Source organism: Cannabis sativa, chromosome 3 (genome assembly GCF_029168945.1).
Source record: "Cannabis sativa cultivar Pink pepper isolate KNU-18-1 chromosome 3, ASM2916894v1, whole genome shotgun sequence".
NCBI classification, from domain to species: domain Eukaryota; kingdom Viridiplantae; phylum Streptophyta; class Magnoliopsida; order Rosales; family Cannabaceae; genus Cannabis; species Cannabis sativa.
This window is the reverse complement of record NC_083603.1, coordinates 44,340,942-44,411,822: the sequence shown is the minus strand read 5'-3', so window position 1 is coordinate 44,411,822 and position 70,881 is coordinate 44,340,942. Positions and strand designations below refer to the sequence as shown.

The following is a 70,881-nucleotide window of genomic DNA, read 5'->3' as shown; positions in this document are numbered from 1 at the left end:
AAGTTTGATGATACATGTTTTAAAAATAGTCCCACATTGTTTAGGAATCATGTTGGGTGTTATACTATATAGTATAAAGAAAGTCTAATAATCTTCACTTTTATTTGTAATAAAATTAGTTTTTTTAATCTTCTTATATGGTGGCTGAATGAAATATTTTTTTTATTTAATCTAATCAACTTAATTAGTTATAATTTTTTATTTATTATTTTGTCAAAATCTTAGTATTAAGAAAAGTGTGTTAAACACTAAGAAAAATTTATATATTTATATAAAGGAAAACACAAAATAAATTAGGTGGCATTTTATATGATTTTTATTCTATTTTCACTGATTTGGGATGTTGTGAAGAAAGTTTGATGATACATGTTTTCAAAATAGTCCCACATTGTTTAGGGATCATGTTGGGTGTTATACTATATAGTATAAATAAGGTCTATTAATCTTCACTTTTATTTGTAATAAAATGAATTTTTTTAACTTTATGCGGTGGTGGAATAAAATATTTTTATTATTTAATCTAATCTTGTATTAATATAAAAGAAAGCACACAAGGAGCTTTCTATAATTTTTTCTTCATATTTTTTTAAATTTTTCGAGAGTACCATATTAATGTACGAAGAAAATATGATTATTCAACTAAGTTTACTTTTTGTAATAATCCCACATTGTTTAGAAAGTATAGTGGCACATTACATATACACTATAAATAAATTTTTTCTCATAGCATTTTAATTTGTCCCAAAATATGTATTTTTTTCCTTAACTAATTGATTAAATTAGTCTTATTCAATAATTAATTTTTTTTTTTAATTTGTCCCAAAATATGTATTTTTTTCCTTGACTAATTGATTAAATTAGTTTATTCATTTATTGATTAAATTATCAATTCTATAATCTATTATTACAATAATATACATTTTATATTTTATATAAAAATAAAATATATTTTTCATCTTATTTTTTTTTTTAATTTTCTGAGAATGTTATATTATTTTTCACATGATTTTTATATATTAATATAAAGGAAAGCACAGAAGAATGTAGATGACTTTTTATAATTTTTTTCTTCATAATTTACTATTTTTTTTGATAGTACCGTGTTAATGTACTAAGAAAACATGATTATTCAATTTATTTTTTGTAATAATCTCACATTATTTAGAAAGTATAGTGGGACATTACATATACACTATAAATAATTTTTTCTCATGCTATTTTAATTTGTCCCAAAGTATGTATTTGAACTTAAGATGCATCTTCTTTTTTAGTGTGAGCGTAGTGGAACTAACTTATGTCTATGACCAATGTTAAATGATAATTTAGCCCCTATGTTTTACAACATGAAATATAATAATATCATAAGCTTAATATTAGTGAAAATAATTACAATTAAGATAGATTAAAAATTGGGTAACAATTGTTAATGAGGGTTAGGAAGAAAAAGTTTTAAAATTAGAGTAAAATATTTTATTACAATTAGACTCAGTGTATCGTTATATTTTATTTTGTAAATATTGAGAAATATGGCTTCTTAGTAACTTTTGTTTTCTTTGTAATTAAAATCCCACATAGATTAAAAAAAATACATAATTAGTATACTTCTAAATTATAAATAAAGTATTCTTATATTTATTTTAATTCGTACATGGCTAATTTATCACTCGAGATTGCCCAATTAGTTATAATTTTTTTTAATATTTTGAGTTCTCAAATCAACTATATATATTTATCTAATATATTTATATACTCATTTAATAAAAAAATACTTAATATATGAATTTCTAAATTTAAAAAAAATACAAAAAATAATCATAAATTAAATTTGATTTTTGTAATGATTATAATGATTGTACAATGCACTGTATAATTATAATGATCACGCGATTGCACAACCAACTTCATATAGTATTTATTATTTTAATTATTAAAAAATAGCAAGACAAATATACATTTCTATATAGAAGCAATTAGTCATATCAATCGTGACCTCCCTTTTCATCATTATAATTTAAGGCATACATTTCACCTTCACATAATTATTAAAATTAATTCTCTTATTAAATATTTCATATAGACCAATTTTATCATTAATATTTTTATATAAATTCCTCATTTTTTTTTTTGTTTTTAAAACCTTTTTACACTTGTCATCTTATGAAACAAAATATAAAAACTTTCATAAATAGTAGTTATATTGTTTCTTGCTATTAAAGAAAGAAATAGGTCTAAATAGTTTTTCAAAAAGAACTACATCATCACTCACAAATCCAATATATTAAATTTAGAAATAGTTTTCTTTTTCATTTATTCTTTTATAATAACACATGCAATTTCTTTGTTAATTTTACTATTTTTAATATTTATCACAAAGTGTTATCTTTCTATAGATTTTAAAAATAAAATATTTCTAATTTCAATACTGTTACTTACACATATGAAGATACTATATTTTAAATTATATCTCATCAAGCACAATATATCTATATAATAAAAAAAATATAAGAGATGAACAACACCGTGCGAAGCGCGGCTTAGTTCTCTAGTTTGAAATAAATAAAATATATTAAATTTTTTTAAAAGTGACATTTTAGTGATGTATTTTTAAGAAGATGATGTATGAAGTAATATAAAAGTGTGTTGTTGGTGCGTGTCGTAAGCCACAACAAATATATTATTATAATATGTATAAAGTTTTAATTATATATAAGCAGTCCTATAATAAAAGTAAAAAAAAAGTTCTCTACCGATAGGAAACTTTTGTTAGGTCATACCATATATATATATATTTATCTTGTTTCAGCTTTTATGAGATAAAGAGTATTGCTTGTGACTAAAGCAAGTAGTAGGAGATATTTACGACTTATAGAAATATTAAATGAGTAACTTATTTTTTCACTAAGATAAAATGTTACTCATTTAAGTATTAGTTATTACTAAGGAATTTAAATATTTATTATGGAATAAGAAGCTTCAAGTCATGATCAATTTGTTTGATTTTTCATCATATGTAAATGATCAAGTCGACTACAATTTGTCTTTCAAGAAAAAAAAAAAAAGTCGACTACAATTTGTTGTGAAATTCAATTTTACAATCATATTTGGAATTGATGCTGCTATTGGCAAATATGGAAATTGTGACAAACTGGACATGATTGTAGATTCCATTAAGCCTTTCTATTGCATACAATATGGCCTTGCTTGTAGTAGCTCCATTTAGAAAGTTGAACACTTGTGTGGTGTGGGGGACTTAGGTGGGTTATCAACTTATCACTGCACCTTTCATCATTAATAATCTTCTTGTAAGGTTTTATTAATATTAAATCATTAGAATGATCCACACTGTAGTTGCTTTTTTTTTTTTTATATGGAGTTTCTTCTTCTTAGTTTTTAGAGTATTTAAGAGGTTGATTTAGTATTTATTGCTAATATCAAGAAAATACAACATAATTGATTTTTAAATTTCATAGTAATAACTAGTTACTGGTTCAGTGGTATGTCAAAAGTCAATATTTAAAAAAAAAAACATGATACAATAGCTAACTAGTTACCAATTTTTTAAGCTTCCACTTTCCAATGGAAATTGGTTACTAGTTTTTGAAAATCTCAAAAACATGATACATATTAATTAGTTATCAGTTTGTTTGTTTTGAAATGGTAACTAGTTACTACTTTTGTCAACACATAAAATATGATAAAGTAACTTATACTCATAAGATTCCCTTTAATTTTCAAGGTGATAATGTTTACCAGCCTACAAAGGAATAAAACACCTTAAAACAAGATATAATAAATTTTGAGTGTTTTTTTTAGTATGGAAAGGACACAACAATGATTAGTTACCAATTTTCTCAAAGAAACATTTTTCCCTTAAAAATGTAGATTACATTTTGTTGTATTGCAATTTGCACATGATAACTTAGGAGGAAAACGGTATCTTTGAAAATATGTCTACCCAACAATGGAAGAACAACTCAAAAGAAGGAAGTGTTGGAAGGCTATGAAACAGATATTGGGAAATGTTGAGAATAATCCATTTAATATATGGCTCAATATTTTACTCTTTATTTCATGTGGGATAATGTCTACGATAAAAAACACAGTACAAATTATTTTTACTTTCTCTGTGATAATTAAAAGGAGGTGCATAGGTGTTGGAGAGATTAAGAGTGTTCATCAAACCGTACACACTACACAAATTGTTTGTACCGCACCACACCATATAAAAAAATGGTTTAAAATTTTTTGCAGTACGGTTGTGGTTTGTTATTTTAGCAAACTGCACGGTACGGTACGGTTTACACTTTTAAATTTAATAATTGCAGTTTAAACCGTATCGTACTGTATATTATAAAGTTACTAATTTTTACAATATGTTTTTATTTTTTTTTATAAAAGAACACATATATGTAATATATGTATATATTATATTATTTTTTAGAGACAATTCAAGATAATGACTTAGTGATTAGTATACATGTTATGATGTTAAAACTTTAATAAGATGTTTTTTTTGTATTATTAAAATTATTAGATTGATTTTTAAATTTTCATTCTAATATTTGATTATAATGATAGTGTAAACCGTTCAAACCGCACAACACCACACTGTATCTTTCGCGGTTTTAAAATCTCGCAGTGCTGTTTGAGAAATTACAAAAACTGCATATGCAATTTGATTAAAAAAAAATACAACCTGCACTGCGAACATTTTAAGAGAGACCGAACATTTAAGCGAACTAAGCTAAGATTATCTCGGAGAAAGAGAAGTACTCTTCAAGTTGGGTGTTGATCAAGATGTGTGGTCGAGTATCATAATCATAGACATACAATGTTACATTGATGCTGATGTGATCAAACCGATTACAACATCCAATTATCAAGAACAATCTTAATTGATCAAAGTCTAAAATAGATTAGCAAAACTCAACACAATAGAAATGCAATTAAAGACAGTAAACAAACTGAATTTTAACTAGAGAAAATGAAATCAAAATATTGTCATTAAGGCACTCCTCATTAACCAAGTGTACAAAGAATGAGATTACAAGAGTTGGTGGTTGGCTCAACAAGATGAATAGAAGAGTACATCAGTAATACACACACTAGATTCCGGTTTTGCAAGAACCAGAATCAACAACTACTCTATCTCTCTCTCTCTCTCTCTCTCTCTCTCTCTCTCTCTCTCTCTCTCTCTCTCTCTCTCTCTCTCTCTCTCTCTCTCTCACACACTGATTTACAAAATTGTAAAATGAACCACACAACACATAGAATTAGGAGTGACTATTTATAGACACCAACTACCATAGTTGTTTTTACTGAAAAGTAGTTAAAACAGTTAGAGAAGTCCAAAACAATAAGTGTCCACCTAAGACTTAGTTTCTAGACCACAATACAACAATTCCACCTTGGCATAGACACTTAGACTTAGGTGTTTAGAGAATGACAGATTTTGATGAAAGATGGAAACTCAACCAGTTTCCTTGAAGTTGACCAAGTTTAAAAAATGTCTAAACTTGGTTTGAGTGACACATTTTGTGAAAATATCAGCTGGGTTGTGTTCAGTGCTGATCTTCTTTACCTTTACCTCTCCATTAGCAATGATCTCTCTGATAAAATGTAGTTTGATGTCAATGTGCTTTGACCTATCATGGAACATAGGATTTTTCATCAAGTGCAATGCACTTTGGTTGTCACAGTGGACTGTCATGTCTTCAGAGCTGAACCCAAGTTCCTTTGAGAGACCTTTTAACCATAATGCTTCTTTTATTGCCTCGGTTGCAGCCATGTACTCGGCCTCTGTGGATGACAGGGCTAGAACCTTTTGGAGATTTGACTTCCAGCTAATGCATCCACCCAGAGCAGTGAATATGTAGCCTGTCAATGATCTTCTAGTGTCTATGCAGCCTGCATAGTCTGAGTCAACGAATCCTTCAACCTCACATCCACCTTTTTCAGTTGTTTTGTAGATCAAACCCATGTTTAGAGACCCTTTAACATACCTCATAACCCATTTGACTGCATCCCAGTGTAGTTGTCCAGGGTCAGCAACAAATCGACTCACAATGCTCATGGCATAGGCCAAGTCAGGCCTTGTGCACACCATGGCATACATCAAACATCCTACACAATTAGCATATGGTATGCCATCCATGTTTCTTCTTTCTTCTTCAGTCTGAGGGGCCTGTTCTTTAGTGAGTTTGAAGTGTTGAGCCAATGGTGTCATCACAGGTTTGGCATCATTCATGTTGAACTTCATTAGAACTTTCTTCAAGTATCCCTGTTGTGTTAACATGATGAAGCCAGGTCTTTTCCTTCTGATTTCGATTCCAAGAATTTTCTTGGCTTCTCCCATATCCTTCATCTCGAATTCACCTTTGAGTTGACACTTCAACTCACTGATTTTGTGTTTATACTTGCCTACTATTAGCATGTCATCAACATACAGTAGCAGGTAAGTATCCTTGTCAAAGTAGACACATGGATCATATCTACTCTTTGTGAATTTTATTCTTGACATGAACTTGTCAAATCTAATATTCCATTGTCTAGGTGCTTGCTTTAGGCCATAGAGGGATTTGTGTAACAAGCATACCTGGTTTGGATTGCCATTGTCAAATCCCTCAGGTTGCTTCATGTAGATTTTCTCGTCCAAAGTGCCATGTAAGAAAGCTGTCCTCACATCCATTTGATCTATTTCTAGATCTTGAGCAGTAGCTTTTGCCATGATGGCTCTAATGGAGGCTTGCTTCACCACTGGTGCAAATATGTCATTGAAATCCACACCCTCTCTCTGAGTAAATCCCTTTGCCACTAGTCTAGCCTTGAACCTTACTGAATCTTCATTAACTCCTTCCTTTTGTCTGAACAACCACTTGCTATCAATCAACCTCTGCCCTGGTGGTCTGTTTACAACAGACCATGTTTTGTTCCTAATCAATGACACTTTCTCTTCATTGATTGCCCTTAGCCAGTGTACTTTGTTGCTGCATTTTAGTGCCTCCTTGTATGTTGTGGGTTCAGAATTTTCAAGTTCACTAGCAGCAGCTAGTGCAAATGCAGAGAAATCTGCATAACCAATCTTTGATGGTGGTCTTATGTCTCTTCTTACCCTATCTCTGGCCAAGAGATAGTCATCAAGGCCATCTTGTGTTTCATGAGGTTGATCATCATGCTCTTGAGCTTGATTCTCATCTGCATCTGAACCTTTATCTGAGCAATGTGACTGATCCACCTCAAGATTAACTCTGTTGTATGATTCTTCTGTGTGCAGTGTTGGATTTGGTATAGGTTTCATGGTCATTTCCTCTTCCCTAAAAGTGACATCCCTGCTGATGATACACTTCTTGAAACCTGGTTCAATACATCAAAGCTTGTATCCCTTGACACCTTCAGGATACCCCAAGAACATGCATTTCACTGCCCTAGGCTTCAATTTTTCTTGCCTCACATGAGCATAGGCCGTGCACCCAAAGACCTTCAAATGGTCATAAGTTTGAGCTTCTCCAGTCCACTTTTCTTGTGGTGTCATGAAATTGATACCAGTAGATGGACATCTATTAATTAGGTAGCATGTTGTGTTCAATGCTTCACCCCAGAATTTTCTCTCTAAACCAGCTCCTTTAAGCATGCATCTGACCCTTTCAAGTAGTGTTCTATTCATCCTTTCTGCTAGACCATTTTGTTCTGGAGTGTCTCTAACAGTCAAGTGTCTAGTTATCCCTTCTTTGCTGCAGAATTCTTTGAACTGGTTTGAACAGAATTCCCATCCATTGTATGTTCTAATCTTCTTGAGTTTCTTACCAGTTTGATTTTCAAGAAGTTTCCTCCAATTGACAAAAGTGTTGAAAGCCTCATCTTTGGTTTTCAAAAGATAAACCCACACTTTTCTTGAGTAATCATCAATGATACTCATGAAATAGTAAGCACCACCAAGTGTGGGAATCCTTGAAGGACCCCAAAGATCTGAATGCACATATGCCAATTGCTCTTTGGTAATGTGCTTGGCTGGTGTGAATTTCTGTCTGCAGATTTCGCCATATATACACTCCTCACAAAAATCCATCTTGCATGACACTTTTCCTTTGAGAGTTCCTTGTTTCTTCAATTCCATCAAGCCTCTTTCACTCACATGTCCCAATCTCAAATGCCACAGCCTTGTCAAGTTATCATCACTTGTACCCGTAACATTTGAAGCTAGGCGAGTAACTGATTTTCCATTAAGAAAATACAAACCACTTCTATAGATTCCTTTCATAACAGTAGTGGAACCTTTAATTACATTGAGTGAATTTTCATCAATTTTAATTTTACAGCCTTTAGAAGCTAAGACACCAATTGACAAGAGATTTCTCTTGAGTTCAGGAACATACCTGACATCAGTCATGGTTCTTTGAGCACCATCATTCATCTCCATCACAATTGAACCAGTCCCTTGAATTGTGCATGCTTTGTTGTCACCCAATAAAACAGTACCCCCTGTTTTCTACTCAAGATTGCAAAACAATTCTTCACAAGGACACATGTGAAAAGAACAACCAGAATCGAGTATCCATTCTTGTCCAGAATCTGTGTTTGACACCACCATTACACCAGCTGACTCATAACCATCAACAACATCAGCTTGCCCCTTTTATTTGTTCTTTTCTTTCTTTAATTTGTTCTTCAGAGCAATACATTCATCCCTGAAGTGCCCTTCTTTCTTGCAATAGAAACACTTCTTGTCAGTTGTGTTTCTTGAACCAGTTTTTGCCTTCTAATTCCCTCGATCACTGCCATGTTTGTAGTTCTTGTGACCCTTCTTGTCATGCCTTCCTTTGACAAATAGTCCTTCTCCATTGTGCTCTGTTTTATCATCTGATTTGCTTTGAATTTCCTTGGAATTCAATGCAGCTTTCACCTCTGACATTGTAAGAGTGTCTTTGCCATAAAGAATTGTATCAACAAAGTGTTCATACAATTTTGGCAAAGAACTCAGTAGGATTATAGCTTGATCCTCCTCATCTACCTTTACACCAATGTTGTTCAAATCAAGAACAATCTTGTTAAAGTCATCTAAGTGTCTTCTAAGCTCCTTGCCACCTTCCATCCTCAAGGTGTACAGTTTCTTCTTCAAGTACAACTTGTTTGCAAGGGACTTCTTCATGTAGATTGTAGCAAGTTTTTCCCATAATCCAAGAGCTTTCTCCTCATCTGCAACTTCTCTCAACACTTCATCTCCAAGACTGAGCAAGATTACAGAATGTGCCTTGGTCTCGATTTCTTGTTTCCTCCTTACATCTTCAATTGCCTTCAATGCATCCACATTAATGGCTTCAGCAATGCCTTGATGCACCAACAAGGCCCTCATCTTGATTCTCCAAAGGTTGAAGTCATTGGCTCCCGTGAACTTGTCAACCTCATACTTGGTTGTTGCCATTTCTTGATTTCAATCTTACTGCAATGGAACTTTAATCAAACACTTCTTGATCTCCTTAATTGAACCTCGACTCTGATACCATTTGATGTGATCAAACCGATCACAACATCCAATTATCAAGAACAATCTTAATTGGTCAAAGTCTAAAATAGATTAGCAAAACTCAACACAATAGAAATGCAATTAAAGACAGTAAACAAACTGAATTTTAACTAGAGAAAATGAAATCAGAATATTGTCATTAAGGCACTCCTCATTAACCAAGTGTACAAAGAATGAGATTACAAGAGTTGGTGGTTGGATCAACAAGATGAAGAGAAGAGTACATCAGTAATACACACACCAGAAATCGGTTTTGAAAGAACCAGAGTCAACAACTACTCTATCTCTCTCTCTCTCTCTCTCTCTCTCTCTCTCTCTCTCTCTCTCTCTCTCTCTCTCTCTCTCTCTCTCTCTCTCTCTCTCTCTCTCTCTCACTGATTTACAAAATTGTAAATGAACCACACAACACATAGAATTAGGAGTGACTATTTATAGACACCAACTACCACAGCTGTTTTAACTGAAAAGTAGTTAAAACAGTTAGAGAAGTCCAAAACAGTAAGTGTCCACCTAAGACTTAGTTTCTAGACCACAATACAACAGATGCCAACTTAAATTAAGGAACGTAATTTGCATTTTAAGGAATGCAATTTACATTTGAAGGAGTCGATGAATGTTTAAGTAGTAAACTTAGATATTTCCCTCTATTTATTTTGTTGTAAAGGATTTTGTTACTTTTGAATATTCTAAGTGGGAAACCTTGTAATCCAAACCAGCGCTAGTGGACATACTCGTTTTTTTCAACGGAACCTCTATAATTTGTTTGCTAGTTTATTTTACTAAAACATGATTACTTGTTTATAAAATAATTGGTTACAAAAAACACAATTAACAAATGTTGTATATGAAAAATCATTTTATTAAATTTGGAAAAGACATTAGTAACTAATTACTATTTTTTTAGTCATTACTCACTAGGTAACTGGTTACTTGTTGGCCAACTCTATTCCAATTTGAAATCAAATAAAATATGAGATACATCAACAACATTAGTAGCAAACGATCACCCGAAAAAGGCTAAGATCTTATTTACTAACACATATTTTATTAATTAACTTAAATATTGAACTACTTAGAACATACTTTGTAAAAGAGAATTAAACACGTTAAGTATAAGAATACTTACAACAGCGACACAACGAAATAATGACTCTTCTTGTTCAATACTCTGACCCTCGAATCTTCTCTATAGCAGAATATTACCAAATACCAAATACTGAATCTAAATCTTCAAATCTCTGAATCTTTACAGTTTGTATCAGTGCTATGGGTATCACACATAACAAGTGAGTAATTTCTCATTAATAAGAACAATAAAAGCCAAAATATCCTAGAGAGAAAATTTTCAAAATTTCCTACATAAGAAAGCTTAATAGGTTAAATGTTAAAATAATAATAATAATTAATATATGATTATCTATATTCATATGGATATTGGGTAGGAATCATAGTATTAACTCATATTCATAGGAGTTGTTTACCAAAACAAAGGCTCTATCTCTATGTTGTCTTGCCTTTTGGCATGTATTTTGATATTTTCTCTTTAAAAGTATTGGTTGGTTTTTTTTTTGAGTTTTTGTTTTTCTAAGGGTGTTTGTGTTGGCTTCTTTTCGATTATGCCTAGTAGTATAATGGGAGATAATTTGGAGACTCGATATGCGAATATAGAACTAGAAGAGGAGGAAGGTGGCATGAAGTTTGATCACATTGAAACAAAGGAAACATTTATTGACAATCGTTGGTACTTGGTACGTAGGACGATTTCTGAATGCTCACTCTATTGATTTAAATGTTATGAGACACACACCATGGTTGGTCTTTAGAAACATGGCAAAAGAATTAGCATTAAAGATTAAACACAAATGAAAAGATCGTGCAGCGACTTTAGGATTCATCTCAAAGATTATAGACTCTTTATCTATTTCTTCAATCTATCTCTATACCATATTTTTAGAACTCTCAATATTTTAGCTTATAATATTACAAGAGATGCCTTAAGACAAGATAGAGAGTTAATTTGGAGAGCTTAACTCTCTTTACTCTATTGTAATTGTAATCCTGTAACTGTTATCCCTGCTTTCTAGTTACAATTACTTCTAAAAAAGCTAACATTACATAAACAAAACATAACGTAACACCATAAAAATTAAAATATGAAAGAAAACTATTTTAAAAAGACACCAATGGTAAAAGAGCTAATGGAAAAACATAATTAATAATTTAAAGTATTAATTAAATAGGGACACGATTTTGTTCCGTTAATGTATTTTCACGGAATGTATTTCGTAATGTACTGTAACGTCCCCGCTTCAAGCCTCCATTGGGTCCTTACACCCACGAAATGAATGGCTCTTATACACGAGTACGTCACTCTGGCTACTTCATAACTGATGACTGACCCTACAGACCAACACGAGTGTTTCCAGCGTGCTTTGTCCTCACTCACACGCTTCTTGGGAAAACTTCCCAGGAGGTCACCCATCCTTGAAATTGCTCCAAGCCAAGCACGCTTAACTGTGGAGTTCTTTCGAGATGGGCTACCGAAAAACAAGATGCACCTTGTTGACATAGGTAGTACCAATCAATCCATTTAAGCCCTCTTCAACTGTGTATTCCATACCTACACAGTCTCAAAATCATCCCACTTGACCTTCCCCAGGCGATGTGGGATTGCACAGCTTACCCGGTATTTCCCCTTACGGATCACGGGACTACTGACTGTCACAATCACCCCCCCTTACGGGGTCCGACGTCCTCGTCGACCACACTTCCGGCTGGGACAAGGCTCTGATACCATTTTGTAACGTCCCCGCTTCAAGCCTCCATTGGGTCCTTACACCCACGAAATGAATGGCTCTTATACACGAGTACGTCATTCTGGCTACTTCATGGACTGATGACTGACCCTACAGACCAACACGAGTGTTTCCAGCGTGCTTTGTCCTCACTCACACGCTTCCTGGGAAAACTTCCCAGGAGGTCACCCATCCTTGAAATTTCTCCAAGCCAAGCACGCTTAACTGTGGAGTTCTTTCGAGATGGGCTATGATAACTCTATGAAAATAGAGTTATTTATATCTTTTTGGGCATTAAATTAGTTTTGTTCTCAAGAATTTTTAGTTTATTTTAGTGACTTTTATTTGGTTTTCTTTAATTTTGCATAAATATTAATTTTAGTATTTTGAAATTAGTTTTAATTAATATTTTTAATTTTTATTTGTTTATTTAGTCTCCCAATTAATTAAATACAATTGTGTGTGATGTTGTAGGAATTTAAATGCAAAATTGATATTAAGTGTTATGGGCCATGATGTTGGGCAAGAAATAAAAAAAAAAAGAAGAAGAAAAAAAAGAAAGCCCAAAGAAAGAATGGGCCAAAAGAAAATTAAGTGGTAAGTTGAAATGGAGAAATCATATATATATATATATTATATGAACAAGAGGGGCAGTAGGCGTGACTGGAAGAAAAGCAAAAGGCGGCTGGGTTTTTGGTGCTGCTCCAAGGATGTCGACAGCAAAGAAGAAAAATGAAGAAAAAGAAAAAGAAAAAAAAAAAAGAGAGTTTTATTTAGGGTTTTAATTTAGCATTTTTAATTTTGAGATTGGTAAAAATCAAGAGGAAGAAGAAGAGCAATTTGGAGAAGAAACTTAGAGTCTTGTGACAAGCTCTAAATGGGTTTTTATTTCTATCTTTCTTTTCTTTTAAATTTTGTAATTTTTGCACAATCTATTATTAGTTAATTTTTATTTTGCTAGAATTATTTTCTTGACTTAAATTATGATTTGATATTTTATTGCTATGTTTAGTAAATTGGTTTTGTTCATTCAAGAGTGTTTATTGTGCAATTGCTTACTTTTGCTTGATCACCATTAGTAAGTAGTAGTTAATCTTGATTTTGGAAAAAATAGGGTTAGTGGAATTGCTTGAATGATGCATGAATATCAACTTGGAAAAGTGTGATTTGTAAATAGCATAGGAATGTGTTATTTACCTTGTATGACTTGAAGGAATTGTGCTTAAATTGGTATTCTTAAAATTAATTGGGCATAGGAATATGTTAATTAATTAGAGAATCAAATCATAAACACTTTGGAAAAAGGATTATGACATTTTAAATTCCTAGTTGACATTATCAATTTACAACACCATTATATCAACTTTGCATTTTTTAGGTCAATCTAATAGTTCTAGCTTGTTTTATTCATAGTTTGTGTTTGTTAATTTTTTTTACATATTCTCATCACTTTATTTTATTTTATTTTATTTTTTTTTGTTTTTTTTTGTTGAAACCAATTTGTGAGTAATTAGTTTTATAAATCAATTTCCAATTTTCAATCCCTGTGGAGACGATACTCGATTTATCACTTTATTACTTGTTACGATTGCGTACACTTGCGTATACAATTTTTCACAACAAGTTTTTGGCGCCGTTGCCGGGGATTGATTTAGTGAAATTTTATTTGTGGAACTTAATTACTATCAATTTGGTTTTTTTTTAGTTTTTCATTTGTTTCGTTTTATTTTCCTTGTTCTATTTTACGCTTTGTTTGTTTGTCTTGGTTCCTTTTTCAAGGTACTTGGGATGTCTCATCGACAAGTCCTTATGAATTTTGTTCAACATGACTTGGAGTCCTTGTATGAAGTATGGTGGAGATACAAGGCATTTCTAGTGAGGTTTCCATATCATGGGTTGTCCAAAGAATGTCAATTAGAGGTCTTCCTCAATGGGTTGAATCCAAGCACACGAAAATGGGTAGAAAGAGGAAATGGTACCACAAATTTCTACCAACTATCAATTGATGAAGCCTATTGGATGTTGGAAGACATGGCAGAGTACAATGAGTGGTGTTGTAATTGTCCAAACAATCACCATGTTTGGGAGGACAATTACAACAATTTGGAGCCAAATTTTGACACTTACACTCAAGGACCAAATGATGAGATTTTAGAAGATTTACAAGAGTTCAACATAGAAGAAAATCTTCATCAAATGGCTCAACCAAGCTCACTTGAGGTGTTGATGATGGAGTTCATGGCTAAAAATGATGCCTTAATTCAAGGCCAAGCTTCATCCTTGAGGAAATTGGAGAACCAATTTGAGCTTTTGGTCAATGAGTTGTGTGATAAACACCATGAAACTTTGGGCATTGATATGGAAAATTCAAGGGAGAAAGAAGAAAATGAAAATGTCATTTTGAGGAGTGGTGATGAGTTGGAGATACTTGGGGAAAATTTTGAGCAATTACAAGAGCTCACTTCAATCCAAAGTAGTGAAATAAAAGATAAGGAAGCAAGCATTCCAAGTTGGTCAACATTTATTGCTGCTCATAATGCTGTAGCATTATCACAAAGAACCGCCTCAGTTTTTGAAAAAATTCAGCAAGAGCATTTTTGCATTCCTCAAGTCAAAGAGCCCATGGTAATGGAATACTATGTTTATGAGGATCCTTTTTGGCCATTACCTCCTCCTTCACCATTGGCATGGTACCTTGGCATCCATCATGTGCATTCATCGAATTCAAGAAAAGTTGAACATTTGCGCTCATCAATTCAATATCTCGCCAAGCTTGAGGGCGTTCATGACAAAGACCCATTTGTGAGGGCATATGCCACTCTCTATGGGCGGAAGCCGCTCTTTGATGAGTGCTTCTCAAAAAGTCAAGCCGACGACTTTAAATCAAGCGCTTCTTGGGAGGCAACCCGAGCTTTCTAAACTTTGTCTTTATTTTGTTTTAAATTCAATAAACATGCAATATTAAATGGCTTTGACAATTGCATTGTAGCTTTTTTTTTTCTCTCTTTCTTTTCTTTTTCTCTCTTTTAGGTGCGAGCATAAAGTCAAGTGGAATTGGGCGCACTTATGGAGGTTGACACTAGCGAGTTTGCACATCATTGAAAGGGAGTTCCTCTTTAACTCTTCTTTATTAATTTTAAACTTGCTCACACATATTTGAGAATTTTGTGCATACAATGGTTTGGGAAACTAAATATTTTTTTTTTCTTCTTTTCTTTTATTTTGCTTGTTTGAAAAAAAAAATGAGGCATATGTGCTTTGGTTTGGTGATTTTTTCACATTCTAATACATGATTGATAGTGTGCATAGCTTGTTGAAAAAATGTAAATATTGTTTGAGCTTGTGACTAATTCCTGTGCTAGTTTCATTTTGATTGAGATATGGCTAATTTTGAGCACGAATGCCTTGATCATTTTATTGTGTGTGATTTGGTGAAAGTTTGTGTAAATATATGATTTTGTGATCTCACAAGTCTTAGAGTTTTGTTTGATTCTCTCTTGAGGCGAAATCCTAGACAATGCTTAACCAAAGACATGATTTAGGCCATTTTTGGACTGTTTGAGCCTTTCGAGCCAACCATAGTATTATTTCATCCCTAGTCACCCCCTTTGAGCATAATTGATCCCTTTATTATTATTTTTTTTACCATATGTAAGCCTAGCTAAATACAAATCTTCTCACCATATACCCTTTGAGCACCTTATTATTCCAAGATTTTGTTTGTTGTGTCATGAAGGGGATGGGAGGGGTGCAATTTTTGTAGCGTGGTAATTGGGTGAGTGTTTTCATTGTGGTACTTTATTATTCTCACCAATGGGGACAATGTTGAATTTTAAGTTGGGGGAGAATTACCATATTTTGTGTATATTGCCATTATTATCTTTGTATTGTTAGTTATTAAAAAAAAAAAAAAAAGAATGTTTAAAATTAAGTTTGGGGTGTGCCACCCCTTGAAAAAAAAAAGTGTGTTTAAAATTAAGTTTGGGGTGTGCCACCCCTTGCAAAAAAAAAAAAAAGAGCAAGATTTTTCTTAGAAGCTTGAAGTCTCGGGTGTTATAGCATTGCTTGAGATTCGGAGCGAGAGACACGAGAAAAAAAAATGCTATGCTAAAGCATTGCTATAACTCCTGGGAGCACGTTATTTTGAAAAATTTTGGGGCAATAAATAATGGCAATATTATATTCAAATTTTTTGTGGGATATTATTTGAGGAAGTAAGTGTGAGGTCTCATTTTGGTCTTAGAAAAATTAAGGTGCTTTTAGGGTGATTTGAGCCAAAAAATGACTTCTCTTAACTACCTTCACCTAAGCCTTTCATTACAAGCTTGAAAAAGTCCTTTTGATCTTTGGTTTTGTGTTTGTCTACATTAGTGGAGAGAGAGATGAAAAATAAACCTATGAGACTTTGTCATTTTAGAGATTTTGTGCTTAATTCATATTTACATAAATTGATCTAAATTGCAAGTAATATTTTGAGAAAAGGCATCACACACACTTGGAGTAATCAAAATTGGAATGAAACTTGTGCTTGAATTTTTCACAATCATTGGACAATCTTTTTATTTTTTTCTAAGCTATGTTCACTTATCAATCTCTAAGGAAATTTTGGAAATCACCAACTTTAGTGTCATATTGCCTATTGTTTTACATTTATTTTAGTTTATTTTTTCTTTTTGCTTGAGGACAAGCAAAGTTTTAAGTTTGGGGTGTGATAACTCTATGAAAATAGAGTTATTTATATCTTTTTGGGCATTAAATTAGTTTTGTTCTCAAGAATTTTTAGTTTATTTTAGTGACTTTTATTTGGTTTTCTTTAATTTTGCATAAATATTAATTTTAGTATTTTGAACAAGGGCTCCAAGTCATGCCTTGTATCTCCACCATGCTTCATACAAGGGCTCCAAGTCATGTTGAACAAAATTCATAAGGACTTGCAAATGAGACATCTCAAGACCTTGCAAAAGAAACCAAAACAAGACAGACAAAGCGTAAAATAGAACAAGGAAAATAGAATAAAGAAATGAAAAACTAAAAAAAAACCAAATTGATAGTAATTAAGTTCCAAAAATAAAATTTCACTAAATCAATCCCCGGCAACGGCGCCAAAAACTTGTTGTGAAAAATTGTATACGCAAGTGTACGCAATCGTAACAAGTAATAAAGTGATAAATCGAGTATCGTCTCCACAGGGATTGAAAATTGGAAATTAATTTATAAAACTAATTACTCACAAATTGGTTTCAACAAAAATAAAATAAAGTGATGAGAATATGTAAAAAATTAACAAACACAAACTATGAAAAAAAACAAGCTAGAATTATTAAATTGGCCTAAAAATGCAAAGTTGATATAATGGTGCTAATGAGTATTGTTGTAAATTGATAATGTCAACTAGGAATTTAAAATGTCATAATCCTTTTTCCAAAGTGTTTATGGTTTGATTCTCTAATTAATTAACATATTCCTATGCCCAATTAATTTTAAGAATACCAATTTAAGCACAATTCCTTCAATTCATACAAGGTAAATAACACATTCCTATGCTATTTACAAATCACACTTTTCCAAGTTGATATTCATGCATCATTCAAGCAATTCCACTAACCTATTTTTTCTAAAATCAAGATTAGCTACTACTTACTAATGGTGATCAAGCAAAAGTAAGCAATTGCACAATAAACACACTTGAATGAACAAAACCAATTCACTAAACATAGCAACAAAATATTAAATCACAATTTTCAGCCAACAAAATAATTCTAGTAAAAAGAAAAATTAGTTCATACTAAATTGTGCAAAAATTACAAAGTTGAAAAAGAGAGAAAGATAGAAATAAAACCCATTTGGAGTTGCCACAAGACTCTAAGTTTCTCCTCCTATTTTCTCTTCTTCTTCCTCTTGATTTTTGCCAATCTCAAAATAAAAATGCTAAATTAAAACCCTAAATAAAACTCTTTCTCTCTCTTTTTCTTTTTTTCTTTTTCTTTTTTTCTTCATTTTCCTTTTCTTTTTCTTGCTTTGAGTGGGGTCCCTAGAAGAGTAGCACACTGCCGCCCTCTTTTTTCCTCCAATGTTTCACGCCTCCCCTCTTGTTCATATAATATATATATATATATGATTTCTCCATTTCAACTTACCACTTAATTTTCTTTTGGCCCATTCTTTCTTTGGGCTTTCTTTTTTTTCTTCTTCTTTTTTTTTTTATTTCTTGCCCAACATCATGGCCCATAACACTTAATATCAATTTTGCATTTAAATTCCTACAACATCACACACAATTGTATTTAATTAATTGGGAGACTAAATAAACAAATAAAAATTAAAAATATTAATTAAAACTAATTTCAAAATACTAAAATTAATATTTATGCAAAATTAAAGAAAACCAAATAAAAGTCACTAAAATAAACTAAAAATTCTTGAGAACAAAACTAATTTAATGCCCAAAAAGATATAAATAACTCTATTTTCATAGAGTTATCAGGCTACCGAAAAACAAGATGCACCTTGTTGACATAGGTAGTACCAATCAATCCATTTAAGCCCTCTTCAACTGTGTATTCCATACCTACACAGTCTCAGAATCATCCCACTTGACCTTCCCCAGGCGATGTGGGATTGCACAGCTTACCCGGCATTTCCCCTTACGGATCACGGGACTACTGACTGTCACATGTACGGCAACCGTTAGATAGGGTAGTTGTTTGATCTGAGGGCTATGGTTGATTTCGGAGTAATTAGGGTTAAAAAATAATAACATACCCTGGGACACATTATTACGTACCTGCTGTACAACGCAATACATTCTGTGTATTACAATTCTTGGTACAAAATTGGCTACCTAATTAAATACTAAAACTTATTGAAAGATAATTAATTAGAAAAAAGATAAACTAAATCAAATAGTAATAAATAATCATGAATGATTTGAAACATCCTAAAAATGAATAAAATAATAAAAGACAAATTAAAGTTGACCAAAATAAAGTAATAGATTAAAATTTACATAAAATAATAATAATAATTAAAAGAATAGTTTAAGTATAAAATAATTATATGATAATTTATCGAAAGTAAAGTTTCGAACTTTTACATGTACTAAATCATGTCAGCTGTTAAATTTTTTTTTTAAATTATTGAGATTGTTCAATTCAAGAATTTTTGTTTCAATTTTTAGTAACAGAAGCCTAACATAGATAAAAATTTAAGGGAGTAAAAATTAACATAATTTGGTAAAAAAAATTGAATCCAACAATCTTAATAGTTTGAGAGAATTTTTAATAGTCTGAAAAGTTCATGGTCCAAAAATCCTAAATAATTACCCTATTTAAAATGACTAATTTGAAGTAGTTATTAGACATGGGAGGTAGAAAAGATATTTTAAAAACTGGAGGGTCGAAAAGATAATAAGAAAAGATTCGAGGGTTAGAAATGTTATTTTCTATAAAAGAACCGCCTTGGAAAAAAAGATATTCTATTACCCTATATATTCATGTGTTACAACTTTGAGAACGCGTAATCGTATCGAGAAGAAGCTTCAGCACCAGAAGCCGTTTCGTCTCAAAATCTCTCTCGGTTCTTTAATTCTCTTTCTCGACGGTAAGGCCTTTCTTTACCTTTGAAAATATTCAGGAAGATCTGCACAAATCGACGTCTAGGGTTTGGCTTCTCGATTTGTTTTTTTTTTTTGCTTGATCTTCGATTTGTGGTTGGTTTTAATTTTTACTTGATTGATCGATCTTTTTTCTTACCTTACGTTCCATAATCCAATCTTGTGTTCGGTATTACATGTTATCTGTGTGCTGATTCAAGAAAAAAGAAAAAAAAAGTGTTAAATTCTGGATAATTGATTTGGGGTTTAGGGTTTCGAAGAAATTTGGGATTTTTTTTTTCTTTTTCAAAATTGTGTTGAGAATTTTGTGGTGTTCGGTAATATGGCGACAGGAGGAGTTGATCTATTGAGAAGAAGGGATTTTCGCAGTTCTGAAAAAGAGTTTAATCATGGAAATGATGGTTCGCTTGTTGTGGATGCGAGTCGAGTTCGTGGTTATCGCTGTAGGCGTGAGAATGGTTCTGTTTCGGGTTCTAGACGTAGTGGGTTTTGTGGTAGGGAGGCGTGGACTAATAGTGGTGAAGCCTCAAAGGTTGAAGATGTAGATGTAGTTCAGGTCCCTCCTGAGAATAAAAGAAAAATTTCCCCTATCATATGGGATAGAGAGGAGGATAGGAAAGTTTCTTTTAAGAAAAGAGTCCTACCAGCTACTCCTGGACATGAGAGTGTGGTTAAATCAGTTTGCCAAGTATCCGAAGTTGTTTCAAAATGCGAGGCTTCTGAAATAGACAAGAAGGTGGAGCTCTCAACACAGGTTGAGGCTGCCGCAGCTGATGATTTGGTGGAACCTTTTCTGCCCAAGATCTCAGGTGGTTTTTCTTCTGAAGAATTGATTCATCAGTATGGAGGTGTTCACCAGCAAGATCAAGTGAAGGAAGATGTTAAAATTGAGACTCGAAACATTTTAACGTCGAGGTGGGCATCTGAAGGAGATTCTCCGCAGCATGTTTCTGATGATGTTTGGAATGCTGATAGTAGGAGGAGCTCAACCCCTGAAAGTGGGGAGTTTCAAAGAGAAGACTCAGCAGGTTATAGGTCTGCAATTTCTTGCTCAGATGATGAAGATGGTTTCCATATTGGATCTGGAAGTGGCAGTAGGTGTTCTGGTAGTGGAAGTAGAAGCAGATCTTCTAAAAGAGAGCCATCTTTGGATTTTATGGATGGTTATGACAGTAGGGATGCCAGAACAAACCAGGTTTATTGTGGTGAAGAGGATGATGATGAGCTTTTACAGATTGAAGAACCTGCAGCATCTACCAGTCACCGTGTTAACATGCTCCAGGGTTGCAGAAGTGTGTTTGAGTATGAAAAACTTAACAAAATTAATGAAGGAACATATGGTATTGTGTATAAAGCCAAAGATAAGAAAAGTGGAGAAATCGTGGCTTTAAAGAAGGTGAAGATGGATGTAAACAAGGATGATGGGTTTCCTTTGTCATCTTTGAGGGAAATCAACATTCTTTCATCGTTTAGTCATCCTTCAATTGTCAATGTGAAGGAAGTTGTGATGGATGATGATGATGGAGTTTATATGGCTATGGAGTATATGGAATATGACCTCAAGGGGCTAATGGAGACTATGAAAGAGCCATTCAGTGTTAGCGAAGTTAAATCGTTGATGCTCCAACTGCTAGAGGGTGTGAAATATCTTCATGACAATTGGGTGCTTCACCGAGATCTTAAAACATCAAATATTCTTATCAATAAGGATGGTGAGTTGAAGATATGCGACTTTGGGTTATCACGGCAGTATGGTAGTCCACGAAAGCCGTATACTCCTTTAGTGGTGACTCTGTGGTACAGGTGAGCTGCAGGCTATTATTGTTTTGTACAATTTTAAGTTCAGTTTATGAGTGCAAAGCTGACTGTGATTTTTCTTTTCAGGGCTCCTGAGCTTCTTCTTGGAACCAAAGAATACTCGACAGCTATTGATATGTGGTCAGTTGGGTGTATAATGGCTGAGTTGGTAGCTAAGGAACCCCTATTTAGAGGGAAAACTGAAGTCGAGCAGATTGATAAGGTATTTTGGTTCAGTTTTACTTGCTGTTTTTCAATTACTTCATTTGATTTTATGTTCTTAGCTTCATGTTCAATAGGCACTTGCTGATTTTAATAGTTGGAATCTTTGCAGATTTTCAGGACTCTTGGCACACCAAATGAGACAATTTGGCCTGGGTTTTCCAAGTTGCCGGGTTCCAAAGCCAAATTTGTTAAAAATCCGTAAGTAATTTACATTAAAAAAAATTAATTGGGTTCGTCAATGTTATAATTTTTACATATAATAATTGCTATCTGGTAATAACTGTCATTGAAAATGTTTCAGGTACAACCTATTGCGTAGGAAATTTCCTGCCACATCTTTCATAGGTTCTCCAGTTCTTACCGATTCAGGATTTGACTTGTTGAGCAAACTTCTAGCCTATGACCCCGAGAAGGTAATGTTATTTTCTCAAGTGTTTTTTTTTTGATCTCTAAGCAGCTTTTTGGTCATGAATCTTATTTTAGTCATTATCCTCGTCTTTGTAGCGAATAACAGCGGAGGAGGCACTAAATCACAGATGGTTTGTTGAGGCTCCTCTCCCCAGATCTGATTTCAAGCCTTCTCTTCCAGTGCTACAGGGTAAAAACAGGTACCCAGGCAGCAGGCTGCGTGAAAAATTTTCACATCTATAATCCTGACAAAAAGGGATCTTCTAATTTTTAATTTTTTATTTGAAAAAGACCAAATATTTGACTGGTCACTTGAGAAGAACTAACAGGCATCTAGATACATAGCAACAAGCAACAAAAGGGGTAATGGTAATGCAAGGATTTTATATTTGTTTTGATTATCTTATTCAGTCGATCTGCAGTTTTTTAAACTGTGAGTGTCAGTGCCACGAAGCAGTCCGCAGTTGTAGCAGTTGCTCCATGTGAATGTTTGGAACAATTTACTCAGGTGGAATGATAGTTATTGATATTTTATTTTTAAAATGTATAATATTTTCTCTTGTAAAGTTCTCGACTATGAAAGTAATGAAGATTATGAATTTTACTGCATCTATTTATGCGATTTGTTCTTTCTGTTGCATATTCGCACATTATTTGCAAGTGATTGCGGGCCCTTAAAGCAGGGGTGCATTACTGATGATGGAAACGGTTACACCACTCTACTCTTCTAAGGTATTTCACTATGTAGTGTATTATATATCATATCATACTACTTCATTAGAAAATTTATGTTAAGACTGTTGATTATTTTTCAGGATTTGAACTCTCTACATAAGTTCTATAATGGTAACATTGGTAATTCTGCATATTTCTCTACATAAATTAGATTTGATTATACAGGAAGAATATATTAAAACACACTTTTATTTTGCATAGCTAGTTGAAATGCAGTCTTGCTGTTGAATTCTTCATTGCTCGCAAGGTATTGAGGTTCATGAATATTGAAGATAATGTGTTGAGTATAAATGGGGTGAGGTATTTAATTTTTTTTTTGTTTTGTCTCTAGATTTTTGCTCTTTTTAATGTAATTTTCTTCATGTTCTTTGTATCAATGGACCTAATCTTGGTTAGGAAGTCTTAATATGGTAAACAAGGGTTGCGTTTTAAGAAATTGTTCATGAGGTAAATCGTGCGTTACTCTCAATCTGTCCACTTTGATTTTTTTTTTAGCCATCTAATGTAATGTAATAATGTAGTTAAAGATTCTAATGATACTATATATGTGTTGTATTTAATTGGGATGCAAATGGGGGTAGTCAGTGTTATTTTGTGTATATTTTTTTAGTAAGAAATAAAATCAGATCTGACTTGCTTTTTAGCTGGGTAATTTATGAGCACTCCTACCAACCTCTCTTTCTCTTTCCTATTTTTTCTATTTTTAAAATATATTATCATACTTTTTATTCATCAGCTGAGATATAAAGAAAAATAATTAAAGAGAAATTTGCGGCTAAAGCTCCCTATGTTTCAATTGTTACACACTTAACCCCCTAATCTTTGTTTTTGGAGATAAAACTCCCTTAAGTTTTATTCTGTTTGCAAATTTACTATTCTGTTAATTTTACTCTGTTAATTGCTTATTAGATGTGTCTAGTCACCAAATTATCTTACATGGCATATCCACATGGCAAATTATAAAATAAATTTACTAAATTATATAAAAAAAATTAAAAGTTAAAATCTTAATAATTTTTATTTTCTTTCTGATTCTTTAATTTATTTTCTTTTTTTTTCTTCTCCAATATCGATCTCCTATCTTTCTTTTCCCAAAATCATCATCACTGCCATCACCACCTTCACTGCCACTACTACATCACCATTACCATCACCCCATTATCACCACCATTACTACTACCTCATTACCACCACCATATATAATCAAAAATAAATCTAAATAAAATAAAATTAAAAAATACCACCACACCACACCATAGTTTCAGATCTGAAACAAGAACAAAACACCTAAATCAAAATCTCAAAACCAAAAAAAAAAAATCAGAACGGTGGCCATATGAGCGGCTGTTTCTCGACCCCGGTGAGCCAAACGAAGGCCACTAACAGTCTCTCCGCCACTCGAAACCCCGTCATTGCTTCCCCAAACCCAAAAACCTCAAATCTTGAGAACCCCCTAAATTCCCTTTTCTCTCTCGCAGATCTCTTTTGCGTCTGGGTTCAAGGTTGTGAAGATGGAGCCTTCATCTTCGTTATTCAGGGGTCGCGCGGGTCTTGGGTGGACGACAGCCGGTTCATCGCCGATGATGGGAGGCAATGGCATCTGGAGAAAGTTAAGAGCAGGAGAGAGAGATGAAGATTTGTAATTAGGGTTTTGTCTTTTATTTTTAGTGTATTTATTTATTAATTAATTTAAAAATAAAAATCTGATTATTAAAAAGAATGAAAAAAAAATATTTTATTTATTATTTTATATTATAAAAATAATTTAGGCCAATAAAATTATGCCACTTGTACATAAGTGTATACATTGGCAGTTCTATTTGGCATTTATAACAGCCAAATTTAACGTATGTATTAAAGTGCAAATAGAATAAAACTTAAGGGGGTTTTACCACCAAAAATAAAGATTAGGGGGTTAAGTGTATAACAATTGAAACATAAGGGGGTTTAGCTGCAAATTTCTCATAATTAAAATGTTCAGAAATGCTGTACTATTTCGTAGTAAAGATTCTGTAATAGCATGACTTTAGAGCACTTGAAGGGATTTTAATCCTCATATCTTTAGCCGACTATGATAAGGAAAATTGTTAGTAAAGAAAGTTAAAAATGAAAATAAATATGTTCTCATATTTGGTTACTAAAGAGAAATTGTATTGAAAAGAATTTATTCAACATGAAAAATTGATTTTTTTTTTTTTTTTAATTTTTTAATTTTTTAATTTTTTTCTTCACCAAAATTCAAATTTAGAGGAGAAAAATCGTGTTTGGTAGAAAATAAGGGTGGGGGTACCAAAAATGTGTAGCAAACTATATAGGGGAATTATTTTAGAGTAATTTGCGGTAAAACCCCCTTAACTATCAATTTACTTGCAAAAAACCATCCAACCTCATATTTTGGTGGGAAAACCCTCCAAAGTACTATTCTGTTTACATTTTAAGATGCCGTCTGTCCAGTTCCTAATTTTGCCCACGTGGCAATGACAAGTCACTAAAAAATTATCCTATGTGGCCATATTTTACAAAATAAAAATAAAACTTTAAGAGTAATTTGCGGCAAAACTCCCCCAACTATCAATTTACTTGCAAAAAACCATCTAAAAAACTTTAAGGTTGGATGGTTTTTTGCAAGTAAATTGATAGTTGAGGGAGTTTTGCCGCAAATTACTCTTAAATTTTTTATTTTTATTTTAATTTTTATTTTGTAAAATATGGCCACGTAGGATAATTTTTTATTGACCTGTCATTGCCACGTGGGCAAAATTAAAACTTAACGAGGCTGAATAGACGGCACCTTAAAAATGTAAACGAAACAGTACTTTGGAGGGTTTTCCCACCAAAATATGAGGTTAGATGGTTTTTTGCAAGTAAATTGATAGTTGAGGGGGTTTTGCCGCAAATTACTCATTATTTTATATAATAGTTTTTTTTTTTTCCTCTTCAAATTTACGGTTTGAATGGTTTTGGTGGTTGTTTCAGTAATTTTTATGTAGGATATGTGGATTTCAGTTTAGTGTAAAAAATAAAAGATATATATATTTATACGAAAATATTATAAAATTTCTAAAGATATTTTATTTTAATAATTTGTTTTTTATATAAAATTTAAATTTTTAATTTTATTAATTTTTTTTAAACATTTTTCTTTTAATTTATATTGTTGAAGTATATTTATATTTTTTTTAAAATTATTTTAGTTTATATGTATTTTTTTTTTAATAATGGGTGTATTTATCATTTTATAAAGTTCATGTAGAATTCCTCTATATATATAAGAATTTACTTATTTACCTCACTAATTAATTATTAAAATTAAAAAAGTATTAATTTTATCTCAAAAAAAATATTTTGGTTTTGATTGGTTTAAAATAAGAGATAATAGAATTAAAATAAATTGTGAAACATGTTATTAATTATTTTATTTTTAATTAGCTTTCAAAATAGTTATTACCAAATCAAAATACGAATCATTTTGCTAATTTATAAGACAAATAGTTATTATTATTTTTTCCTTCTTTCATTTTATCCTTTCCTTAAATTTTTGATATTGTATATGTATGAAATGATTTTTCAGGTTTTCTCTAAAGAAAAAGAGCATTTTGGTGTGAGACTAAACAAAAACTAACCAAATCTAAGCGTGTATATACTAATCATCTAATACCCTCTTTTCGTATTTATACTTCTATTTATTTTTTTTAATGAAAAATAAAGAATTTAATTAAAAAAATAAAAACAAAAAAAGAAAAAAGAAAAAAAGAAATGAAGAACAAACAAACAACAAAGTAAGAAATAAGCTTTTATAGAGTGCTCATTTCCTTATATATATATTTATATTTTCTTAAAAAATATAATTTTTAATATTTTATTTATAATTTTAACGTTTAAAAATTTTTATTTATAAAAATACTAAAAAAAAAGTAAAAAAAAATGTCTAAAAAACTAACGAAAAATTAACCTTACAACAATTATAAATTAATTATAAATAAACTATAAAATTAACCAAAAATAACGAAAGATACTCAAATGTAGTATTTACACTGTTTTATGATTTTAATATTTACACAAATATGGTTTCCTCTACACAACTTACCATGTTTTTATAATTGCTACAAAAAAAAAAAATATATATATATATATCTTTATATATTAAAAGTACCTATCTAACGGCATTTCTTGGTTTAACATTCTTGGTTTAACAGAATATACTTAAAAATAAAAGAATATTCTGTTAAATTTAACGATTAGGTTTGATCTTCCGTTAAAAAATAAACCCAATAATTAAACCCAAAAAATTAAACAATCTTTTAAATAAACAATCTTTTAAATATTAATAATCTCTTTTTAAATTAAAAAAATCATCTTAGCCACATATCTCTCTAACAAGCCTATCTTGAGAGAATATTAATAATTTTTTTATTTATTTTTTTTTTAAAAAAAATATAGATAAAATATCTAGAAAAGATAATATAAAAGAAGATTGATTGTGTTGGCTTAGAGATTTTTGGGCTTGGGCTTAAAAAAATAATTAAAAAAATAAAATAAAATGGGCTGTAATTAGTATTTACCTTATATGTTTGTGCTTATTTTTAGTTTTATTTTTAATTTTACCACCAAGAGGAGAAGGTTGAAAAATACTAGAATATGAAAATATTATTGGTGCTTATTAGTAATTTGCAAAGAATGTGAAAGTCTATAAATATATAGTTGTGTAGCTATTATTAGATATGAAATGAGATAATAGAACTTTTTTCAATTAGAAGATTAATGTACATTTTACTATTAATAACATATATTATTATAACACAACTATGTTTTACTTACTAAATATATTGACACATATTTTATTTTTATAAAACAAATCGTTCAAATAATTATACTATTTTAATTATTAATTAAAATAAAAAACTAAAATATTAAATAAAACTAACACTACGTGGCTTGGCACGTAACAATCACCTAGTATATATAGCTAAGTGGTAAAAAAATATCAAAGATACATGTGCATAATAGTTCAATTTTTTAGATCATGAATAGTAAATATAAGTGTAAAAGTAAATAAATATAATATAATATAATAATGTATTATAAATACATTATTTAAATGTTATATAAAAAATATAGAAAAGCTGATGTGTAGTTATTGCTTCCATTGCACTTTTTTTTCTTGGTAAATCAGATTTGGCATATTAATCTCAACAAAACAATTTTACAAGACAAATATATTACTTACAAAGTTTTAATTAAAGCTTCCACTCACTTTTTATCTTTTTTACTCAAATTTTTTAGATTCTTATTGTCTAATCTATTACAAACATCTTTTAAACTTATAGAAGTAATAATTACTTACACTTACTTGCTTCAACTAAGTAGTTAACTAATAAGGATTGACAGCAAAACTATTTGAAATATACTGTTTTTATTTGTAATACTTAACCCCACAAATTAATTTTTTTAGTAATAAAACCTTCCTAACTTCCCTTTTGTTATGTTATTTAGTATATACACTTTTTTTAAAATGCCAAGATAGACTGCTCAAATGTATACTTAACAGAATTTAAGTGGTCCACTCAATATTAATTATTTTAATATTATATAAATAAAATAAACTAAAATTTGAAATAAATAAATTAAAAATATTTTTTTTCTTCTTCTTCCTTCCATGGTAGTTACACCGCCCTCACCTCCAAAACCACCACCATTAACACCACCAACGTCACACAACCACTATCATTATTACCACCATTACTACTACCATTATCACCACCACACTATTATTGTCACCCACCACCAATATTTTCCCTAAATAAATAAATAAAATAGATCCAAATTTAATTTTTTTTTTATTAACTGAGCGAGAATCATGAGAGAGGGAGAAGGAGAGAGGTTTTGGGGTAGGGATGCATATTTTCCCACGGGCAGGGCCGACCAAAGCATTGGGCAGCCTGGGCCATTGCACAAGGTCCCCATTTTTTTAAGGCCCATTTTTTATTTTTTTAAGAAAAGACTTATTTTTTTTCCTATTATATATTATAATTAAAAATTTATGAATAAATCTTAAAAAAAAAAAACTAGTAATAAAATTATAGTTTTAATGTACATGGTTTTTTTTTTTTTTTTTTTTTTTTTTTTTTTTAAAAAAAGCCCAATTTTAAAATTTTGTACGAGGCCTCCAAAATGCTTGGGCCGACCCTGCCTACGGGGATGGGCCTCGCGGGGACCCGCCCTTAATGGAGCGAAGATTCCACATCTAAATGGGAAATGGAGCGGGGACGGGGATGACACTCCTCTCCCAACGAGTACGCATTTAATTTATTACTTATCTTTTTATTAATATTTCAAAATTTATAATATGTGTATTTTTTTTAGTATATTAGTACCATTTTTATTTTTTCTAAGTTGTATTTTTATATAATTATTAGTATATTAAATAACAAATAATATGTAATATTTTAATTATTATGCAATTTAATTATTTTATACATTAAATTTTTTAAAATAATCTTTATTCTTACATTAGGGGCCTGCCCTGCCCGTCCCCACCCCTTTAGGGGATTCTTTGCCTCGTCAGCCCCGATGGGGAATAAGCGGGGATGTAAATTAAAATCCTTAACAGGGATGGAAATGAGGGCAGGGGGAGCACTCCCCGCAAATTCCCCGCCCTATGTGCATCCCTATTTTGGGGTATTGGGGCCTCGTCAGTTGTCGTTTGGGTCTTGTTGCCTAACTAGTGCTTGGGTTCGGGTCTTGAAATCAAACCTTCAAAACTCCCCCAAATGTCGGACCCAAAACACAAATCTTGAAATAATCCTAAAAAAAAACTCAATAACCAAGCTCTGCCACCTGTATCTCCAAAGAAATCGAAAATTTTGAGCTATTTAGTGAAGTCACCGATATGGACGACACCAAAAACTCACACTTTTTCTTTTTGAGTGTGTGAAAATTAATGAAGGCGATGGTGTTACTCTCCGAGTGGCAACTGATGCTGCTAGAGTTGGAGCTATCGTCACCCCTACAACTCAGAGACGAAAAGTCAGTCTGGACCAGAATCTTCAAAATCTCACAGACTACACCTGGTTCTATACAATTCTCCAAGAGGATTGCGTTTTAAGAATTGGGGCGTAATTTAGGCCGAAGAGCTAACCCATGCTGGTATTCTAGGGAAGAGATGGGGTGGTGGCGGTGGGCTCTCGATGGTTCAGAGAAGAAAGAAGAAGAAAAATATATACATACATTTTTTGTAATTTTATTATTTTTTTCTAAATTATTTTAAAATAATTTTAAAATAATGTGGCCTAATTAAAATATGCTACGTGTATACTTGTGTACACATCAACCGTACACATTGGTATTTAACAACACCACTTTAATGAAAGTGTATAGTATAATAGAAGCGAAATTCAAAGGATTTTACTACCAAAAAAATCAATTTGTAGGATAAGGTGTTACAAACTATATAGTTCAAGTAGTATTGTCCCAATTATCCCCAACTAATATTGCATATAAATTCAATTAATTACCCTGCTGAAAAGAAAATCAAGCTCAAAATAGTAAATGATATACATATAAAAAAAAATAATAAGCATGTGTACAAATAATTGTTTAAACTACTGTAAATTATTCAAAAAATTTTAAAAATTAGACAGTTTAGATTCTATAACCATAAGGTATCCGAAAACATGAACACTTTTACTAGTATAGAGATAAGTGACACTCTACTATAAAATTTCCCAATTAACTAGAATAATAACTTAATATTAAGAAATTAAAATTAATTAAGTAGTAATAATTTTACACCAGATTTAAAAAAAAAAAAGGAAAGAAAGAAAAAGAAGCACATACTGTTATTGAATTGGAGTTTTTAAATTGATTCTTATAATTAAATACAACATGTCAAGAGATATCGTAATAGAGCTATATAAATATATCATGAACATGAATATTGTCATAACTGCCGCAACTTCATTTGCATTCCTCATTTCCTTATTCATTTTCTTCAATGATTCTGTGAAACTTAGTAAGCTCAGGATTATGCTAAAAATAAGTTTTTAGCCTACTAAAAGACTCAAGTATTTTTACCTCATTAAAGTTTTATGAAGCTTTAGAATTTACTTGAAGATGGTGAAGATGGTGATGGGGACACAGGGGGCTTCAAGTCTTCATACCTGTTTTATATATAATTGATTTCGGTTAGTTGAACAAAGCACAAGACGATTACATAACAAAATTTATATTTGCTCACATTGTGAAAGGTGATAGTGGTCTTGGCTTTGGTTTGACATGATCCTGTTCTTCAATCTCTGTCTTTTCTTCCACAGGAAGTTGCACTGAGCTCTGAACTGGTGTGCTGCTATCCACAGCCAATGGTGTTGAGGTGATCGTTACATTTGGAGCACTTGGAGATGGTGATGTGGGAGGCTTCAGCTCATCATACCTGAAAACATAGAGTTCATCAAGGCTTGCAAAAAATGACTTGATTAATCACTTAATATATACTAATTTCCCAAGTTAAGATAAACACATTAACACAATCATTTTAAATCATCATGCCAAAACCTTCACAATCATATTCTTTATCTAAGTGGTGATGTCATGTGTATGGACCCCTTTGAAAACTCCAGAATTAAGGTAGAATTAAGGTTGTGTTTGGTTGGAGGTAATAAAATTGAATAGAATGGAAAATAATCAATTTTCATTCCATTCATTTATTTGGTTGCATTTTAAAGTGTTGGAATGAATTTTCTACTATTTTGGTGGAATGACCATTCTATTTCGAAATAGAAGAAAAAATCATATTCCAAAAGATGCAAAAGAAAACTAATATATATATATAAATTGAGTATTTTAAATTTTGTTCCATTTCATTCTTATTCTTATTCCATTCTCATTCCTAATCTTATGTTTTCATTTCCCGCAACCTAGTGGAGTTTGGTTGGAGGTAATAAAATGGAATGGAATGGAAAGGAAACAATTTTCATTCCATTCTTTTGTTTGGTTGCATTTAATATTATTGGAATACCATTCCGATAGAATGATCTTTCCATCATTTTGGTGGAATGACTATTCCATTTTGAAATGGAAGGAAAGACCATTCCAATGCAAGATATGAAAAAATTTAATAATTTTATTTATCAATTTTTTTATGCATTTTAAATTTTATTCTATTCCATTCCTATTCCAATATGCATTCCCATTCCTATTCCTACATTTTCATTCCTCCCAACCAAACGACACCTAAATTCAAAAATGTAGGCAAATTAAAGAAGCTTGGACCCCTTTCACTAAGGACTGTACAGCATCAAATATGGAGCCTTTCCCTATTATTAAACACTTGTCACCCTTGTTTGGTTTGGTTCTACTTTTAACTTATATTACAAAGTTGGTTTTTTTTTTCTTCAAATTATTTTTGGTTTTGGGCCACCAAATTCTGTAAATAAACACTAAACAAGGAATATCATAAAAGGCTTACGCAGGGTATGGTGAAAGATAATAAGATGATATCTTGGGAGGGCCATTTTCAGCAACACTATCTATCACAAGCTCTGCAACCTCATTGCTTTCAGAAGATGGTGAAGCGAGCTCACTTAATTTTGAGGCATCTAAAGGGATGCTTTTGCGGCCACCGGGTGGTGTTGGGCTTGGAGAGCTAGGCGGCTTCAAATCTTCATAGCTGAAAAATAAGATCATAGAATAATATTAGATATTCAACAATATATAATGTTGAAGCATTTTACAATCTTAAATCCACAGATTGTAGCCCTCTACAGAAATAACAGAAAATATGAGAGGTTGTAAATTTTGGTGTCATGAAACTATGAATGCTCATGAAAAAGGAAAACTAAAGATGAGTTTACGCTGAATAAGGCGAGAGAGTCATTCCTTTCTTCACTTCTGTCTTTACATCTTCCTCGATAACAGTTTTCGAGACTTCCTCTGAAGCAGTTGGAGTTGATGCCTCAGTGGGAGTGGCACCAGGAGTAGTACTTGGGGTTGGAGTAGGAGATGTAGGTGGTCTCAAGTCTTCATAGCTTTTCATTGGCCAAATAGAGAAAAAGAACATTAAAATAGATAATGTTTTTTCTTATACAAATGACAGTGAAGAGTATATTGGCTCACGCAGTATAAGGAGACTGTGGTTGTGGAGTAATTTTGTCTGGTTTTACATGTTCCGTCACAGCAGAAGGTTTCGGTTCCTCAGACTTAGGAGGTGGTAAATCAGGCTCCACCACTACACCTGATTCCTGTTGACATAGGAGGGACCAAGAGACTTAAATTTTGCAATGAGAGTATTTTTCGGTTGAGCACTTTGATGACACCACTAACTCAAAAGCAAATAAAAACATAGAAATAATTCTTTTCACACTAAAAGAAGAATTGTGCAAAAGACAATGGTTATATTTTATACTCATATCAAGTTTTTAGACATGTAATGTCATCATCTCCATACAAGAAAAGAGTATAGATACCTTCGGTGGGAATGAGCCAGGTCGATCAGATGGTATCGTTTTCAGAAGTTCTTCCACGGGAGTCAATGGAGCAGTTGTCTCTGCAACGACTTCCACTACTTTGCAGTATGACAGATCACGATTTTTAGCCATACTTGCCATAAGCTCTGCCACCTAAGTTTAAGTAATTGAACATCATATATATAGATGTTAGAGGATGAACTTCAAGTTTCTCAACCAAAAGTAAATAGTGATGCTCAAGCCTAAAATACAATAGCACAGACAGTAAGAACACCTGCAGATTCGACACAAGCCCACCAAACAGCGTATCTTGCTGCGAGAGTGTTGTATTATGTGTTTCCTTGAAAGTATCGGTAGGCCTTTCCATTCCACCAGGTCTCACTATCTGAGAGATTACCATTTTATCAGTACCTTGCTTACAATTAAGTCTTCTGCTACCGAGACCTTAAGTTACTAACCGTGTAGGGAATTCCACTGGCTATCAGTGCTTCCTCTGCCTTCCTTTTCCATAGTAGCACTCCCCAAAATAAACTTTATAAGCAAAACACATTCAGTAAATCAATCAAATTTTGGCAGATTCTATATTGTTAAATTAAAGTTCCTTCAAAATGCTATGAAAAGGAAACTTCTTTGCTTACTTCAGAATTGCCGCGGGAAATCCAACCTTGTTTGTTCCCAGAGATGTTAGCAAAATGAAGTGGTCCACTTTGGCAACAGTTGCTGCACATCAAGGCTTGCTCAAATTTCATACAAGTTAACTTATATAAGAGATTATTCCTTTCCTGAACACTATCAAGCTATATATAGCTGCTAAGAATACTAGAAAATAAACTATGGTTGCCCATGCTGGGGTGACCAACTCATGATTCTTTCAAGAAAAAGGAAAAAAATAATATCCCTTACCAGCCTCAACAAGATTTTTGGTAGCCAGATAATCAATACGATACGGTCCAGAAATATCAAAAACTTCTTTCTCACTTGCACCAATGCAGCAGATAACCACAGATGCATTGCCTAATGCTCCTACAATCTGATCTTTTTTCTCCAAGTCACATTGTACGATTTCAAGCTTTTCTACAACTGGGCTACAGACCAAAAAGTAGCTGTTATTTGCTACAGGAGCATACTACAAGTACAGGATAATAAACTAGTAATTTCAACTTTGCTTACATTGAGTTTCTCCACCTGCATTTTCCATCTTCATTTGTTTTACACTCTGCAGATAAGATATTGTCTCAGCATAACAAGAAACAAAAAAACATAACCATACTTTTAAATTTGAAAGAAAAAAAATACTCATGTCACCAATCAAACATGTACTTCTACTAGAGGTTTTGCTCTTTCAGGACTCCTCACACCAGCTCTGACTTGGAACCCCAGTTTCAAAAGCTCCCTGGATAATTTTGAGTGCTTAAAAGTTTTAGAACAAAATGACAAGTTGAATCATTTCACATAAATGGAGAAGTGACACAAAATTAACCTCACTAGTCGCGAGCCTACTCGACCAGTTGCACCGGCAACAAATGCAAGGTTCTCATCTTTTGAGTCCTTTGGAGTTGCATTAGATGTCTCTGAGCTTAATTTTGTTGTCCCTACTAAAAATATTGGATTTCAGATACATTATACGATGGTAAAGTATAATAAAACAATGGAGACCAAATTTTCATGATAACCCAAATATAAAGAACAAGACTTTTAGTATTGCAGGAATTATACTCACAAGAACTTTCCAAATTAACAAGCAATTGGGATCAAATGTCACATTTATTTAAATACATATTTCCATTTCACTAATACTGTATATAATTCAGTAAAAAGAATTGTATCCAATCCAATCCATAAATAGTATTACTAAAACTTTACTAACATTTCTACATGATTCCATGAAGAAAAACTCAACCAAATCCACCATTTAAAACAAAAATAAAAAATGCCCATTTGAATAAAAATGTGAAGGGAAATAAAAGTTAATAAATTGTATATACCAGAAGCTTGAGCAGTGATAGGAAGAAATTTGAAACTTTTGAGATTTGGGTCTCTCTTGGAATTGGGAAACTTAAGTAGGTGATTGTGTAAGAAAGGTTTGTCTGAGAGGGCATTAATTCTGGGAATGGAGGAAGAAGATGGTACAAGGTTCAAAGCTGATGAGTGAAGAGAGCAACAACCCTCCATTGGCTTAGCTGATCAAACTCAAAGCCTCAAATTTGAAACAAGGAAAGAGACAAGGGAGAGAAGAGAAAAGAGTGACTTAAAGTTGAAGTTGGGAGTTGGGAGTAGTTTTTGGCTCACCAATCTGGATATGATGGGTCCCATGGGAATTCCCTAGTTTCATTTTGCACCTGTGGTCATTTTAATTTATTATTTATTTTTTAAAAGATAATAATGTTTTTCTTCTTCCAAGTGCTTGAAGGGACATAAAAGGTGATTAGAAGTGAATAATATAAAGCTGAGGTTTTTAAAGATCTTTTCCATGTGTTTGTGTATGTTTTTTACTCTTATTATTGAAAGTGAAAATTACACCAAATATGGAATTTTATAAAAAAGTTTAATAAATATGGTATTTTAAACTTTACCACCCTTATATGGCATTTGTTCAAAGTTAATGTTTTTTATGGTATTTTATTTGCCACTTTTTTGTAAATTTAATTTTCAAATTCCATATTCTAGGTTTGTCTATTCAGCCCTAATTTTTTCAACTTCTTTCTCTCTAGTCGGCTGCCTCTCTCATTTTCTTCTCTGAGGAAGAAGTTGGTCAGGCTCCGAGTCAAGATTCCGGCACCGTTCGCAAATTATCCTGCTCGGCCTGCTTTGACTCTCTCTGGTTCTGTTATTGTAAGTCTTCGTTTTTCCTCTGCGTAATTTTCTCGAACACCTTCTCTTCATTCCCCAATTTTTTTAATTTCCACTAATTTGCTTGGTACACCGAATTAGACTTGATTACAATTCAATATATACTATAGACTTGGTCTGATGCCAGCTCCAGTTCATCAGATGCAGCAATACTATAGACCAAAAGGGTCACTTGATAACTATTCTAAAAAATGGAGTGCTGTGGTGGATTGTTTAACCTTGAAGACCAAAGGGTCTGCTCAAGTTCAGGTTTCTTGCTGAATTCTCTTGTAATTGGTTTTTTACCAAGATTTTTGAGGCCATTTCATCATTTCTTTTTAAATATTATTGATTGATAGATTGAGTATAATATTAACTTAATTTTGCTTCTGCATATATTTGATGATATTTGCTTTTGATTTAATTTTTAATCTCTGTATTATGTTGTAATAAATTATCATGTGTTGAAACTTAGAATAATCTTAAGACACCTTCCTACACAGTTTGCCAAAGCTGTGGATATTAATTTGGGGGTTAGTGGGGTGCTCGTTGATTGAATTGAATTGAAATGTTTAGTTGAATATTAATTTGGGGTTAGTGGGGTGCTCGTTCTAAGCGATAAAATCTTTTTTTTTTTTCTTTTTTGAGAAAATTGGATTTTCTTTTACAGATTCTTTGAGTCAAAAGTTACATCATTCAGTGGAGCTGATGAAGTGTGTTCTGCAGGGACTAAAACCATTCCATCGATTCAGTGGAGCTGATGAAGTGTGTATTATGGAAGACTCTTATTAGGTGATATCAAATTCTATCTGTGAACGGGCAAAATGTATCTAGTGGCAGTGACTTTTGTAGAGTTCTAGACCAATGTAAAGTGGGCGACAGGACAAAGTTTCATTGTGTTAACTCATATTAATCTACATTATCTTCTTATAATGATAGTTTTAGAACAGAGTTAGAAAAATCTTAAGAGAATTTCAATTCTTACTCCAAAAAATTTTGAGTGCATAATATCTTTCTCATTTTAAAATATTTATTTTAACTTATTAAGTAATTGATTGAACTAGTCAAACTGTTAAAGTATATCATGAGTACCATGAACTGTAAAACAACAGTTTATTTTTAAGATTATTTGTTTAGAAAATGAGCTAGGCCTAGCCTCTTATGTTTTAAAATTGTTTAGATTTAAAAGGTGTTCTATGATTTTTCATAGAGTCGAAACTGGTTTCACTGGGTTTACAGGTTCGAAACTGGTTTCACATGTTTTGAGAGTTCTGCAATGAGGTTGCTCTATTTTATTATGTTATTGCATATTTTTAATTTTAAGTTACTTTTTTATTATTTTGTTTCTCGGTTAAGAACTTACACTTATATTTAGTTTTTAAATTATTGGTATGTATTGTGTGTTTTGATTTTATTTGATTAGTATTTTTTTTTTTGTATTTTTGTGTGTGTGTTTTTTATTTGGTTGTTTGATGAAACTGGTTTCAGTTAGCTTTATTATTTAACATTTATATTTTGTTATGATTTTTCAGCATCAAAACTGGTTTCACAGGTTTTAAGTGTTCTGTAATGGAGTTGCTCTATTTTTATGATGTTATTGTATATTTTTTAGTTTGTATAAAACTAGTTTTATTATTGTCTGATATTTGAACAAAAATGTCTGCTTTATTTTAAATAACCAGTTTCTGACACACTTATTATTTTATTATTTTCGTAACTTTTTTTTAACATTATTATTGTTCATAATTGATTTTTAAGTTTCAGTTTTTTATTTGGTAATTCCAAGAAACTGGTATTATCAGTTAATTTTTATTTTGGTTGCTTTATTAATAATTGGTTTCTCCCTCCCACTATTTTTTTTGTTATTCTTTTATGGTTTTTATTGCGTTTTTGTCTCTTTAATATAAAATTTATATGTTCAAAACTGGTTTTTAAATTTAGTATCTTTTTTGAAAGTTTAGTTATTAGGCATTGTGTATTTTTCATTGCGTTGTTGATGAAACTGGTTTTTTTTTTTTTTTTTGCTTCTTTTAATGAAATAATTAGTTTTTTTTTTTTACATTGATGAAACTGGTTTTTAAAGCTAGTATCGTCTTTAGATTATAATTTTTTTTCATTATTTTATTGATGAAACTATTTTTTTTTCTGCTACTTTTAATATAATTATTAATTTTTTTAATGTTGATGAAACTGGTTTTTAAAGTTTATATCATTTTTAGATTATAATTTTTTATACTGTGTTTTTTTTTGTTCATTATGGTGTTGATGAATTGATTTTTTTTACTACTTTTATTAAAATAATTAGTTCATTTTAATATATAGAATTAATTAGTTTATTAATTTATTACGTTGATAAAATTATTTTGATATTGCATCAATTTCTATAAAAAAACAAAAACAAAAAAGTAGTAGTTTAAAAAAGTAGCTTCAGTTTGAGTAAAAAAAAATAGCTTTAACTGAGAATTTTTTTTAGTGTTTTATTTTTTAAAAGATAAAAAAGAAAAAGAAAAAGAAAAAGAAAAAAAAAAGAAATACAATTTTAAAATTTTTTATGGCATTCTTTTTTAAATAAAATGAACTTTTCCCATATTTTTAAGTTTTTTTTAAAAAATGCCATATTTAGTACAATTAAGTTTTTATGCCATATATATCAAAACTTATCTTCCATTTCCCATATTTTTGTAAATAGCCCTTATTGAAATCTCTGTAAGTAATTCAGGGACCAGTTGCAATCACCAATTTGGCATCCCAAGTCCCAACCCAACTAATATTCTCATGTACCTTAACACCAAAATATCCTTTCTTATTTATTTCCACAACGAGCAGCCGGTTATTAATTTTGAAATAATAATATTTTGTGTATTAATATAAACGTATCATTTGTATAAGATTGTACACATAAATAGGTAACAGTTAATCCAGTGATATTTTAAATTTACTAACATTATAAAAATTTGAAGGGTTTTACCGTTAAAATTTAAACTTAAAAATTAAGTGCAAGTGAAACGATAGTTAAAAAAGTTTAGTCGCCAAAATTACTTATTTTTATACATATATAATATAATTTACTTATTTCAAATAAAAAAACATCCGTTTCGAAAAAGTAATTATGAAAAATTCAAGAATAATTTTCCATTATAACTAATACAAGAAAAAAAAATGATCTCGACTTTTTTTAAAAAGGAAATTAATATATTTGAATTTATTTTCTGGAAATGATATAAAAATAAATTTATAGAGAGTTTTTGGCGGCTAAATCTTCCCAACTGTCATTTCACTTGCATTTAATCTTCCAAACTCAAATTTTAGTGGTAAAACTCTTTTAAACTACTGTACATGTTGCAAATGTAAGGTGTGATCCAGTTACTTACCATCATGGACTGCTTATGTGTATACTGTTGTACACGTGACACGTTTATATTGGTACACCTAATATTATTATTTATTTATTTTTTTCAAAACTCATTTTGAAACTAAATGAAATTATAAAAATAAAGAATAAATATTTTAAAAATAAAAAAATATTATAAAATTTGAAATAATTTTTATATTTTTTAAATAATAATATTGTGTGTACCAATATAAATGTGCCACGTGTACAAGGTGTACACATAAACACTTTATGTTGGCCGTTAACTGTGAAATATAGATGACACATTAAATTTGCTAACAGTTTAGTATTTTGAAAGATTTTACTGTTAAAATTTGAGCTTAAAAGTTTAAGTGCAAGTAAAGTGATAGTTGAGAGTATTATGATATTTTATTATTAAGATGTTTATTTAAATTTAAAGATCTGGATCTTAAAAAAAATAAATGCCCCCTAAAACTCTTCTACACATATAATTGTTATATTTCAAACTGTTTAATTACTTATATGTTGCTTCATTTTGATAGTAATAATTTGATAGTTTTAATAGCAAAGTTATTAGTTTGTAGAAATAGAATCCACTAAATAAATATTGGTCAAATTTCAGCTGTAATAGGAAAAGAAGATAACTCTTATATAGCTTATATAGCTTAAGCTTATATAGAAATAAATGGTGAGGCCTGTAAAATTACGGAGACAAATTCAGGAATTTCAACAAACAAGATAACTCTTCAAAAAATTATTGAGCTGGATTAAAATCATTACAGAAGGAATAAATACAAATGTCAAAACCTATTCATACACATGTAATGTTGCCAAAAAATCTCAAAATGTTTAAGAGTTCATGCCTTGGAACTTTTCAGTGGAGATTTACTAGCTTCTTCTGCTAAAGAGGAAGAATCATCATGCTTGCTTGTTAAATCATTTTCTTCTGCTGTACTTATTTCATTATAACTCCTTTTCTTTGGGGCCGAATTTGATTTCTCCATTTCATTCTCATCATTCTTCTCTTTTGCTTTCTCAATTGTGACATCTTTATCGGTTTGAGTTTCAGCATCGGAGGTAGGAAACAACGGAGGTTCCCGACCACTCAATCGACAAAATACCCTTTCAACTGTTTCACTGATTTCCTTACCCAGTCCATTATTGTCTAAAATTAGATCCCAGACCGACTTAGAGGCCTTCTCAAGTACCGGAGTCCTGCATTAGCAAAAGAATTACAACTTGCTTTGCCTATAAACAACTTACAGAAATACAAGGAAACAAAGAACAAACCGATGAAAAATTTAAGTAACATAGAAACTCACTCGAGTTCTTGTCTGAGTGCATCAAAAAGCTCTCTCTTGGTTTGTTTTTCGGCACCAGGAGTATTAAGAACCTTACTCTGTTCTGCCATTTTAATAGTAGTATTCTTGAGTTCTTCCTGTAAAGGAAAAGTACATACATAATTATAAATTCACACCATTCCTAAGATTTCCAAGACTTCACAAGCTGCACTCATAACAAGAAAACTTTGCACATAATAATACCATAAAATTCAAAACTTCATCACATTCACAGAAATTATAGTTTGACAAAAGTCTTGCATTCAGGCTAAGCAAATTTCAACTAATAAGAGCAATTTGGACTAAGAATAACTTTACAACCAGAAAGGTTTTCACAAGAACAGCATTACCATGTTCCTCATCAAAAATTCAAAATAATAATAATAATAATAATTACTACCTAAATCAATTTCACCCCAACACAGTATTTCAGCTCAAAATAGACCAAATTTCAATGAAGTTGTAGGACAACACAATTATATAATTGAAAAAATGAATTACTAATTATTATTAGCAAAGAATGAGAAGAGTTACATTGGCTTTGAGCTGGTTAATGATCTTCAGTCTGAGAGAATCAATGGTGCCATCGTTCATCAACATTTCCAACACATCTTCTGGGGTTATCAGTGAAGATGACGCCATTTAAACTTGTAACCCAGATGTTTTCCTTCAATAACTTCCCAGTTCCTATGAATCCAAAATCCAAAATCGATGTATGAAACTGAGAACCAATGCAAGCCTGGAAAGTTTCGACTTTTCTTCAGAGTTTGTTAAATTTAACAAAAGAAAATTCTAAAATAAATAAAGACAAGTAGAAAAAATTGTTTTGCACTAAGTTTATATAACAACTAAAACAAATGAATTAAGTAGAAAAAATTGTTTTGCACTAAGTTTATATAACAACTAAAACAAATGAATTAACATACAAAATAGTCAAATACTCTGTAATTTTTGGTTTAGAAGCAAGACAATCTAATATGGAAATTTTCGAATATCATTACTTGAGTCAGTTTCAACTGCTTAAAAACAAAAATAAACAAGCCAAACGAGTCAGTGGCATGAATTCAAAACAGAGTTTAGCCCCCAATCAAGTATCGAAACCCTAGTGCTTGCACAAATCAAAACTCAAATTCAAATAATTAAAGAATGTAACATATTATAAGGAATAGATACAAATTAAACTAGTACCTGAGAAGAAGAAAACCTTGATCTTGTTTGGAGAAGCGGTGGTCGGGGGCAGGGGTGATGGTACGTAGGCGACGATAGGTGGTGGTGGAGACAGAAGCAATAATAGGAGAAACAAATATGAACGAATGATCCTTCTTCTAGTTTTCGGGTTTAGATTTGGATTGGGCTTTGATTCTGTTTTTTTTTTCCTATTCTTTATTATTAGGCTAATTAGTAATTATTCTTCCAAAATTTTGACATGTAGTAAATCGTACCCTTGAACTTTTTTGACCGTTAAAAATTCCCCTCGAACTATTAAGATTGTTAAATTTAAGGACTTTTGTCTAATTTCATTCAATTTTACTGTTTCACTGATTATTTATGTACTAAACCATGCTCCTCAGACTTTAATATCTAACTTTGATATGTATTAAATCATGCCCCTTTAACTTTCATCTATGTTAATTTTTTTACTAAAATTAGACAAAGTCCTTAAATTTAACAATCTCAATAGTTCAGGGGGAATTTTTAACGGCCAAAAAAGTTCAGGGGGCACAATTTAGTACATGTCAAAGTTTAGAAGGAAAAATTACTAATTAGCCTTATTATTATTATTATTATTATTTTAGCAATGAAAATTACATTGAAAATAAGCAAATAAGCATAATATAATAAATCCTAAAATCCTTTTAATTTTATTTTTCTTAGGCACCATTTAAATACCATGATTAAATACGGTCTGAATAATCACTGTATACTGTATCTTTTGTATGTGTTAGTAAAATTTTAAAGTTATTCCCACAATTATGCAGTTAGTATTTAACGTAAATATTAAAATTACTGTCTTAAATTTACAAAAAAAAAATATAAAATAAAGAAATTTTGCCACAAAAGAAAAGAAAAATTAATGTGTTTAGAAGTAACTGTGTAATTACTAGGTAGGGTAATTACTAAGGTGTTAATTACACAGTTTAGTAACTACACTATATTTTAAAATACAAGGTGTGTTTGGATATGAGATGGTAATTACATATGAATTTCTAATATCCTGTTTGGCAAAATAGTTAGTAATTACATAGGAAAATAATATTTTTTAGTAGAAAGTTTTTAGTAATTACACAGTGTAATTACATTCAATTCTCATGGGGGCCATGAGAATTGGAGAGTGTAATTGGAACTGTTGACCGAGATTTTTCGGCAACTAATAAAATATTATAAAATTATTGAGCTGTAAGAAAGTGAGATAAGGATTTTTACGTGGTTGTGGCGTTAATGAGCCTTAGTCCACGAGTCTCTGTTATTTATGGATGTATTTAATACAGAGATTATACTTGGGGGAATTTCACCCTTATAAATACAGAGAATGTTCTTGGTGAGTATTTACTCTACTTGCTCATATGCAACCCAAGATTCTCCATCCCATTTAATGAGCTTTGAGTGGGTATTTATAGTGTTTTTGGTGGGGTAATCCCTAGAATTGTCCTTACAAGTGTATCTGTAAGTATCCATAAAGTTGGGTATTCCCAATGAATATACCATGGGTAATGCATGGTCAAATCCCTAGGTGCTGTAGGGTTTTTATGGGGAATGTCCTTATTGCCTTTTGATTGACGTGACTCTTCACAGTGTAGCCGTCGCTAGACTTAAATGATCATTACTGTGGCGCTGCTGGTTGGAGGTTGTGCCGTCAGACTTTATTGCGTGTAGCAGTCCCAACACGCTTCCTCCCATGCGGCATTTAATGCGACTTGATTGCTCAGGAGAAACCTGACACCTCGCGGAGACGCCTTAGCGTTATATGAGCTTCCGAGAGCACCTTGAGTTCCATGTGCCTTCTCCGGGACCTACGTCCGGGACGTTTCCTTATGGCATAAAGACTTAGCAAATATTGTGAATTGCTTGATCCACGTGCCCCTGTCTGATTGGTCCACATATATTGGGCAAAATTAGGGGCAACATTTACCCCCAAGTCTTGTTTATTTTAAAAATGAAACAAGGCTTGTTCAAGTGCCTCCGGTTGACTCCTCGGTTTCCTGGCACGAGCTTTGAGCGCGTGAGGGTGTATTTAATGATGGCATTTAATGCAGCGATTCACTTTTTGTAGGGGTCGATTCGTTTCACGCCCATTGATTGATACGGCGCATTAATGGTGTCAGACGGACACTCAAGCATTTCCACCGCCTTTATTGTAAATCAATCTGGTCCGTTGATCTTTGAGCATTTGAATCATGCGCTTCCCTCACCGTTCGATTGGTAGGTGATGACGCCTGTTCCTCATGCATTTTTGCCTATAAAAGCCACCATCTTTTCTTCATTTCGGTTACTTCCCATTTCTTGCCAACTTTGCTCGAATTTCCTAGAGAGAAAATTCTCAGACCTAGAACAAGGCCTTCAAACACTTTGCGATTTTCCCAGTTATTCTTTGCTCGTTGCTACCAGTCCTTCTAGTCTTCACTCGACTTGCATCAGGACCCCCAGTTCAACACTTCATCGTAAGTTTTTTGCATCCTTTGCTCTATTACTGAATGACATGCTATTACTTATTCTGTTTGTTCTTTTCTGGGTTTGCATTCGAAATTTCTGGGCATGCAAGTGTTTAAATCCTTCATGTAGTCTGTTTGAATTTACTGCTATAGTGATAGGATTGCCATTGTTACGCCTCCGTTGTTTATTGTGCATTTTCTTTGTAGAAGGCCATACGTTCTTCGTATAATGGTTGCTTAGGGCATAGAACAGACTCTTTTCTTTCTGTTTTCTTTATCGCGTAAAGCCGTCTTCTGTGAATTTTACTGCACCCGACACTTGTCCAGGGAATCCTTCCAGGGCTCCCTGTGTGACACGTGTCTGGAGGGGGCCTCTTTCCAGCGGTTAGGGGACCCCCATTCCCTTTTTCTTAATTTAGGGTTTGGTACGGGGCCTAACTGCTGGAATTTTACGCTTTTTTACAGAATAGAAAAATGTCTGCTTCTGGCTCGAAGTCATCAAAGAAAAGTGGTAAGCGCATGGCTACCCTTGAGGAAGTCTCCCTGGTACCCGTTGCCCAGGAGGGGTATAAGTCTCGGGCGACCGGATGGGAAGCGGCTGAGCTTTATTCCACCCTGACCTGTCCCCACCAACTGGAGAACATTGTGGAGGTTGCTGGAATCAAGCCTTCCACCTCAGAAACCTACCATCGGCCACCTCGCGACGCGGAGACGCCCAACCACAATTACGGCGGCTTTGGCGCCTGGAGCCAAACGCACCTGATGGCCGGTGCCATGCTTCCTCTTCAGGATTACTTTGTTAATTTTCTAGTTTTTGTCGGCCTTGCGCCATACCAACTTATCCCTCAAGCATACCGCCTGCTTTCAGGCTTATTTATTTTTTATGCCGCCCGAGGATGGGGATCTCCCCGCCCGGCAGAAATTTTGTATTTTTATGAACTTGTTTCCGTCCCCAAGAAGGGGGACAAACTTAAGGACGGATTTTATGGGTTCCGGGCCCACCCTGCTAACGAAGGGGTGGTCCCGTATAACAGGCAGACTCACGTTAAGGAGTATCGCCATCGCTTTTTCTTCTCCTCCGGATTTAGGGCAGTGGACCATCCGAAGCTCCTCACTGAGTGGGTGAGGATCCCTCCATACGAACGGACTGCACCTACCCAGGCCTTTCTTCGGAGAGCCCAGGCCTTTGCCTCTTACGACCGGGCCGATCTTGACGTCAGAGGTCTGGTCACTACGGAGAACTGCAGGAAGGCCAAACTTATCCTTCCGCATCAATCCGTGGAGGACTCTAACCTTTCTCGGGTCATCTGTCCAAATGTGAGAGCGCCGGTCGCGGAGAAGACCTTCCGGGACGAGATCATCGCCACGACAGAGAAGAAATACCAGGAGTATCTCTACCGGAAGGCCCAGGAGAAGGCGTACTCTAAGGCCCAGTCGGCTTCCGGGAGGACGCTCCGTGTGGGGAGCCCGGTGGAGAGAAGGAGTCAGGCGATTGCCGGGAAGCCCCTTCACATTGGGGATTCAACGGAGAGAAGGGCTCCCAGGCCACAGCCTTTGGTTCCAGAGCCGAACACTGGGGCTCCTGGTGCCAGCACTTCCGGCGCCGGCGGTAAGTCTCCTTTGGTAATTCATTATGTTCCTTCTGTTGGCGAATATGCCAGTCGTAGGCCCGTAGGGTTCGACGAGCGTCTGTATAGGTTTAGGATGCCCTCGACCCGGTGGGGAGATCATTTGAAAGAGTTTTATTTTTCAAACTTAGGAGATTTCCTAGGTCGGTCCCGGATGGGTTCTGGTCCTCCAGAGCCCGTTCCCTTAGGTCCTTCAGCTTACATTACATCCAGCTGGTTCCGGCCTTCGGACAACTATCTCGGAGATGATGCTGCCAGCATAAAAGTTCGGGACTTTGCTAGGGCCGAATTAGGAAGTCCGGGTAGGACTTGCTTTTTTGCCATATCTTGTGTTGGTGGTTTCCCACGGATGCTCTAACACTTGTTTATTTTGTTGTAGCAGGTATCTCCATGGACGCCATCTTGGATCAACTTGCTGGGGTTCACACTCCTGAGGCTCCTCCTGCCTTTACTTCTTCCCCAATGGCCCCTGCTCTAAAGATTTCTTCCAGCGCTCCCCCCGACACTATTGATTTAGTGGATGACGAGGAGGTGCTGCCGGGAGAAAGTCAAGAAAAGCAATGGGGCTTTTCTGAGGAAGTTAAAGAAGGTGCAGGAGGGCTCCGGGCTCTTCCTGAGGAAGTTGAAGAAGGTGAAGAAGAGCAAGAAATTGCTCTGATTCGCAAGCGTAAGGGCAAAATGATTGCCCAGGAAGAGCCCAAGCAGCCTCGGAGAGCTGATACTCCGGCCCATGGTCTTGATGGTGGGGTCTCTCCCATGGAAGAACATACTGCCCCTCCCAACATTGTGCTGACTCCGGTTCCTGGGGACGAGGCGAGGCAGGAGCTCCGGATAGCCAAGCATAACTATGCCATGGATGAATACTCCCGGGGGTTTGCCGAGGTGGAAGCCTTTAGGAGGGTTCTGCGGGTTGAGGTGCAAGAAACCATCAACCACCCGGAGTACTAGGATCCGTGGGACTTAAACTTGGACCCCCTATCGGACTGGTTCCGTCGCTTCCTTGGGCCCACCTTGGCTCCCTTCGCCGCGGAGATGACTGGCGAATTTGCGTCTCAGCTTACCCGGTGCGCGCCTAAGCGGTTCGCTACTTGTGCCTCCCTGAACTCCATCTTCCAGGTCCAGGACCTCAGCCACTCCCTCACTGTGGTAAGTGCTTTGTAATTTTGCTTTTCCCCTTATTTTTCTTTTTTGGAGGTTCTTTCTTACACTTGCATTGTTGTTTAGCTTGCTGCTGAGGCTGGCCGCCTCTCCAAAAACATAATTAATCATGGCTTCGTTCTGTCTGATTTTGGGGACATGAACGAAGTCAGGAAGGTTCTTCAGGACCTTACCGGCGGAGGGGCGGCCTTTACCGGGGAGGCGCCGAGCGCCGGAGGCCGTCGCCAAGGCCAATGAGGAGGAGGCCAAGCGGAGGGAAGCCCAGGCGGAGGCCATGATCCGGGATGAGGCCCTGCGGAGAGACAGGCTGGAGGCCAAGCATCAAGAGGAGCTGAGGGCGGAAGGTGAGGCCGCTGCAAAGGCTAAGCGGGAGCTCCGGGAGGCCAGAGAAGCCTTGGACGAGATGGTTGCCATGGTGAGATCCTTAGAGGAAACTCACCAAGCAGACTTAGAGTCCAGGGCCGCTCTAGCCGCGGAGATGAAGGAACTCAGGGACTTCAAGGAACAAGTCTCCAAGAAGGCAAAAAGAGCCGAGCTTCTCTCTCCCGTTTCCTGCGGCCGGTGCCCTAAGCGCTTCGATGATGGAGTCTTCATGGCTTGGTCTACCAACGACCAAAATATCAAGCTTACCTTCTACCCCAAACCTGAGAAAATGATTGCCACATTTCGGGAGAAGAAGAAGAAGCTTGATGCCATGGTAGAGGCGCGTATCGGACCTCGCCTTCCTCCGCGTATTGACTGAGCCGCTCGAGATTAACCCAGTACAACCAGGATTCCACACACTTCTCTTATTATTATTATTTTTTCTTCTTTTTATATATATTTGCTTACATACAGCTACCTTGAGACAATATATTTAGGTAGCTGTTTTTTATTTGAAGGGGAGACAATTTTTAAGTGCTCGTCCCCGGCCATTTGTATATATTTGACCTGCCCTGTGGGCTAGGATATTTATATGTGATCTCTTTTGCCACATATTTCTCTTTTTTGACCTGTCCTTTGGATCAGGATTTTTATACTTATGCTTTTTATTTTTGTGCATACTTTTTTTTTTTGACCTGCCCTTTGGGTCAGGATATTTTACTTAGTTTGTTTTCTGTCTGTCCGTGCGGTATACCCTAGTACCCCCCTGAGTGGCATAGAAACTTTGTTTTTAAGGCACTCAGTTTTATTCAACATGTCGAGGAGGTATACATTTGGACGGTACAAACTCTTTGAACAAAGTCTAAGTTATATTTTGGCTATTGGTAATATTTTCTGAGGTGATCGGCATTCCAGGCTCTTGGCACAATGGTTCCATCCATTCTTTTTAGCTTGTAAGTGCCGGAGCCAATTTCGTCCTCGATTTCATATGGTCCTTCCCAATTTGGCCCAAGTACCCCCACTCCGGGTTCCTGGGTGGCTGGGAAGACTCTTCTTAGGACCATATCCCCAATAGCAAATTTTCTGTTTTTAACCTTAGAGTTAAAATACTTGGTCACCTTCTTCTGATAAGCTGCCATCCGTATTTGAGACTCATCCCGGAGTTCTTCGACTTGATCCAAAGCCTCTTGAAGCAAAGCTTGATTCGTGGCTGGATCATAAGTCGTCCTCCTGTGGGATGGGAATAACGTTTTTACCGGGACCATCGCTTCACAACCGTATGCCATTGAAAAGGGCGAGTGACCGGTCGTGGTTCTAGGGGTCGTCCGGTAGGCCCATAACACCCTTGGCAACTCTTCAGGCCAGTTGTTTTTGCAGGCCAGCAGCTTTTTCTTCAAGGTGACCTTTAGGATTTTATTGACTGCTTCCGCCTGACCGTTTGTTTGAGGTCTGGCCACCGCGGAGAAGCTTTTCACTACTCCGTGTTGGTTGCAGAAGTCAGTAAATTCCTCACAATCGAATTGCTTTCCATTGTCAGAGACTATTTTGTGAGGCAAGCCATATCGACACACTATGTTTTTAATAACAAAGTCCAGTGCTTTTTTAGCAGTTATTGTCTTCATAGGCTCAACCTCCGTCCATTTGGTGAAGTAGTCTACTGCTACTATTGCATACTTTACTCCTCCTTTTCCTGTTGGCAGGGACCCAATAAGATCTATTCCCCATACCGCGAAAGGCCAGGGACTAGTCATTAGGGTGATTTCATTTGGAGGAGCTCTCGGTATGTTCGCGTACCTTTGGCACGAGTCACACTTTTGGACATAGTCTATACAATCTTTTTTCATTGTTGGCCAGAAGTACCCTTGTCTCAATATTTTCTTTGAGAGACTGGGTCCTCCCGTATGATCTCCACAGAACCCTTCGTGGACCTCTAGCATGATTTGTCTAGCTTCAGGGTCCTATACACACCTTAAATAAGGCATGCTGAGTCCTCTTCGGTAGAGAATTTGATCCATCATTACATAACGATGAGCCTGATACTGAATCTTCCGAGACAGTGCCCTTTCTTGGGGCAACTCACTTTTTGTTATGTATTTTATGATGGGGACCATCCAGCTGGGTTCTTGCCCAACCGTTAGTGTGGTCTCTTTTATTTTGATGCTTGGCTCTGCCAAGCGTTCCACTGGTACTACCCCCAGCTCTTCGATTTCGCTATCCGAGGCTAACTTAGCCAGACAGTCCGCGTGAGCGTTCTTTTCTCGGGGGATTCTTTCTATTTTGTAGTCCGTGAACTCGTGGAGCAGCTCTCGGACTATTGTTACGTACGCGGCCATTCGCTCGCCGCGTGTTTGGTATTCTCCGGATACCTGGTTTACCACCAGTTGTGAATCACTATAGACTTCCACTCTTTTGGCTCCTACAGCTTTTGCTAATTTCAGCCCTGCTATTAGGGCTTCATATTCGGCCTCATTGTTTGAAGCTGCGAAGTCAAACCGTAGGGCCGCCTGGAGTCGTAGTCCAGTTGGTGATATCATAGCCACCCCAGCTCCGGAACCATTTTCATTGGAGGCTTCGTCTACAAATACTCTCCATGTGGGGATTGGTCAGAATTTTGATCGGATGTGCTTGGAAGTATGGCCTCAACTTTCTTGATGCCATCAGGAGGCAAAACACCAGTTTTTCAATGACTGGGTATCTTGTTTCGGCCCCTATCATGCGCTTGCTGACATAGTACACGGGGTGCTGAGTTTTCTCTTCTTCCCGGACTAGGGCAGCGCTGACCGCGTGTTCGGAGACAGCCAAATAAAGAAATAGGTCTTCTCCGAGGACGGGTTTTGATAAGATAGGAGGCTTGGCCATGTGCTCTGGGGGAATTTCACCCTTATAAATATAGAGAATGTTCTTGGTGAGTATTTACTCTACTTGCTCATATGCAACCCAAGATTCTCCATCCCATTTAATGAGCTTTGAGGGAGTATTTATAGTGTTTTTGGTGGGGTAATCCCTAGAATTGTCCTTACAAGGGTATCTGTAAGTATCCATAAAGTTGGGTATTCCCAATGAATATACCATGGGTAATGCATGGTCAAATCCCTAGGTGCTGTAGGGTTTTTATGGGGAATGTCCTTATTGCCTTTTGATTGACGTGACTCTTCACAGTGTAGCCGTCGCTAGACTTAAATGATCATTACTGTGGCGCTGCTGGTTGGAAGTTGTGCCGTCAGACTTTATTGCGTGTAGCAGTCCCAACACGCTTCCTCCCACGCGACATTTAATGCGACTTGATTGCTCAGGAGAAACCTGACACCTCGCGGAGACGCCTTAGCGTTATATGAGCTTCCGAGAGCACCTTGAGTTCCATGTGCCTTCTCCGGGACCTACGTCCGGGACGTTTCCTTATGGCATAAAGACTTAGCAAATATTGTGAATTGCTTGATCCACGTGCCCCTGTCTGATTGGTCCACATATATTGGGCAAAATTAGGGGCAACAGGAACCCTTCAATTACTTCCAATTACACAGTTACAGTGTAATTACATGGTCGGACAAACATGCCAAATTATGTAATTACCTCCAATTACACCACCAATAACCTTAAAAAAAATTCTAACTACATAAAATAGTAGTAATTAATCCATGAACATCTATATTAGTTTGATCAACAAACTAATATAAACTATCGACCGAATAATTTACATTATATTGTTGATTCTAATAATTTTGTGCTTCATCTCCATATCTCATTTATTAAATTATTTTTTATCTTCTAATTTTTCTTTCAAATTTAATAGTATCTTTTATATAAATTCAGTCATGCTTTTCTTATGTAAGTTAGGCTATTAATTATTTTGGTATATTTATTATACTGTATGTTGTTTACTGCATTCTGCCAATAGTGATATTTTATCGATTTATGATATATAATATGATATGCTGTTAAGTTAGATGTGAGATTCAATTTATTTAAGATTATTTAATTTGTGCTCATAATATATATATATATATCTTCCAGTTGTAATTAATGGTGTAGAATTGCAACTGTGTTTTGAATTAATATCGGTATTAGAATAGGATTTGCATAACTACATTTCTACCTTACCAAACTCTTTATTTGATCAACTTTCTCATCTCATTATTTTTATTATTTTTAGTTCATTCACATTTATATCATTTTCTATTTATATTAATCTTTAGTGGTAATTTGCCTCTTTGTGGATACGACATAGTCCGTTTACTACAGCGACCGCAGGGTAACTAATTGGGCGACATCATTCAGCATCACCCCATCCATTCGGGATAAATGCCACCAAGTTCAGCATTATTGTTCCAACCATTACCGTCAGCTCCTTTAAAATCTTCTTCATCATCACCCCATCCAGACGGGATAATCATGTCAATGCCAAGGCCAAGTTCAACATTGTTGTTCCAGCCATTACTGTTAGCTCCTTTAAAATCTTTTTCTTCATCATCGCTTTGTTCTGGTTGCCTTTCCAAATCAAGATATAGCTCAGGATCGATTTCAGCATCCCAATCAACTTCATCAATGTAGATATTTGGACCAGGTAATACTATTTCAGATTCAAAGCCATTAATTTTAGCCCAAAATTTTTTCTTCGATTGTTTGAACGCTTCTTCACATGCAGAATCGTTCCATTCCATGACTTTATCGTACAAATGAATGTACTTCTTGGTTTCTAGTATCTTTCTCCATGAAACTAAACCCACTTTAGCACAGAAATCCTTTTCCCATTTAGGAACAGTTGGTTGCCAAATCTCTGCAAAAATAAAATGAGTGTTGTTTCAGTAAGAATGAATCTAAATGAAGTATGTAAAATAGAACCGAATCAGTGAAAACCCGAAAAGTCTAGCAACAATTGAGTAAAGCTAGTAACAAGAATATTCTAACAAGAACACAAATCGACAACGAAAATAAACAGCTAAATATCCCTAATTCAGATAAAAAAAGATCAACTCTTCTCAATCACATTGCAACTCCATGAAGAAAGCAAAACAGAACTGAATCAGAGAAAAACCGAAAACACAACTGAGTAAAGCTAGTAACAAGGGCATTCAAACAAGAACACAAATCGAAAACGAAAATAAACAGCTAAACATCCCTAATTAAGATAAAAAAAAAGACCTAATCTTTCCAACCACATTCTTATTTAAGCATGTTTTTCCTAAATCAAAAAGACTACAACTTTATCATCACACAAAAATCTCAAAGACTCAATTTTTAGCGCTTTTTCAGGAGTTTGTTAACTCTAACCTAATCAAATGATCAATCTCAAATACTTAAATTCCCTAAAAAAAAAAAACAAAGTTCATTTATGATTACAAACAACTCTCTACAACTATTGAAGCATTACATAAAATTCTCTTATGATGTTGAAAGTAAATTCAAATAAATTTTCCAAAACAACAACATCAACATCAACTAAGCAGAAGTAATCATATCAACATTCAAAATTGTTAAAACAAGAAACTTTAAACACAAAATCAAATCTTCAAACCAATAAAACAATCATTAAATTTATGTATTATATTATACCATGAGGTTGATTTTTGGAAAATGATCTCATTCTGTGGTAATCTTGCTTATAAGCACCGTTAGCTCTTCTTCTCCAAAAGCCCATTGAAAAGCTTTCACTGAAGAAATTGAAAAATGGGTAAGATTGATCGTATCGTGGGACTATTATAGATGCTCCGAGGTTATTAATGTTTGTTCGTCTTATGATTTTGTGTTTTGGGTTTATGGGTATTTATAGAGATCAGACTCAAAGATTATTAGTTTCCTTTTTTGATTAGGATTAGATAACAAATATATAATATAATTTATTTAAATGATAAATTGTTTTGAAAATGAGTTTATGGGTATTTATAGAGATCGGACTTATTAGTTTCCTTTTTTGATTAGGATTAGATAACAAATATATAATATAATTTATTTAAATGATAAATTGTTTTGAAAATGATAACAAATATATAATATATAATATTTATGTAAATAAAGTTTTATAGAAGTGAAAATTTAAAAAGAAAACGTAAAAACGGAAAAATAATTGGAATAGTTGGTATAATGGGTAATTTCCGTTAAATTTATTTAATATTATAATAATAATTATTATTATTATCTTCTTTTTTAAAATACGAATTTAATTCCAAGGATTAGAAAAAAAATATATATTTTTAAAGGAGAGGGATTTAAATTTAGGGAAAAAAACAAAAAAATACAAAAAAGGAAAAAAAATTACAAAAATACTTTGGGCCGGCCCATTAAACATTTATACAGTCCACATACAAATATTTACAAAAATACCACATGCACTAAGCCTTCAGCTGTACAGAGCGAACCATAAAGATGAAAATACGCGCTCGTTTCAAAACTGCAAAACAACCAAAATGAAACCAAAACGAGAAAAATACAACTATTAATTCAATTGATCTGATTCAAATAAAACTGATGAAAAAGCACAATGACCACAACTATATTAAATTGAATTAAGTGTTGTGGCTTTTCAAGTTGATTTACAGTTGCATCATTATTTTATATTAGTTTAATTCAATTGTTTGCAAGAATTTATTTTGGAAATAAGAAAAGGAGAAAACACTTTGAGAAATAGTTAGTTTCTGAAATAAATTTAAACGTTTCTTAATAGTTTCATTTTAGTTTTATTATAGTTTATTAACAGCAATAAATATAAATTGTAAATAAACAAGTATACAAACTATAATAAAACTATAAAAAAACTAAAAACAAACTGACAAGCAGAAACATCTTTACGAATATAAACTACAAACATCTAAATCGAATTGTTACTTAAAAAAGAACAGCAAACAACTATACCTAATAATATTCCCAAAACACATCATACATAAACATATTAAACTATTAAAAAACTAGAAAAAAAAAAAAACTAAAACCCACTGATTAGAGACACTAAAACAAAAACAAATGTTTCAAAATATCTAAAAAAAACTAGAAACACAAACAGAACATAAAACACAACAAAAATGAAACGAAACTAATAAGAAACAAACTAAAATGCCAAACCCAAGAACAAAATAAAATTGATTAAAGAAAATTAAAGTCCTAAAAATCCAAAGAAAACCAAACGAAATTTTAAAATGAAAAACCTAAAATATCACAAACCAGAAAAAACCAAAACGATGAAATGGAAATACAAGAAAATGTTTAAACTCTGGGAAACGAAAATGAAACCGAAAACAAACCTCGGTTCGAACAGCAACACCAACATTATTGTTTTTCCCATAAACATCTTCAGCCATTTTTTCTTGCACACGGACCTTTGTTTTCTTCTTAGGAGGAGCTCTCCCACGCTTCGTTAATGGAGGAGCAAAATCAGAGTCTTCCTCCTCAATAAAAGGACATTTTCCCTTAGCTTTATTAGCTAGTGATTTCAAACCCATTTTGAATTTTTTTTTTGAACAGGAGAAGGAGATGAAGAAGAACGGGTCACATCCATTTTATATAAAGATTGAGAAACAAAAAGAAAGAGAGAAAAATGTTATGGGATGGTTTAGAGGGAGTTGAAAAAATTTTGAAGAACAAAAATGAGAGGGAAAATGGTTGAGGAATCGTGGGGAGTTAAGGTTCAACAATGGAGGTTATTTGTTATTTCAAAAAAAAAAAAAAACTGAAATGAAATAAAAAAATCAAAGGAAAACAAAAGAAAAAGAGAGAGGGAAGTGATTGAGGGATGCATGATGGTTGATAGGTGAGTTGACGTAGGCGCGCAGATGTGATGTGTATGTGGTATATGTGTAATAAAATATTGAGAAAAGGTAAAAAAGTTGATTTGACCGTGTGTAGGTTTATATGTAATAAAGTGTGTAATTTGTATTTTTGATGTAAAAATTTCTTAAATTTATTTATTATTATATAAATTAATTATTAATATCAACGACAGATTTAATTTGGGATTAGGATTTGAAAACAAATATATATTTTTTTAAAATAGGGATTTGAATTTATTTCCTTATCAGAATATTAATATTATATAATTCTTTTTTAAAAGAGGGATTTAATTTGGGATTAGGATTAGAAAACAAATTTGTATTTTTTTTTAAAAAAAGAGGGATTTAAATTTTTATTTCCTTATTAGAATAATAATAATATTATATATGATAATTATTATTTTTTTTTTCTTTTAACAATTTTTTCTTGTTGAATAATTAAACAAATTATTATTATTTTTAAATATAATGGATTTTTTATTTACGAGATACCAATCCTAATTCTAATAGAATGATAGTTCTCTATATTTAACGTGTAAAATTGAAAACTTGTTATATTTAAATGTTAAATTGTTTTTAATTGTACAAATATATTTTATCTTTAAATTTTCGTTGATTCTTTTTATTATTATCTATCTTTAATTTTTTTTTGCACGTGATTAAATTTATTAGCAAAAATTAAAAATATATATTATAAGAATTCTATCTTTTTTCAAAAAAAATGTATAATTAGGATTAAAAAAATTATGCATTTTATGAAAAACAATTATAGAGTTATTTTAATTTAACTTTTCAAAAAATATTTTGTAAGAGAAGTTAGGACAAAAAAAAAGGACTTTTTTCAGTTTTAACTAAAAAAAGTAATAATATTACAAAAATACTTTCAACTGGCCAAATAAACATATATACAGCCCAGATAAAAAAAATTACACAAATACCACTTACACACACCTTCAACTCAGGATCCATGCTTCCTGGGCAACTATCGTGCAACCATCGTGCAACTACGCAGCAACCCAACGCAACTGAAACAAAAATTCAATGAGAAAGAGAACCACCATTAATTCCGGCGACTTCACCTGAGAAGATGACCAGAATCAATCAAAACAGGGGCTGCTTCGAATTCATAAAAAAGTGTAGAAAAAATACTAAGGAACTAAAATTCAACTGGAAATCCAATTTAATTTGCATAAAACAAATGTCCTGACTTCAATTTTTAGATCCATGAAAGGCAAATCTCAAAAAGTTGAGCTGGAGTTCCCAAACAATCAAACTCAAGTATAATCCAAAAAAAATTACATCAATACTATAGTAAAATGTTTATCCAGGTGTATTTTTGTTGTTTTCCAAATTTCTAATGGTGAATTTATTCATATTAAATCATTAAGAGACATGTAGATAGAGTTACGTACGTGAAAACACTGTTTTGATTTTTAATGTTTCACAACAGTTGCATTACAGTTGCCTAAACATTTTGCTAACAGTTATTTCGTTTGATTGAAACCTTCGTCTGATGCAACTTTCAGCCAACCACCCAGAAACTACCTAGAAACTTTCGTCTGATTGAACCTTCGTTTGATGCAACCTTCAGCCAACCACCTAGCAACCACCCTGCAACCATCGTCTGATTCGTCTGATGCAACCACCGTGCAACCACGCAGCAACCACCCTGCAACTATCGTCTGATTGTGTAAGTGATGATAGTGTAAGTGGTATTTTAGTAATTAAAATCACATAAAAGGTATAAATGTTGTCTTTATTTTATGGAGGTATTTTTGTAAATAAAATGTCAATTTATATTTTCTATGTAATAATTCCAAAAAAAATGAATAATTACATAAAATATTAATTTTTGTAAAATTTTTACATTTTTACATTCAATTTTTTTTTCTTACATATTTATGGTATTCTATAAAAACACAAGACAACAAGAAAATTATATGAAAATAACGAGAAAATAACATCAAAATAACATAAAAAATAATGTATAAATAACAAAAAATTAACAACAAAATAACAAAAGTACAACATAAAAATATACCAAAAGTTCGTATATTACGTAAATAAAATCTAAAAAACCGTAAAAATGTTAAAAACTCCGTACAAACTGTATTTTTATAATTTTTTTGTTGTCTTTGTGTTTTTTATTTTTGAAATTATGTAAAAAAATTCATAAATTAAAAAAATAATAAAAAAAATGTTGTATGTTGAATAAGAAAGAGTCATGGTTAAATGGCGAGAAAATTACATTGCATACCTTTTTTAAATTGATGTCTTTAATTTTTTATTCATTTTTTAAAATTTATTATGTTTATCACTTTTTTCATTCATTCTACTAATTTTACATTTTACTCTTATCATTTTACGATAGTCTCAATTCTTCTCTAACAAAAATTTTGCTCTAACTTTCCCACAAACATGCACATTTATCTCTAAATAAAATAATCTATTATGTTTGAAATTGTATTTTAGTTATGTGAGGGTGTGAAAGTAATTTAGGTACAATACACGATATATTTGAATTAAATTTTATTTGGATATAAATTTAGCTAATGTATATCACAAAAAGGTATTCTTCAATGGCAATCCCTCAACCTAACCATCAGAATAAATGGGCCGAATAACACCAAATTTATAATATTTTGGGCCGATATTGGAGTTGGCTGCAAAATATAAGATCATTTTCCAACCTCAAAATATATACAGAATTATCATTTTATGATTTTTAAGATGACTTTGTAAAAATATGGCTTTTTCTCTACAAAGTTATTAGCAAAGTTATTTACAAGAAAATTCATAAAAAGTTAAAAAAAAAATGGGAAAACAGTAAAAGTAGGGGTAGTAATTTAGACCAGATACGATAATACGATTTAAAATCCGCACGAAATAAACTGGATAATCTTCATAGCACCACAACTACAAACAGGTTGTGGTCTATATTCCCTAATTTGATCCCATAGTGACTTGAGTCGAGTGAAGTAGGTTGTCACTATGTTTGATCCTTGAGTAAGGCTCTGCATCGTTTTCTTAGCTTCGAAAATCCTTGGAGCATTTTTTTCATTGAATCTTTCATGTAATTCTTCCCAAATCTCTGCAGCATTATCATGATACATTATACTGTCAGCTATCTCTCCTGAAATAGCATGAAGAATCCACGAAATGACTGTATTATTGCACCTACACCAGCTGTCATAATCCTCATGCTCCTCATCAGGTTGTGGAAGCTTTCCATTAACAAATTTCACCTTATTTCGAGCAACAAGAGCTATAAACATAGATCTTATCCAAGTGCTATAATTCTCACTTCCTGTGAGAATATTGGGAACTAGGACAACACCTGGATTATCTCCATTAGAGAGAAAATAAGGATTAGAGAGATCATTGAAACTCGTTGACCTCGAATTCTCACCAAGAACAGAAAATCGATTAGAATCGTTTGAGTTATCATCAAGATCACGATTGCTTCGAGTTCGCACTCTCCTCCTCTGGCCATGAATGCAAAACAGAAGCGGAAGCAAGAAGAATCAAAAATAGCGAAGGAGTATGCTTACTCGAACCTGAGCTCTGATACCATATCAGCAAAGCATAACCAGAAAACGAAGAAGAGAGAACAGAGGAAGAAGAAAGAACAATGAATCTTTATTATTGAGATTGAATCAATCAATACAATCTACAGAATTACAAGAGAGAAAAGCTTTATTTAGTTGATTAACAAGAAAGGTTACAGAAATAAAAACCATAACCGAATATAACAAACATGATAGCTAGGACAGCTAGGACCAACTAACTCCTAACTAACTATTTCTTTGATATGAAGAGAAATAAAATAAAATATTATATTTTTAGATGATACTACCGTTAAAGATGCTCTTATACTCTATAGTAATTCTATAAGGGTTTAGTTGGTTGGGCTTTTAAAAGTTGTTTCTTAGTTTATCGAAACTCCAAAAACACTTATGCTGCTGTTTTGATAATTAGTTAGTTTAAGTTTTCTGCTCTAAAAGTTCTTTTAACATAAACCAATTTTAGTAACTTTTTCACTAGAGCTTCCAAAGAAGCTAAGTCAAAAGCAATAGTCAAATGAGATCTCAATAAAAATTGTAACTGAAACTTAAACAAAGACTTGCCGTACATTGACTAAAGATAGTTATTTTCTTAAGTTATATGGAACTCGATACTTAATTTTACCAAGGAAGGTGCTAAGCACCAGTAATGCCTTTTTAGCAATTCTTTAAATAAAATTGTAACTGAAAATTAAACAAAGAGTCGCCTCACTTTGACTAAAGATGTATTTTTCTCATTTAAATGCTAGTTACTCTTCCTTGTAAATGATTAGTTTCTTATTGTTGGAATTGGTAAAATGCTGTTTGGACTCAAAGGGCTACTTTGGGACACATAACAGAAATAACAGCTTTTAAGTTTTTCCTGTTATGACAGTTGGACTAGGCTTAGAGTTAAGAGAAGATTTTGTCCACTATTGAGAGTTGATTCATGGAGCAAGACTTCACTGTTGTACAGATTTGAAACAAGTTTTGAATAAAGAGATTACAAGGACCCTTGAGGCTGGTTTGGTCACTTGAACCGCGTATGTGTTTGTGCTCTTTATTTTCATTTCTGTTTTGGTTATTGATTCCTTGATCGAACCAGTTTTGTTTTGAGATTGAATGTGATATATATAGTAAAGTAAATTTATTTATTTATGTTTAATTATGTAAATGTAGATTTTGTAATTTACTTGGGAGATGTTATAACAGCAAACAACATAGGAATAAGAAATGCAAGCTTGTATTGGGATCAAGCAATTTCCCCAACAAGAGAGAGAGGGGAATACCATTTGTTACTGTGTTTGGAACCATGATAATGCACCATTTCAATTAGGGCTGAACATTTCTAGCGGGTTCAACCCGAACCCGAGCAACCCGCCCGAACCCGAACCGATGAACCCGCAAAATTTTTTTTGAAAAAATGTTTGGGCGGGTTGGGTTCAACCCGGTACCCTTCGGGCAGGTTCGCGGGTTGAGTTTTTAGGAACACTGGGTTTCGGGTTGAACCCGCCAACCCGCAATTTAAATATGTTATATATATTTTTATTTTTTTTATTACAATTTATATATATATTAAATTATTAATTAAAAAATAAAAAATAAAAAATCCTAAACTTTTCTTAAAATTTAAACTCTCAGATTTTTTTTTTTATTTTCTTATAAATTTATTTTCTTAAATAATATAAATTAAATATATTTTTATATATAATTTTTTATTAAAAATTTATATATATTATATTAAATAATTTATATTCAGAAATATATAATAATTTTTTAATAATATATATAAATTTTATTTTAATTTATTGTTATTTTTATTAGTTTTGAATAGAAAATTATTTTTTTTAAAGAGTTGACCGAGTTGACCGGGTCAACCCGCCAACCCGGTCAACCTGGCCAACCCAAACCCGCGAACCCGCGAACCTGCCAACCCGTGCCCTATTCGGGTCCAGGTTCGATTTCATTTTTTTGAACCCAAAACCCGTGAACCCGAAACCCGCGAACCCGAAACCCGGTAAACCCGCCCGATGTTCAGCCCTAATTTCAATGGCCTATTCAATGGTTTTCAACACTTGGGATTCTCCAAATTCTTTGCCCTCTTCCCAATTCTACTACTTCTCCAGGTGACCATATATTATATATATCTTCCTTACTAAAGTTTATATCATACAAATGCGAGAAATTTTCTGTCAAGCACTACAAAAAGTAGTATATTAATACCAATTATAAGATGTTATGTTAGTGTATTGAACATCTTAATGTGACAAATAGTAATTTTCTACAAATAATTGTCGTAAAAAAGTTTCATAACGGCTAAAATCTTTAATTCTTGAGAGGACAACTCAATGTTGGTCTTTCGGTTTGGTTGAACTAGGATAAATCTTTAATAATTTCCTTGAAAAGAGATTATTTGATTTGACAATGTATATTGTAATTATTTTATAAGATCAGTTTTCAATAAGTCCTCAAATTAGAGTAATATAGTCTATCACAAACGCGGTTTAAGTTTTATTTTTGTTTCGGTATAGGGGAAGAAGAGTGTAGCTTTAAGGGCAAAACTCGTTTGGAGTTGATGAAAAATGAGGTTAAGCATAATAATATGTTATCAGAGCATCTCCAAGGAAACACTAAATTTGATGTTACACTATTACCAAATTTGGTGTCAAAAAGTATTTCTACTCTAACCACAACACCAAAAATTACACTAAAAAAATATTCCTTATTATTATATTAATTTTTTAATCAAATAAAAAAATAATATCATATTAATTAACAAAAATTACCACAATTTATGGTATTCACATTTAAATTTAGACAAAAAAAATATTATAAGGTGCTTTTACAATGTATCCCTCTCAATAAAAGAGTCACGCGTCAGAAAGTTTGAATTTTATTTTTGGCGTGTAAAATTTTTAAAATTTTGCAGGATGTTTTAAATAACTATAATGTACACGACCATAAAAAAAGGACTAATCAAGTCTCCCAAATGCCGAAACTGGTAGGAGTATATAAGTGCACTACTTTCAAAGAAATGCATTATTTTCGACGTATTACATTTTTTTAAATTTTACAGGATGTCTTAAATAATTATAATATACACTACTATATAAAAAAAATAGACTAAAAAAGTTTGTCAGGTGCCGAAATAAATAGGAGTAGATTTGTACATCACTTTTAAAAATGTGCATTGTAAAATTTCTCAAAAAATAATTCTTAATTTTACAAATACAATAATATAAATATTAATTAAATTATAAAAACAATTAATAAAAAAAGGATGCCGTATATCGTGCACTGTAGATAAAACTACAAAATGGTACCTGATATGCATGTAATAAAGATTCTAGATCATTAAAGATAATTTATCTCATTGAAGAATAAAAAAATTAGATGAAAAGTTGAAAAGATTTGAAATTAGTTAATGACATCACTTAATAAGAAAATGTATAACCAAATCAAGACTACCAAACAGTTTTTGTTTTGGTTACAATCTAACTTACACAATTAATGAGAGAATTAACAAATTTTATTTTTTTTTTGAATGGAAAATGCATCTCTATTAACCATCAAAGTCCGCTACCAAAGACGGTAGCAAATCGAATGGAACAAATTCCATATCGAAAGTACAACCAGGAAAAAATATAAAAGCTCGAGTACAGTTATGAGCTACCATATTTGCTGATCGTTTAACAAATAAAACAATAACAGTTTTCAACTCAGACAACAAGGTCTTACATTCTTGAATAACTTGACCAAATAGCGATACCATTTCAATCGCACTTCTTAACGAACAAACTTTATTTTATTTAGTCCTAATTCAGCAATAAAAATCAAATTAACAAACAAATAAAGCATTTATTGGGACGAAGAGTGCAGACGAACTTGAATACTCGTTCAATTATAAGGGGCCGTTTGTTATGGTTATTGGGTTTGCTTGCAAAGTAGTGTAACACTTGAAAATTGAGGGACAAATGAAATTTTGTGTTGAGGTTATCCATAATATTGTGGTCATAGATTTAGTCTAGTGAAGTTCCAAGTTCGAATCCTTTTTTCCAATGTAAAAAAAACACCCGCTAATCAATTATTAATAAATAATATAAAAAGTGGCGTACTATTATTGGTACATTTTAATATAGAAACTCATTCATTTTCATTTAATAAATAATATAAAGAACTGCTAATCAATTCTACCACTTACTTACGACACTACATCAATTTAGCATTTGACACTTTAAAGTACCAAATAATCACATCCATGATTCATGTTAGAATGTGATATTTGTTTTTAAAATGGAAAGCTGCATATTTCATGCACTTTAAATATTTCTAATATTCATTTTTAGAAAATATATATATATTGAATATTAATTTATTCAAATATATATATTTATCTAAAAAAAAAATATATATTACTAATATTTATAGATTTGAGGTATTATACCTACAATAATAATTCAATAAAATTGTGCAAGCTATATTAAGTTTTTGTATCTTACACTTTGGTTGCAAAAACATGCTAAAATGTACATTTTTGCAGTGAAAAAGGTCAGTCCTTTACTCAAAAGTAACAAACTCATTTAGTAGTGAAAGTTATGGTTTTCCCTAGTACAAAAAGAACAAGAGAAAGCTCAATAAAGAAGATGGTATTCACCAGTGTCCGATCAATTCTCCATCCAAATACGCTAGCTCCCCCGAGATTCGACTCCATATAAGTAACTGTCAAAACAAATCAACACCATGTTTCAGTAAATTTCAAGCAAAAGTACCTATGCAACTAATTCTAAACACTAACAACTTCATTAACATTCTTAAACCCGAGTCTACTAACCGAAAGCTTGTCTCTTGTGGTACAAGGACAAGGATGAAGCAAGTTGAGCATTTGTAGGCACTGGTACAAAGTCTACAGATTCCAGATCATTTTCCGAATAGGTTACGGGTATTGATCCTCCGGTAATATCAGCCTCATTGTTAGTGCCATTGGTGACTGAAATGTCAACTTGAGAAGGATTATCACTAGAGTTGCATGTAACCAAAGCATGCCATTTGCTAGTAATGGATACAAGAGCTTGAGCTCTATGTGAAATCTTTGCAGCTCCATGGAGACAAATAATTATCCCAACAAGCTCAACAATACAGGAGACCTTTTATGAAAGGTAACCCAAGTTACATAATGAAAGAAATTTCTCAGAGAAAACATAAAAGCAAGAAAAGTTCAATCATAACAAACTTTCTAGTGAAACTTACTGCAAAATCGCCTCCATTGATGAGGTTGATGATTCCACGATTTCCTGTAGTCTGCAATAGAGCCATAAACTCTGAAGCTGTCACAACTAAGAACTCAAGGAGGAGAAAAATTCGGAACCTATGGCTAATCTTGGATAGGTTATGATTTAGGCGAATGTGTTCGGTGATGTATTCAGAAACATCTAAGTCCCTTTCTAAGAGCTTCCCATAATTCTCTAAGTGTATTATTTGTAAGTTGCAGACTAAATTGAACAAAGCACTGCCTGAAAGGAAAATTATGTTCAAATAAGTCCATGAGAAGAGCAAACCAAGTATGATAGCGGCGGATTGCCACCACGAGTCTTTGTCAATGTATCGGATTCTGGAAACTTCTCGAGCAGCCTTCAAGAGGAAACAAGGTAACACCCACACCACTAGTAAGTGGAAGAAGCCCTGAGTAAAGAGTATTAAAAAAACACTATGAGACACCATAGAAAAATACAAGAATAATCCCATTTTGTAATGACATTCTATTGGAGAACATTATCTCACATGAATTAAATGAGAAAGTATTGAATCATATATAAGAACATGGGCTGCTCGTTTTGAGATGGAACCTCACGAGTCTCAACACATTCTCATATTTCCACCATTTTTTTTGTTTGTGAGATCTATAATCATCACTCAAAGCAAATAAGAATAACAATTGATAGTTTCCATGTTCACAATTTCAACCAATTGGTTTTGTAGGGGTATAGAGTCCCTCTACAATCATCAAGAAAAAAAATTAAAAGAATCAAAATGTTCTCATTTTCAGCCAATTTTATTTTGTTAAGTAGAGTCTACAATCAATAATTAGATCAAACCATTTTCAATTTTTATTTTGCTAGTATCTGTCTACAATAATCAAAGCAAATAAGAATCAACATTCCCATTTTTCAACCAAATTTCCTTAGTCGAGTCAAGAACCTAAGAATAAAAAACCCATTTTTGAAGTTATCATTCTCAATCTATTTTCTCATGTTGAACCCACAATCATCAAGCAAATAAGAACAAAAATTGCATATCCAGAAATGGGTTCTGTTTAAAAATCGAATTGAAGACTTAAAATAACAGTAATTAAAGGTGGGGTTTTTGATGGGGGTGAAATAAAAACACTTACTTTGATCTTTCGTATGTATTCATCACGGAACTGGGTGACATGACCATGGTACCTATCCACAAACAAGAATTTTCGAAGGCCATACTTTCGAAAATTGTGAGAAATACATATAAGAGAAATGGCAGCCACAAGAGACTGAGAGACCAGAATTTGAAGCTCAAAGCTTTTGATCTGATAGTTCTCACAGTTGGAACAGTAAGAGACTTGGATTATTAAGAGTGGAAGTGCAATACCAAAAAGGAGGAAGGAGACCCATGAGAAAGTGAAGCTGAAAAATGAGTTCTGGCAGAAACCAAAGAGTGTAAGAAAGGTTTCTAAGTGATGAAGATAGTGATTGATCAACTGGGTATTAAGAGCATCACTTGTATCTTGTATAATAATTAATGGAGTTTCAGATTCTGTGCTTCTACCCATGGAATTATTGGAGCTCTCTCTATCTACAAGGGAAAAAGGAAAAAGGAATAGAAAATGGTTTTGCTTCTTTGGGAAAGTGTTCTAAACACTTGTTGTCTTTTTAAGCTGAAATGGGTTTTACACTTCGAATATATATGTAATTGAGTTCGAATCAAGACAAAATAATTGAACAAAAGAGAATATAAATAACTTGACATATGAATATATGATGATGGGTATGTGTTTGGGATTGCATGACCACTACTCATGTTTGCAAAGTAGTGATTAGCATTATCTTTTATAAATAAATTATACATTCAACTTCAAATCTTATTGGCACAAAAAGTTATATATTTATAGGTATTTGTCCTTTGAAGAAAAAAAGAGTAGAATTGTCTGTGTGTTTTATTTCCTTAATTTGAGTAATTTAGTTACTAACCTTTAATTCTGTAGTAAAATTATGATAATTAGATAAATATTATGTTAAATATAAATGGAATGTTAGATACTTTTTTTTCTCATGAGTATTAAATTTGGAGAATTGTGTCTCCCTAGATAATGATAAATATAATAAGAAATTATTAACATGTTATTGAGCTATATAATTATACATATAAGTTTTTTATTTTTTATTTTTTATTTTAAAAAATATGGGATTTAGGTTGGTACCATCATGGAGTTACTTTCAATATATCCTATATTATAATGCAAATCGATTCTCCTTGGTCAAGACTCGTGGGGTGTCATTTTCCCTTTTTTTTTTTTGGTAAATGGGGTGCCATGTTGAGTAATCATTTTTATTTTTTATTTATTTGTTGGTTCCATTATTTGTCAAGCACTTAATATATCATTACTATGGAGTACTTTAAAGTTATTATATTAATTGATTATATAATAAATACCCGCTAAAATTTGATAAATATATTATTATGCGAATAATATATATTAAGTGTGTAATAAATTAATGTGTAATATATAGTTTTAACTTATACTTTATAACTTATATATTGTAGCTTGAAGAAAAATTACAATTTGTTACTTGTAACTCTTTTGTGATCACATATAATTAATGCAATAAAAGAGTTGAACTTAGAGAATTATTTTGTACTATTTTATAAAATATAAGATTTGAATTGCAATTTAATAAAATTAAAGGGCTAATTAATAATTTTTGTAAAATATAAGTCCAAAATAAGATTTACTTACCTAAAAATAAGTTGGATTAAAATTATGTTTAAGATATATTTATTTTATTTTGATTTGTGAAATAAATGATTTATTTTGTTTTTGATAAAACTAGATTAGTGTAAGTTGGATCTAAAACGAAAAAGAATTAGTGTAAGTTAGATATTAAAACAAGCTCTTTATGTAAATAAATAAAGCAAAAGATAACGAGAGAGAAATAGAAAATAGAAATATTAAAGAAGTGAGATTTAACACCAAGAAAAGGTCTTTAATGTTTGAACAATGAACATACAAAATACTAGCTAGCAATAGCAAGTACTCAAAGAATCAAAACCTCCTATATAGGTTACAAAAATGATTTTATTGCAAGAAGAATATTAACTTAAGACTCAAGCAATTCGATAAGGGCAATCCTTCTTCTTCTTCTTCAACGAAGTAGATGATCATAACTTAGCTGAACCCTTAGACAAAGCGTGATTGACGAGCTCCCTCCTCAAGATCTTTCCCGCCGGAGATTTTGGAATTGCGTTGATAAAAGCAACCCGCCGCACCTTCTTGTAAGGAGCAACCTGTAATAAGAACAAACTCAATTTTAGTGTAAGAAGGTTGCTATAAAAGTATTATACACTAAATTACCTTTACTAAAAAGTTTGTAAATATCTATTTTAGATACATGACTATAATTCTATTCCCACTCTAATCACATTTTGTTTAGTCACAACATGATTATAATGATATTTTCTTAGTTGCAATTTTTTGCACCTTTTATAGTAACATTAATTATTGTAGTGATAGTGAAACTAATTCAGTAGTGATTGAAAAACATATAAAGCAGTAAAAATGAAGCTTGCCTTTTGGGCAACAAAATCTATAACTTGAGCCTCAGTGAGATTACTTCCAGGCTTTCTCACAACATAGGCCATGGGAAGTTGTCCTGCTACTTCATCAGGGTATCTATTCAATCATCAAAGAAGAAAAAATTAACTAAACTTGGCATAATAAGCTTTAAGATCACAATTTGAAAATTCTAATTAAAATCAGAGTAGTTACGGTATCACAGCTGCATCAGCAATATCAGGATGGGAGTGAAGTAAATGTTCTAATTCAGCTGGTGGAACCTGCACCAAACACATTTATTACTTACATTATTAGACTACAAAGACTAAAATCAAAATCAAATCTTTATTTTATTTTTTACATTAATTAAAATGTTATTATATTTAAAAGGTTAATTAAGATTTTTGTCCCTTGAATTTTAATATGTACCAAATCATCTTTTTAAACTTTTCAGGTCGTTAAAAATTTCCCTGAACTATTGAGATTGTTGAATTTAAAGACTTTTGTCTAATTTTATTCAATTTTACTTATATGACGATTGTCTATATACTAAATCATGCCCCTTAAGATGTTACAAGAGCTCAAATCGAGAGTAACACAAAGGATTGAGCTATTTTGGCCAAAGAAAATTTCAGAAATAGATACACAATGGTTTTATAGTTTGTGAATAATGTAATTGTATAGGAAAGAAGTAAGTGTTGAGATGAACATATATAGATGATTATTTAGACCCTAATTGGGCACTATTAGATTGTAAACAAGTGTTTTGTGAGCCAATACATATTCTGATTCAATATCAATAAAAAAAAAAAAAAAATTGTGCTTCTTAAATTTTCATTCACGTCAAACTTTCTTTAGTAAAATTGAATAAAAGTCTTTAAATTTAATAATCTCAATAGTTAACGACCTGAAAAATTTAAGAAACATGATTTGATACGTGTCAAAATTTAGGAAGCAAAAATCCTAATTAAACAATATAAAATCACCAACCTGATAAGCCTTATATTTGATGAGTTCTTTTAATCTGTCGACAATGTAAAGATACCCTTCAGAATCAAACATACAAAGATCACCAGTCTTAAGCCATCCTTCTGAGTCTAAAGTCTCAGCTGTTGCCTTTTCATTACCAACATAACCTACATCAATGCCAAGTTATTGTTTAAAATTTCTATATCTAATTTGATAACAAAAGCTACATTATGATATATAATACGTTACCTTTCATAATGAAGGGACCTCTAATCCAAAGCTCGCCTCTTTGATTAGGAGGCAATGGGTTAGAAGTATGAGGATCAACAATCATGGCTTCCATGTTCTCTGCTAAACGACCCACCGAAGCATACCTCTTTGTCTCTTCATCACCTATCATTCTCGTCACTGACCCTGCACTCTCCGTCAAACCATACCCCTGTCATAATATTACCAAATTATCATTCAATTATTCCACCACCAATTTTCAGAGATAATTTTTTACAATAGTGTTAATTATCATTTATAATAGTTTAGAAAATTGATAATATATATCTATATACTCCAGTTAAAATTTATGGGTTAATCCTATATTTTATTTTCATCAATTATATTTAAAGTTAGTTATATTAAAAAAAAATTGTTTAATTATTTTTCATTTTAGTGATATTAAATGAGACTATTTTCGGCCTGCTCTCATCTTCTTCTCAGCACCGGAGGTAAGGTTCATTCTGACATTCTTTTATCTTGTTCTCTCTTCAATAAGATTAGAGTTAAGTTCTCTTTAGTTTTTTGTCATTTTTTTCATCAATGAATTCGTGTAGGTTTGTTCTGTTCTAATCAATGTCAAAATATATAGAAAAAATCTTTAAAGTTTATATGGTGTTGTTTTCTTATAAGATCTACCATCAAGTTTTTTCTTTTGCATTTTAAATTTTGTATATTCTGTTTTTAATTTTATTATTTTTCTTGTATAATCTTGTTTTGATAGTTGTAAGAGGAAAGAGTACGGAGCAAACTATAAAGATTTTTTCAAAGAATTTGTTATCCAAAAATTTCTTGTTTCTATAATGTTGAATTGTTATAATGGGATATAATGTAATCTTTTTGTTATTGGTTTGTTCTATATTTGCGCCATTTTTATGGCTTTGGCGCCTTACAAGGCTATAGCGCCTATTATATGGCTGGCCCCTAATTATTTAGGGTAGTTTGTTTAAAATTTTACGGCTTCTTGTATTGAAAATATAACAAAATGTTAGCACAATAAAATTGCAAAATAAACTAGTTATGCACTAGATAAATTTTAAGTTAAAGTATGCTGTAAAGAAATTTTAAAGTGATATTTTAAAAATATTTTCAAGTGAAATAAGGTTTAAGGAGGATTAAGTTTAAACGATAATAGCTTTTAGCGTTGGTTCATATTTTTAGGAATTATTAGCAAAAAAGGAAAGTGGTAGAATTTAGTATTCAGATTCTAATATTATTATTTAAAATTAATCAAGTAATTTGAAGAATAATAAATACGAAGATATTGTAATAAAAGGAGGTGTGAATACTAATTGTCAAATGCGAATTTATTGTGTTCAGATATATTTGGAAAGTCAAACTTTATGGAATTTGGTTTGTAATCTATGTCGTATAAGAAGGTATCATTATAAATGTTTTATGGTGATATAATTTTTGGAAGTTTTACAACTTGTCTTTTGGAAATTAAAATAGGAATAATTATGTCATAATAACTGAATTGCATTATTTTAACTAATTTCAATTCAATATAGATTGATTTGATTATAATAAAGTTTTACCATAAATAAATATGTATAAAAATTAATTTTTTTGGGATAAGTACAATAAAGAAAATTGTAATTTTTTGGAAATGCAGACATTAATAATGAATTAATATGGTTGATTTTGTTTATTTTGGGAAGGATTATGGAA

The 70,881-nt window shown here is 32.6% G+C and overlaps 7 protein-coding genes across 10 annotated transcripts in view; 2 read left to right on the top strand and 5 right to left on the bottom strand.

Annotated features, from left to right (window-relative positions):
• Positions 1-19,776: 19,776 nt before the first annotated feature.
• Positions 19,777-22,970, top strand: LOC115710268 (cyclin-dependent kinase G-2). Its single transcript, XM_030638629.2, has 5 exons — positions 19,777-21,730; positions 21,812-21,947; positions 22,059-22,147; positions 22,251-22,362; positions 22,454-22,970. The coding sequence occupies exons 1-5, from the start codon at positions 20,250-20,252 to the stop codon at positions 22,598-22,600; spliced, it is 1,965 nt and encodes a 654-aa protein (XP_030494489.2). The 5' UTR covers positions 19,777-20,249; the 3' UTR covers positions 22,601-22,970.
• A 7,937-nt stretch (positions 22,971-30,907) lies between these two features.
• On the bottom strand, positions 30,908-36,036 carry LOC115710033 (protein TIC 62, chloroplastic). Of its 3 annotated transcripts, none has more exons than XM_030638337.2 (15): positions 35,538-35,842; positions 35,033-35,144; positions 34,873-34,945; positions 34,723-34,768; positions 34,456-34,632; positions 34,191-34,272; positions 34,011-34,083; positions 33,827-33,937; positions 33,553-33,705; positions 33,203-33,327; positions 32,941-33,114; positions 32,556-32,756; positions 31,329-31,520; positions 31,166-31,251; positions 30,908-31,091 (listed from the first exon to the last, which is right to left on the bottom strand). In XM_030638337.2, exons 1-14 carry the CDS (start codon positions 35,722-35,724, stop codon positions 31,188-31,190), a joined length of 1,770 nt encoding a protein of 589 aa, XP_030494197.2. In that variant the 5' UTR covers positions 35,725-35,842; the 3' UTR covers positions 30,908-31,091; positions 31,166-31,187. The 3 variants fall into 3 exon arrangements, with proteins under 3 accessions (XP_030494197.2, XP_030494196.2, XP_060967936.1); XM_030638336.2 differs by having other exon boundaries at positions 35,033-35,147; positions 35,538-35,807; XM_061111953.1 differs by having other exon boundaries at positions 30,908-31,251; positions 35,033-35,147; positions 35,538-36,036.
• LOC133035762 (uncharacterized) lies at positions 36,033-38,403 on the top strand. Its single transcript, XM_061111954.1, has 4 exons — positions 36,033-36,166; positions 36,264-36,384; positions 36,536-36,651; positions 37,108-38,403. The coding sequence occupies exons 1-4, from the start codon at positions 36,155-36,157 to the stop codon at positions 37,171-37,173; spliced, it is 315 nt and encodes a 104-aa protein (XP_060967937.1). The 5' UTR covers positions 36,033-36,154; the 3' UTR covers positions 37,174-38,403.
• A 2,004-nt stretch (positions 38,404-40,407) lies between these two features.
• On the bottom strand, positions 40,408-42,431 carry LOC115708646 (uncharacterized). Of its 2 annotated transcripts, none has more exons than XM_030636625.2 (4): positions 42,262-42,431; positions 41,608-41,760; positions 41,056-41,171; positions 40,408-40,948 (listed from the first exon to the last, which is right to left on the bottom strand). In XM_030636625.2, the coding sequence occupies exons 2-4, from the start codon at positions 41,713-41,715 to the stop codon at positions 40,591-40,593; spliced, it is 582 nt and encodes a 193-aa protein (XP_030492485.1). In that variant the 5' UTR covers positions 41,716-41,760; positions 42,262-42,431; the 3' UTR covers positions 40,408-40,590. The 2 variants fall into 2 exon arrangements, with proteins under 2 accessions (XP_030492485.1, XP_030492486.1); XM_030636626.2 differs by having other exon boundaries at positions 41,608-41,812; positions 42,262-42,430.
• Positions 42,432-52,149: 9,718 nt separating this feature from the next.
• On the bottom strand, positions 52,150-53,507 carry LOC115710388 (uncharacterized). Its single transcript, XM_061112579.1, has 2 exons — positions 53,423-53,507; positions 52,150-52,646 (listed from the first exon to the last, which is right to left on the bottom strand). The coding sequence occupies exons 1-2, from the start codon at positions 53,505-53,507 to the stop codon at positions 52,150-52,152; spliced, it is 582 nt and encodes a 193-aa protein (XP_060968562.1).
• Positions 53,508-63,627: 10,120 nt separating this feature from the next.
• On the bottom strand, positions 63,628-66,272 carry LOC115708761 (uncharacterized). The gene is made up of 4 exons (XM_030636774.2): positions 65,560-66,272; positions 64,419-64,850; positions 64,003-64,315; positions 63,628-63,890 (listed from the first exon to the last, which is right to left on the bottom strand). Exons 1-4 carry the CDS (start codon positions 65,971-65,973, stop codon positions 63,748-63,750), a joined length of 1,302 nt encoding a protein of 433 aa, XP_030492634.1. The 5' UTR covers positions 65,974-66,272; the 3' UTR covers positions 63,628-63,747.
• A 1,083-nt stretch (positions 66,273-67,355) lies between these two features.
• LOC115709924 (4-coumarate--CoA ligase-like 9) overlaps positions 67,356-70,881 on the bottom strand; it is an 8,430-nt gene continuing 4,904 nt past the window's right edge. The window contains exons 2-6 of the mRNA XM_030638186.2: positions 69,193-69,382; positions 68,965-69,110; positions 68,188-68,255; positions 67,989-68,091; positions 67,356-67,706 (exon numbers count right to left, since the gene is read on the bottom strand). Coding sequence (XP_030494046.2) covers positions 67,581-67,706; positions 67,989-68,091; positions 68,188-68,255; positions 68,965-69,110; positions 69,193-69,382 — 633 coding nt within the window. The 3' untranslated portion in view covers positions 67,356-67,580. The remainder of the gene's footprint in view (positions 67,707-67,988; positions 68,092-68,187; positions 68,256-68,964; positions 69,111-69,192; positions 69,383-70,881) is intronic.

What these genes read in the sequence shown, in the direction of transcription:
- LOC115710268 (XM_030638629.2), top strand. Translation starts at nt 20,250, where the DNA reads ATGGCGACAGGAGGAGTTGATCTATTGAGAAGAAGGGATTTTCGCAGT. An exon ending in AAGTCGAGCAGATTGATAAG is followed by an intron (nt 21,948 to 22,058) that starts GTATTTTGGTTC and finishes GAATCTTTGCAG; the next exon opens with ATTTTCAGGACTCTTGGCAC. An exon ending in TAGCCTATGACCCCGAGAAG is followed by an intron (nt 22,363 to 22,453) that starts GTAATGTTATTT and finishes TCGTCTTTGTAG; the next exon opens with CGAATAACAGCGGAGGAGGC.
- LOC115710033 (XM_061111953.1), bottom strand. Translation starts at nt 35,724, where the DNA reads ATGGAGGGTTGTTGCTCTCTTCACTCATCAGCTTTGAACCTTGTACCA. An exon ending in GAGCAAAACCTCTAGTAGAA is followed by an intron (nt 34,769 to 34,872) that starts GTACATGTTTGA and finishes TCTTATCTGCAG; the next exon opens with AGTGTAAAACAAATGAAGAT. An exon ending in CCACTATCACCTTTCACAAT is followed by an intron (nt 31,252 to 31,328) that starts GTGAGCAAATAT and finishes TATATAAAACAG; the next exon opens with GTATGAAGACTTGAAGCCCC.
- LOC133035762 (XM_061111954.1), top strand. An exon ending in CTCTCTCTGGTTCTGTTATT is followed by an intron (nt 36,385 to 36,535) that starts GTAAGTCTTCGT and finishes TGCCAGCTCCAG; the next exon opens with TTCATCAGATGCAGCAATAC. An exon ending in AAGGGTCTGCTCAAGTTCAG is followed by an intron (nt 36,652 to 37,107) that starts GTTTCTTGCTGA and finishes TGTGTTCTGCAG; the next exon opens with GGACTAAAACCATTCCATCG.
- LOC115708646 (XM_030636625.2), bottom strand. Translation starts at nt 41,715, where the DNA reads ATGGCGTCATCTTCACTGATAACCCCAGAAGATGTGTTGGAAATGTTG. An exon ending in TTAACCAGCTCAAAGCCAAT is followed by an intron (nt 41,172 to 41,607) that starts GTAACTCTTCTC and finishes TTTCCTTTACAG; the next exon opens with GAAGAACTCAAGAATACTAC. An exon ending in GCACTCAGACAAGAACTCGA is followed by an intron (nt 40,949 to 41,055) that starts GTGAGTTTCTAT and finishes TTGCTAATGCAG; the next exon opens with GACTCCGGTACTTGAGAAGG.
- LOC115710388 (XM_061112579.1), bottom strand. Translation starts at nt 53,507, where the DNA reads ATGGGCTTTTGGAGAAGAAGAGCTAACGGTGCTTATAAGCAAGATTAC. An exon ending in TTCCAAAAATCAACCTCATG is followed by an intron (nt 52,647 to 53,422) that starts GTATAATATAAT and finishes TTATTTTTGCAG; the next exon opens with AGATTTGGCAACCAACTGTT.
- LOC115708761 (XM_030636774.2), bottom strand. Translation starts at nt 65,973, where the DNA reads ATGGGTAGAAGCACAGAATCTGAAACTCCATTAATTATTATACAAGAT. An exon ending in TCAATGGAGGCGATTTTGCA is followed by an intron (nt 64,316 to 64,418) that starts GTAAGTTTCACT and finishes CTTTCATAAAAG; the next exon opens with GTCTCCTGTATTGTTGAGCT. An exon ending in CCACAAGAGACAAGCTTTCG is followed by an intron (nt 63,891 to 64,002) that starts GTTAGTAGACTC and finishes TTGTTTTGACAG; the next exon opens with TTACTTATATGGAGTCGAAT.